The sequence below is a fragment of the Gossypium arboreum genome, chromosome 7 (genome assembly GCF_025698485.1).
Source record: "Gossypium arboreum isolate Shixiya-1 chromosome 7, ASM2569848v2, whole genome shotgun sequence".
Taxonomy (NCBI): domain Eukaryota; kingdom Viridiplantae; phylum Streptophyta; class Magnoliopsida; order Malvales; family Malvaceae; genus Gossypium; species Gossypium arboreum.
Genome location: NC_069076.1, coordinates 16,787,243 through 16,859,331, shown reverse-complemented (window position 1 = coordinate 16,859,331; position 72,089 = coordinate 16,787,243).

Below are 72,089 nucleotides of genomic sequence, written 5' to 3'. Positions count from 1 at the left end.
ATGCAATACTGTACTCGTTGAACACAGAGCAGAAGAAATTGTTTAAAGGCAAATAGAAACCAGCCTCGAGTAGGAAAAAGGGAAGAATAAATCCCATGGTGTTGTCACTCTAGTGACATGCTCCTCTGACAAAACGAATATCGAAGGTGAAGTTTTGATGAAATATGGCTTTAACCCCTAAGTAACGAAACAGTTCCTCCACGGTTGTGTTACATTCGTACATGGAGCCAATACATAACGAGTACCATCAAGACCCCTGGGTTCGATCAAGACATCATTTTGAGGACTATTACTTTTACTTTAGGTAGGACCACCACGGCCTTTTCCACGAGTAGTTGTTCTAACCATTTTTGAATTTTGAAAGAAATGAGAAGAAAGAGGATTATCTTTGAAGAAAATATGAATCAATGACGAAAAGAAGCAAGAAGATTTGACAGAAAATAGATCTAGGGCTGTGATGATACAGTAAAGTGTTTAGGAAGGTGTTTAATCCTAATTTTTATAAACAACCAAACATCTGTAAGAAGTTTTAAAATTTAAGCCAATTGTTCAAATTCTTCAATCACAAAACGACACTTATCAAGGTTAAGTCCACGAGACATTTGAAATCATGAGAGTACCTGCCAATTATATCCCTCGAGCCTAGAATCCGCCAATCAAGACTGGCTGTCTACATTTGTACCCATTGGAATCTTTAAAGTGTCCCCCACTAATAAGCAGTCTATTATAAATATGTTTGGGCATTTCACCGAGCAATATACTATGACTGATCCAAGAAGTTAGTAATGCATTATTGGTAATAGTGTTACTAGGATGATGGAAAAATAAATTTCCAAGACGAAATTTTCTTTAAGGAAATGAGAGTTGTCACACCTCAGAATTGGCGAATCCAATTGAGAGTGAGATAATCCATGTTAATTCTATGTTGGAGCACAATGATAACATGATTCGCCACTCTGCTAGTTGGTTGGTGAGGTAGAGTTTTGGCATGTACTAACAAAGAATTCGCCCATTGGTGGTACCTAAGGATTTAATTTTAGGGTGTCTTCAAGTAAAAAAAAAATTCACTCGAGAATGATACCCCTAAGAAGAGTATGCAACAGAGTTTAGTGGTGCATGGGAACGGTATTTACCTTTGGTTGAATTCGCTTACAACAATAGCTTTCAATCAAGTATCAAGATGGCGCCTTACGAGGCTTTATACGATCGTAAATGCCGTACCCCATTATTCGGATGAACTTAGTGAAGGAAAAATCTTCGGTTGATTTGGTTAAGGATGCCGAGCAAAAGTTCGAGTAATTCGTGAAAGTTTGAAAGTCGCTTCGGATCGCCAAAAGTCGTATGCGGATTTGAAAAGAAAAGATATTGAATATCGGGTTGGAGACAAGGTATTTCTCAAAGTCTCACCCGGAAGAAAGTGCTTAGATTTGGCCGTAGGGCAAATTGAGCCCGAGGTTCATCGGGCCATATGAGATATCCGAACGAGTCGGTCCATCAGCGATCGCTTGATTTTGCCCCGAGCTTGAAAAGATTCACAATGTTTTTCATGTCTCGATGCTTCGACGATATAGGTCCGACCCATCGCACGTAATTGCTCCATCCGAGATTGAGATTCACCTAATTTGAGCTATGAAGAGAAGCGGTTCGCATTATGATGCGTGAAGTAAAAGAGTTGCGCAATAAGAAAATCCCGTTAGTGAAGGTGTTGTGGCATAAACACGAATTGAAGAAGCCACTTGGGAACTCGAGGACTCTATGAAAGAGCGATACCCGAGCCTATTTACTGGGTAAGATTTTCTGGGACGAAAATTTCTTAAGTAGGGAGAGTTGTGACACCAAAATTGACCCTAGTCGGAAAGTGGTTTCGGGACCACAAAACCGAGTCATAAAATAATTAATTGTTATATTCTATGCTTATTGTGTGTGTACATGCACATGTGGAAGTTTCATTCTCTAATTTTACCAATTGTATAAGAAATTATTAAATAGGGATCAATGTGAGACATGGTGAAATATGATAGGCTAGTTTTAAATGGCTTATTAGTGCATGTTAACACAAAGGTGGACTTGCATGTCAAATTGCCCAATTTATTAATGGTGGCCGCCAAGATGGGATATTGATGGGCAATATATATGTTTAATTAGATTTTAATAATAAGGAATGGGTCATTGGAGATAAAATAATGTTAGAAAAAGAAGAAAAAGAAAAAAAAAAAGAATGCTCATCTTTTCTCCATTGCCGTGACTTGAAGGAGGAAGAAGAATGGAATTCTTTGGTTCATGATTTGGCTTGGATGATGCTTAGGAAGAGGTAAGCACTTTGAAATCCTTGGAAATTTAGGTATAAATGAGGTGATTAGTTCAAGTTCTACTCATTTCATGGATTAAATTTTGTTGTTTGGAGGTTTGATATTCGCCAAGTAGTTGAAGCTCTTGGTACATATGTTTTTTTTTCTTTTGAAGGTTGAAATTGGTTTGTTCATAAAGGGGGGGGGGGTGCCGAATGTGGCCATCGAAGGGTCTTAATGAACAATATATGTAGCTTGGGTTTATAACATTCGGTTAAGGAATGTTGTGTGCTAGCAAGTTTGGTTTAATATTAGATGTAAACCACTTTGTATTTGATGAATTGAAGAAAATAGTGAAGGGCAAATTAAAAAGATGTTTAATGAATTTTTGGCTTAGTTGAGCTTAAGCATTCGGTCAATTATGGGCATTGTTGTAACCTAATTGTAATTTGCAACTCTTAATTTTGAGATGTGAAGCTATGCTAGAAGAGAAAAGAAAATTCGGCCAAGTGTTCATGGGAGGAAACTATGTGCTTGAAAGAATAAAAGTGACACTATAATTGATAGTATAGGTATTCGGCCATTCAATCAAGTGTATAGGTGATGTTAGATCAAATTTAGCACATTCGGCTATATAAGTATACCCATTTATGATATTGCCTTCGATTGTATAAAATTGACTAAAATGGGTAATTAGTAAGGGTGGTTACCTAATATACGAATATGTATATGTGTATGTATGATTGGATTATTGATAGTATGGTAATTGCATAAGGCTATTAGCGAATAGCTAAGAACGTAAGGTAGTAAGATAAAAATTTTACCATGTCGTTCGTATGTCATAAGATCATTAAAATGTGGATACCAATATATGTACCAAAGCGGTTGAATGAGTTAATTTATTTGTTTAAGCTCAAGATCCTAAAGGAGAGGCGTCCAACAAGGGAAATCAAGATCATCGAGTAGCCGACTTGGAATTATTTACCCAAAGACAAGGTAAGTCATTACACATATGTTTGATATTGCTTAAATGATTGGAAAATCTATGCAATTGTGTTTAATGGAATGCTATATATATATGTATAAATGAAATTGTATGTGTATGGAATGAGGATAATTGTTGAATGTAAAAGAAATAGTGGAATGTGTAGAAAGTTTGCTTTCGGACTATGTAAAAGGGCAATACGTGTGTATGGTGACGAGATTGGCACTAAGTGTGCGTGCTGGAAATATATGGCACTAAGTGTGCGTGCTGGAAATATATGGCACTAAGTGTGCGTGTTGGAAATATATGGCACTAAGTGTGCGTGCTGGAAATATTTGGCACTAAGTGTGCAAGCTGGAAAATACTGACCTTGGGTGTGCGAGTTGGAGGGTATGGCACTGTGTGTGCGAGCTTAAATTACGTGGCACTAAGTGTGCGAAATCGAGTAGTAAGCACTGTGTGTGCGTGATCTATATATATGGAGGTGTGTCTCCATTGAATTGAGTATGGACAGCAGATCGGGTAAGTACTCGAGCTCATGACGAATAGAGAATTCGTTCATGCTTGGGGATTGAAATTGGTAAGCCTTAAATCTATGTGATGATTGAAATGTGTATGGTTGTGCTGGAAAATGAGTTAATGTGTACAAATGCTTGATTATCTTGTTGTGTAGAATATGAAATGTGGATGTATGAATTGGTACGAGATTGGACCGAAAGGTCCGAGGTATTATGGTATAGATTCGATATGGACGAGTACCTAGCCTCATTTGTTGTACATGTAGTAGTAACTTTATCAGTGGATTGATGAATGCTTATGACTTACTGAGTTGTAAACTCACTCGGTGTTTTTCTTGTCACCCATTTTAGGTCTCTCGGACTCGTATTTGTTTGCGTGATCGGGAGCGTCGCTGAAGTCATCACAACGGCTGAAATCTTGTGGTATTGTTTTTGTTGTTGTAGAACATTTGGCATGTATAGGCTATTATATTTTGTCGAAGTTGTAAACTTTAAGCCATGCGAAAATGGCCTATGTGGTCGTCGAGTGGGATGCTAGAGCCTATAGCCACGAGTCTTAGAAACTCTAATTTTGATAAGGTGGCCATAATTTGTGTCATGTATGATGGATGATTAAGGCCAAGGGAAAATTCATGAAATTGGCATAGTCTACTGCAGTAACTGTTGCGGACAGCAGCAGTGAGATGAGATTGAAAAATCACTAAAAATAGTAGAAGTAGAATTAAATAGTGAGTAAATTATGGAACTGAACCTTGATGAATCTATTTTTATATGGATGAAACGAAATGACCATATGAGCAGTATATTGAGAAATATTAAAGTTCTCGTGAGACAGGGCCAGAACGGTTTCTGGGTCCCCTGTCGCGACTTTGAAAATTTACCATAAATTATCCAGAAAGAATTAGGAGTCATGCCTTATATGTACAGATTCCATTTTGAGTCTAGTTTCATTAGAAACAAACGGCACCAGTATTAAAGCCCTGTACAGAGAGATATCCAAGTTGTAACGCGCGAAGGTCAGAGCAGTCGATCCCTGTAACATGGGTGACTTTAACTAATAAACTGTACCAATTGGCCCAACCAAAAATTCTAAAAATAAATCCATGGATGGGTATATGAGTCTAAATTCAGGAAAAATTTACAAAACCAGTTTCCGAGTTTTGAAACTCGAGATATGATTTTTAAGGCGACGGTGACGCAGTTTTCCGGCCTGACTGGTAATGTCAAATTGGTTGGTATCTAGAGAGGATTTGGCCGTTAACCCCTCGTGTCCGACACCGGCGTCGGTCACGAGTTAGGGGTGTTACAGCAAAAGTCCCAATCGAATAGCAAAAACCACAACAAAACCCAAAACCAAAATTAAAACTAAAAATTAGTCCAAAAACCAAAAGTCTCAAACATTTAATTATTAGCAAATCAAACCATTTTATGCGAGAAAACCAATTCAAGTTCCCAAACGTCGCCAATCCTAATTCTGTCGATTACCTAAAATGGTGATATGAAAGGGGTGAGCATGTAGAGAATTCCATCAAAATCCCATCAAATTCAAATGGAAAAATTGTGCATGCATGGTTATGAAAATGCAGTAATTTCAGAAAATGTAATGCAGATTTTTTAGAAAACTTCCTACCTACCTCTACTACACACAAAATTAGACCTCCCCAGAACCCGTCCTTCCAAAAACAAACCAAAAAATAATTGTTGACACTACCACCAAAGTTGTAGTTAAACTGCCAGAACTTCCTCATTTCCAAATTATCCCAACACCATACAATGTGAAATGGCATGCAAATACAAAGTCAGAATAGTAAACTTCTTGAACATGTATTTGTATTTTTAGTAGAAACTAGTAAGCATGCGATTTCATTGCTTTACAAAACAGATATATCATATTTCAATAATTACAAACCACATTATCAAAATAGCCACAATGTCACATGCTATGGGAATTGAACAAAGCATAACATACCAAAAATCATATATACTTAACTATTCAGAAATAAGAGAATGATGCTTACTAATTTACATATCAAATTCACATTGTATAAGGCAACATATCTCCAGAATTTATGTAATCATATAGAACAACATTTTTCTTTTAACAAACATCATACATATCCTTTTCAACCTATAAAATCATTGACCTTGAAATGCACTTCAAAATACGAATCTAACTAAAATTTGTTAAAAATGGGCCCACACAACCCAACTAGCCCAGCTCATTTGGCCCACTTGGCCTAGCACATAGTTGTGTGGCTCACACGGTCTGGTACACTGTCATGTGGTGTCGGCAATGCACTTTTGGCAGCTCATCATTTGTTGTTTATCGAGATTATCATTACACACCTTACCGTTTTTTATGTCGACCTACAGTAGCAATTCTAACACCTAAAAATAGCATTCAAAATAAGTAATTAGCATCAATAGACCTAAAATCCAACCATTAATTTTACCACAAGTGTGAACAAATGGCCTTAACAATAAGATTCAACCCTTTCGAAACATTTGATAACTTACCCAACAAAATAACACTCCTAAAAATCCTCTAATTCATATGAAAAACATTGTACGCCTTATATTCTTCTCCTATTGGAACATCAAAATAACCAATACTCACATTACCAACCAAATAGAAAAGTCTACTTATCTATATGAGCTAGGGAAAATCATTACATAACTAAAGCCTTACCATTGAACCAACGGAATCATTCTTGTCAATAGTTGAACAAAAATAATAGACAAGCTTAAAGTTCGAACATAGAGGTAGAAACAAAAGTAACAAAAATTCATTGGGAAGGATTCAAAGCTAGAACCTCACACACACAAGCAACACACTTAACCACTAAACTAGATTAATTCACTTGACATAATTCCACAACGTTAATCCCAAAAACAAAACATAACCACTCTTGGCTCACCAACCCAATTTCTACTAACTTGGTTTTTGGGATGTGACATCTATAATGGAGATTCTAATTGAAATCTTATGATGTTTTAAGCAATTATTGGTGGTGGTTTGGGACGAACATTTGAAACAAAAACTCCAGGCTAAGGTTAAGGCAAGTCTCTAGTGAGTCTTTAAACTTGACTCCTGCATATCATGTAATTATATTTATGTGTGTTTTCTGAAAGGCATCTACAAATACATAAATGAGATGAACAATGTACAATATGATATGATTTTGTGTGATATAACATGTTGTTGCTAGCGTGTGTGGTCATTTCCTAATACTTTCCTGTTATATGATTCCAGTACCTAATAAATCTGGGTTATATAAAAAGATGAGAAAGAGATCCGTTTGTCTAGCTTAAGGTAGGGCAGCTATAATACTGATCGAACAGGTAGATCACTGTGAAAATGGAGATTTATTGTGTAGCCCTCGGTAGGGCAGCTATAATGCTAATCGGACTGGCAAATCACTAAATAAAGTTGTGGAAAGTCCATGTCCATGGCATCAAATGATAATACGCCAAGAGAGCGTGAAGGTATAAAACCATATGGGAGAAGCCCCATGGCATCCACAGAGATGGTCTAGCAAGATGGTAAATACGGATTACTTGGAAAGCCTTTATAGTGAATTATCTGGAAATCCTTTGCGGCGAATCTCCATAAAAACCTTCATGGTGTACTATTCAAAAAGCCCTGATGGTGGAATGATCTGGGGAATACTTGTGGCAAGTTTTTTGAAAGGTCTGTATTGTGCATTGTAATGCCTAAACAACGAGTTGATATTCCACCCTTGTGGCAAGATTTGGGCATGTCTATGAGGCATTATCTGAAAGAGTTCTCGATAGTATACCCGTTTAATGATTCCACCATAGTGATTTGCCATGTCAGGGAACCTTGTGTAGTTTGAATATTGGTGGTGCAAGTGTCCACCAAACTTGGAATTTCTTAGGTTCTGTATTGAAGTAATTTGGGATTCCATTGCTTGAATTGAAACGTTGTATTCTTCTAAGCAAGTATGTTTGTCTGTACTGAATTGAAGATACGATGTAATTGGTATTCTGATAATCACTGGGTACTGTAATGGAATTGGTCAAGGGTGGTATCCTCTGAGTTTCATTCTGGGAAGCATATCTAACTAATATCTACAAAGAAATTGTGTAATGGGATTCAAAATATGGTGTAAAGTCTAAGATCCGCCAGTTGAGTGAAATATGTAAAAGATGGTTAAGTGTAGATATTGGCGTATGGTTATCCGCTAACTAGGAAGCAGAAAAACATCTGCCAAGGTTTGAAAGGAAATCCAAAACCCTTGAGCCAAGAAATTTTACAACACTGCTTAAAGGTAATAATAAGTGTGGCTCACTAAGTTCCTTTGGACTTATATGTGGTTTTAAGAATCAAATCAGTGCGTAGGGTGGGACCAAGTCAGGGATGCACCATAGAGGCAAATCGAGGGCAGTGTAATGCATACAGAGGGGCACTTTTAGAAACATGTTTTCAAATGACAAATAGTAATACACGCAACGAATATATATGTTTTATCAAACATTTATGTTGTAAAGCTTTATACTACCTTTAAGTGTCACTGAAAAACGATAAATGTTTCATCCAGGCCCTTTTATCTTAGAAAAGATTTTAAACAAATAAGAGTTGCATTCAGTATGATTTTCGTAAATTATAAAATTTTGTTAAGTATGTAAGTATTGCGACATCTTATATTTGAATCTTGTTAATTGGATAGGGTGTTACAATTCAAATCAATCATTTCATGGTCATATTTGAGAAATTCATGCTCATGAGTGTCAAGGTTAAGGGTTTAGTAACAGCTTGGTGATATTGTAACTTAATGAGACAACAACTTTTGGACTATCTTTTGGCTCAAGATCACTGCCATCTTTGGCTTCAAAATCGACTTCAGGTTAGGCATTGGCTTCGGCATCAATGAAATCTCTCCAACATCATCGTTATGATATTCTAGTTTTGGGAACTCTTTAAATGAATGAGTGGCTTTATTTTAGACTTTTCTTATCAGAGTTTGTCTCCTACTAGAAGATACAGGCATCTCTAGATGATATGCTTTAACCAATTCGATTCCTCCCAACAATGATACAGTTATCATCCTTTTGTAAACTCATGATTATTTTGTATCGTTAACTATCATGTGTTAACCTTAGGAAAGGTTAAAGGAATCTCTAGATGATATGTTGACATAGGATCATTGATGTACTTGCATAATTTGAAATCTCATAACCACTAATGGGAATATCTTCGAGCTATACTAATAGCTCCACAACAACATAGCCGCTTCCTTGATTTTTAAGCATCAATACTTAACATCTTCGTCATTAAGATCCATTGCATAATACTTATAGCCTCTTCTGCTAGATCTCATAAATCTATACTTTATATTGGATATACATTTAGTACCTCCATCCATCCTTAATTAAAATAATATGCCCATTCAAATGGATTTGAACCATAAATTGGGTTGCGTCAAGTCAAATCCATAATAACTATGTACAAGATTTTTTTAGAGAATCTTGAAATATATTAACATAGATCTCTCAACATCCATGAATGTCAAGGTTATAGTAGGATCATTTCATCACTAACAAATGATTAGACAATAGATTCTATAGTAACTATAGTAAACAATAAAGAACAAATATTTGTAAGTGTTGTGGTACATCTTAAAACACTATTCTAGAAAATAAATTTCTCATATACATATTTCAAAAATATTTTTCCTCAATTATTTAAAAAAAACTTTAATTCTCACTTTTTTGGTCTTATTTGAGAAAATTCTCATTTGTCTTCACTTTAGAAATTTAAACCACATGACTCAAGCTTTAGATGTAAAATATGGAAAATCATCATAAAGGCTATTAATGGATAAGCCTTATCATATGTAATAGAGAAATGGTCTAAAAAGGAGAAGAAAAAGAAAGAAAGGAAAAACTTGTGGTTCTTGCTTCTTTGCGTAAGGTAAGTTCTAATATTTATTAATGAATTATGAAAGAAAAAGCCAATTGCAAATTGCACAAATTTTTGGACGGCTCCGTACAGTAGGCGTACAAGATGATTGATCGGTCTAATCAAGCATGTTATAATGATTTAATTCATAAAGGAAATATATATAGGAGACTCTTGTCTTGTAATTTTTGTTTATTTATTTATTGTATCGTTTCAATTCTTCTCCTTCTTGTTTTTCTTCTACACCCAATTTGTTTTTGACTTTTTGCTGAAATTGATGGCTTGTCTTGATGTGAATCTAAAGGTGGAATAGATGGTGACTTAATGGAAATTGTAGGATCCATGGATAGATCCTTAGAAAAGGATTTGACACAAAAGATACAATTAATTTCTTCCTCCAATATATGCCCCTTTTTTTTTTAAAGAAAACTAAAAAAATAAAAGTCATCATTTAAATTTTTTTTTCTTCAAATTGGGTTCTTAATGAAGATAGATATAATTGGCTTTCTTATATATATATATAAAGTCATCAATTTAAAAATGAATGAACATATGTATTGCACTTTAAGCCAAGTAGAAATGACAAAATGTAATTGTACTAAGAAGGAAAAGATTTGTTTGTGGGTTCTCAAATTCATAGGAATGTGCACTTTGCACGTAGGCATTATGGTGAGCTCCATTCAACCCGTCTTCGTCGCATCCAAATATACATTGCAATTGAATCTTTCACATTAAAAACAGAATTAAAAGTTCGATAAAGAAAACACAGAATTAGAAGTCATAGAATTTGTAATGGTGAATTTTAAAAATAATAACTCTTATTTGTCTCATATTACATTTTAGTCACTTATGTTTGAAATGCTATGTTTTAGTCACTTATGTTTGAAATGTTATGATTTAGTCACTTATGTTATCGTTTTATTAAGAAGTGGTCATTTTACCGTTAAACTCCGGTACCTCCCTAATGGCAGTCTTACGTGACAGTCCAAATGAATTTTAAATGTCAACTTGGATGTCAGATTGTTGGGATGAAAATAAGTTTTTAATTAAATAAATTTAATTTGGACTGCCACGTAGGACATCCAAGTTGGCATTTAAAACCTATTTAGTCTACCGCGTAGGACTGCTGTTAGGGAGGTAATGGAGTTTAATGGTAGAGTGACCACTTCGTAAAAAACAATAACGTAAGTGACTAAAACATAACATTTCAAGCATAAATCACTAAAATGTATTCTGTGGCAAGCAAAAATGACTATTTTTTTTAATTTACCCAATTTATACATATTTTTATAAATTAATTATAATTTATATATAAATTATTATTATTTTGTCTTTACTATTAATAAAGTGTTTTGCTATAATTTAGTGAGAATGAATAAAACTCATGAATCAAAATATTATTCTTTAAAATCATTACATTAATCAATAAAAGTCGTATTTGAGTAAAACTCTAAACTTAAAATCACATCTTTTCAATTGAGATACAATAAAACCAAATAGTTTTTATGAGTTTTCTTTATGAAATACCAACATATTATAATTTTTTATATGATCAATTTAACTTGTACAACTTCTGAATATTAAAGATTTTATTTATTTTAGCCCCATGTGATAACATGATGGTTAAGGTTTTTCATTGTTTTAGGTGTGGCTTAAGTTCGAATCATGTTAGTTGCATTTTTTATTCGAGTTTTGCCCTGTTATTATAATTCATCAAAAAGAAATTCTATTTATTGAATCGTCATTTATCTTTTAATCATGTGGTTGGAAATTTGATATGTTAATTTTTCTATAAAAATTCTATTTATTCTTTTTAGCAATTAATTTTGGTCAATAGTTTCAAAACATAAGTCAAAGTATGGGTCTTGAAATCAAAATGATTGAACACCACAAATCCCTCATTTATGTACGAAGATTCAACAACTCAATCCATGCTAACATAGTAACATCCATATTTTTCCTACTCACAAAATTCAAAGAAAATGAGAAAACATAAAATAGAGAAATTAAAATAAAAAGACATTATTAAGAAAAAAGGCATTGGCCATATGCTCGTGGATATCTCTAGCATGTGACAAATGGCATAATAAGCACCTTTTAATTCTAATAATTTGCACAGAAATAAGATAAAATATAATTGAGAGAAATATTGCCGACACAAAGATTGGTAGAGATTAGAACAGAATAACATTACTATAAAATACCTCATAGTTAAAATGAAAAAGGAAACCATCAATGTCTTTTGAAAATATGATAAAAGAAAGATTTAATTATGAGTGAACGAATATAAAAGTTATACGTTAATAAGTTGCTGATATTGTATGTAATTTAGGGTTAGATTTTTTATATTATTTTACATTAAATTAACTAAAATTATTGATTTGTAGGTTGAAATTTTGGAAGAGGAGGATAGGGAGGCAGAAGGGAAGAAAAGAGGAATGTCCACCCACACGCACACATGCGTCTCATTTGCCTTTTGGCTTTTACCATTCAATTAATATATAAATAATAAAAAGTTGCGATGCACATTAAAAGTGTTCCAGTTGTTGCACGAGGGCCTCTTTTTTGTTCTCTTCTGCTTTTCTTTTTCTGCCAGAAATGAAATTCATATATATGGTAAGTACTTCAATTTTCTTCCCTTTCCATCCCCTTCCTCACATTAATTATTTTCTCTTCATTATTGATTCCCCCACACACATATTTTTCAATCATTGCACTCTCCACACATGCGTGCACTGTATGTGAACAAGGTTCACGAATTATTCTTCAATTTTTTTTTCCTGTCAAATTATAAATTATTTATACTGTATTTTTTGCAACTCAATTACGTGCAAAGATTAAACTCATCACTCACACTAGATGTCGATAGAGTCTATTGCTACTTCTCTAAAGCAGTGGTTGAAAGGATCGGGTTCAAACCTAATAACTCAAATAATATATGTTTACAAAAAAATTTTAGATCATAGGATGATTGAAAACCCTAAGCTAAAAGTGCGAAATAAAGGAAGAAGGGGGGGATTAAGAGATTGTACTTGATTGAAATGATTGAAAAATGGCTAGTTCATAATAGTGGTTGGCACTCGGCAATGTGTCACAAACTATGACGTGTTACTATTGGACTCGTACAATTTATCTGAATGATACTATTACTAACGAATCAGGTTGTCAAGTACCTGTAGGTCCCGTAAGATTGAAAATCAATGTTGCCTAACTTGTTTGCATTGAACAATCTTGATCGATGAACTTAGGCGGATTAAATGTTTTTCATCAGCTAAGGAGATGATGGTAAGGTGTTCGATAAATTGCGGAAATGAAGGATTGTCAGTATCTTAGATTGGCAAAGATTTTGAGGGTAGTGGATCCGCTTCACTGGGTAGCTTTAAGACCAAGTTTGTCTTCTTTGTTGCGACCAAAACTTCATAATGGGCAATATGCACTGTTGGTGAGGGCATTAGTAAATGAACCATCACAATCGGACTCGGACCCAATATTTATTTTATCTTCTATGGAAATTAATCTTAAACTTTTGCCCAAACTTTTTTTGTATTTAATAAGATTTTATTCGTGATACGTAGAGGTGTGCACGGATGGAAGTTTATCCAAATGAAATGATGGGTAGTTAGTATATAAACAAAATTGAATTATCTATATTATTGTACATGATGGTACTTGTTTAGTTGCTTCTTTCTTTTGTAAGTTTACTATTCAAATTCCTTTTTAAAGGCAAATGAGTTTATCTGTCACTCAAACGGGTCATATGATGAACCCAAGACTATTTCATTGATTTATGTGACTGGAATGTATTTATCCTTGACTTGAAAATCGAAAATTTTCACTCAATACCCGGGATCCTACACTTGAGTTGTACTCGAATACTAAAACCTTATTGGTACGTGCATTAAGGAGCATAGGTGTGCATGTCTTAGTCCCTTCCTTTTACAAAATAGGTTAAGCCATGATTCACAAATTTTTTGTCGGTAAATTTAGTGGGTTGTTTAGTTGTTATTCATGAAAGGTTAATTTAGTGGTTGTTATTCATTTTTTTAACGAAAAACACGATAGAAATGCAGTTATTCAGTGTTCGATTTTGTGTTCTAAATATAGTATCTCTGTTTTGTATATTTGTATTTTTAAATAAATTAATTAATAAAAATTCATTGCTTACATTAATATTTTTTATAAAATGTCCTCAATGGTTTTTGAATGCAAAGTAAAATGAAAGTAAATATTGGCTTACTAATTATCTAATACTTAACTAATGCTAATTGGTGTTACGTTGTTAAATTGTAATACAAAAACACATCTTGTTTTAGTAGATGAACTCAAACATGTCCTTAGTCTAATCCAAAATGTGCAAACAGATTGAAAGACTAATATATTGTTTATCAAGTCCAACTGGAGATATGCTTTATCTTGAGCATCAAAGCGGATGACTCCCAAAAGATAAATATATAGATGTGACTGCCTGGACAAATAGTATAAAGGACAGGACCCAAGTAGAATAAATTTTGTATCAGTTTATTGATTTATACACTTGTTACTCGTATACTTTGATACAATTAAAAGCTTAAGTTCAAATATATAAGAAACTGAAAGCTGGTGCGTTGGGTATACGACTTCTATAGGATGGATCATATTGGGAGAATGGATTTATCCTAAAGAGATTAAGGATATCCCATGAAGGTAATATACTTATGACAAGGTCAATGAATAAGCACTTTGAGTAGTTTTCGTAATGGTATGTAATTAGTGAGAGCTCAATTGCAATTCTATAGTAGAATGACTTTGTGACTAGATAAGTTTATATAATTAATAGGCGAAAAGTTGAAACTTAATTATAAATTATTTGATCCCTAATTATATATATCCAATTAGTCCCTCTACTAGTTCACTGAAATCATAAATAAATTTTATGTAAAAGAAAATTAAAAAAATGAATGAAAATGATGAAGTTAGAGAAATGAGTCATATTCACAAACTCGATTTTCAACTTTTTTTTAAAATTCTGTTGTAACTGAAAATTGATTTCTTAACCGAATTTTTCCAAACAATTTGTATCAGAGTCAGGTTGTGCTATGTTTATAATATAAACCAATTCTGGAATTTCTCTCTTATTCATGTTTGGTTAATTTTGATAAGATGTTGCATCTTTTAATTATATACATGTTTTGGGTTGTGTATATGAATGAATATATTTTTAATTATTTTATTATATATGATAAAGTAATTTTACCAAATTTGTGATTCCTAAAAATTAGATAGTATGTATCAATCTTTACAAGTGAATGCATTTTCTCATTAAGTACAAAAGATTACAAAAAATTAAATTAATTTCTTGAATTATTATTGTGAAAATAAAATAAAATAAAAATAAAAAAACACAAAGATTTTTACGTAGAAACCCTTTTGGGAAAAAAACCACGGGCAGAGGAGAAGAAAATTCACTATATCAAATTCGAATTTTTACAAGAGGAATAGACTTTATCTATTTATAGGCTTGTAAAGCCATATTCTAGTAAGACTGAAACACCTTATTCTAATCAATATCAAATAGATATAATTTAATAAGGTTTAAAAAACCTTATTCTAAAATAAAATAAAAGAAGCGTAATTCTATATGGATTCTTCTTTTATTTTATTTTACCACTGTATTTTATTTAAATAAGGATTCGGGTCACTTAATTCTAACAATCTCCACCTTGACACGAATTCTCAATGAATAAGTTCTTCATCGCGAACTCTCAACGAACAAGTTCTCCACCTCTTCCATAAAACCCCTTAAGGGTTTAATTTCAACAATGAACACCAACCAAGTTTAAGCAATGCTCAAACTTGGTTATAGGAATTGACTTAGTCATCATATCTGCAGGATTTTCATGAGTAATAATTTTGCTGACAACAATATCACCACAAGCAATAATATCACGAACAAAATGATACCGAACATCAATGTGTTTTGTTCTCTCATGAAACATTTGATCTTTTGTAAGAAAGATGGCACTCTGACTGTCACAAAATACTGTGTTGATTTGAAGGTCTTCATTGAGTTTACTAAAGAGCCCCTTCAACCAAATAGCTTCTTTACAAACCTCAAGAATCGCCATGTACTCAACCGATTGGTAGACAAAGCGATCGTAGTTTGCAAAGTGGCTTTCAATGATTGCACAACCTCCGATTGTAAAGACATAACCTATGAGAGATCTTCTTCTATCAAGGTCTCTAGCAAAATCAGCATCAACATACCCAATGACTCCAACTCTAGTTCTTCCAAACTGTAAGCAAACATTAGTAGTACCTCGTAAGTATCTTAAAATCCACTGAACTATTTTCCAATGTTCTTTACCGATTCGCCATATATCTGCTAACTGCACTAACTGCATATGATAAATCTGGACGTGAATAAACCATAGCATACATGAGAGATCCCACTGCACTATAGTATGGAACATGTGACATGTACTCAATCTCATCATCTGATTGTGGAGATAAAGTCGATGAAAGTCTGAAATGGGTTGCTACAGGAGTACTAACAGGCTTAGCACTCTGCATATTGAACCTGCAAAGAACTTTCTCAATGTACCCCTTCTGACTTAGGTACAATTTACTTGCTTTTCTATCTCTGAGAATCTCCATATCAAGTATCTTCTTTGCTTGTCCCAAATCTTTCATCTCAAATTCTTCACTTAGTTGGGCTTTAACCTTTCCTATCTCTCCTTTATCTTTTGCTGCTATCAACATAAAGAAATAGATACACAAAAGAACCATCACTATTTTTCTTAAAGTAAACACAACTGTCAAAACTACTTCTTTTGAAATCATGAGAAGTCATAAAGGAATCAAACCTCTTGTACCATTGCCTTGGTGACTGTTTCAAACCATAAAGGGACTTTTTCAACAAGCAAACATAGTCCTCTTTTTCTGAGATTGTAAAACATTGGTTGTTACATGTAAATATCCTCTTCAAGTTCTCCATGCAAAAATGCAGTTTTTACATCTAACTGCTCAAGCTCCAAATCATGCATGGCCACAATACCAAGCAAAGCTCGAATCGAGCTATGCTTCACAACTGAGGAGAACACATCTGTGAAGTCCACTCCTGGAATTTAACTGTAACCCTTTGCAACAAGCCTTGCTTTATATCTGGGTTCTTCAACTCCTGGAGTCCCTTTTTTCTTTTTAAACACACATTTACAACGAACAACCTTCTTACCTTTAGGAAGTTTCACAAGATCCCATGTTTTGTTTTTGTAAAGTAATTCCATCTTCTCTTGCATAGCAAACACCCATTTTTTTTAGTCTTCACAGCTAACCGCCTCAGAATAATTAGATGGCTCTTGGTATTTAACGCATAAGCAACTAAATCAGCTTCGGTATACTTCTTTGGAAGTTTAATTTCTCTTCTAGTTCTGTTTTGGCGATAGAGTATTGTGGTGAAGAAGCAACTCTATTCTTAATTTTTGTACTGGCTTGAGGAGTTAACTCTGTATTAATCTGATGCTCCACCTACTTTTGATTTTCTTTATTGGAAGAGTCTTTAAGAGATAAGTTAGGTAGCATAGTAGTTTCATCAAAAACAACATCTCTGCTAATCACAACTTTTCTATTTTCAGGAAACCATAACTTATACCCTTTTACACCAGTTTTATAACCAAGAAAAACGCATTTAATGGATCTCGGTTCAATTTTCCATTATCAACATAAGCATACGCAGGACACCCAAAAATCTTTAAATCAGAATAATTAGCAAGATTACCAGACCACACCTCTTGTGGAGTCTTTTTCTCAATGGCAACGGATGGAGATTGGTTGATCAAAAAACATGCAGTAGAGCTGCTTCTGCCCAAAATGACTTTGGTAAGTTGGCATTTGACAACATACATCGAACCTTCTCCATGATCGTTCTATGTATTCGTTCTGCAATACCATTTTGCTGTGGAGTATGGCGAACTGTCAAGTGTCTCACGATCCCTTCTGACTTACACAATCTATTAAACTCATCAGAACAGAACTCTAGGCCATTGTCTATGTGGAGGTATTTTATTTGTTTTTCCGTCTGTTTTTTAATCATAATTTTTCAAGACTTAAATGCAAAAAACACATTGCTTTTCTACTTCAAGAAGAACGCCCAAACTTTTCTGGAAAAATCATCAATAAAGGTTAGCATATAATTAGCTCCACCTCTCGAAGGCACTCTAGATGACCCCCACAGATCAGAATGAATATACTCCAATGTTCCCTTCATGTTATGGATTCCTCTGGTGAATCAAACTCTTTTTTGCTTCCCAAAAACACAATGCTCACAGAAATTTAGTCTGCAAATTCCTTGCCCATCAAGAAGTCCTCTTTTGCTCAATTCTGCCATGCCATTCTCACTCATATGCCTTAGGCGCATATGCCAAAATTTAGTAATATCATTATCTGATAAGGAAGAGGAAGCGATAGCTGCATCACCAGTAACAGTAGAACCCTGCAAAACATATAACTTGGCAATTTTTCTCTACCCTTTCATCACAACAAAGGAACCTTTGGAAATCTTTAAAACCCCTCTTTCAGCTATGTATCTGTACCCTTTTGAATCAAGAGTATTCCACAAAATTAAATTTCTTTTCAATTCTAGAATATGCCGTACGTCACTAAGTGTTCTGACAACTCCATCAAACATCTTAACTTTAATTATTCCAACACCTGCGATTTTACACGAAGTATTATTTCCCATCAAAACAACACCTTCAGACACTGTTTCGTAGGTTGTAAACCAATCTCGATTGGGACTCATGTGGAAGGTGCAGCCTGAATCAAGTATCCACTCCTCGCTTACTTTAGAATCATTGACAGAAGTGACTAGAAGTTCACCATCGCTGTAGTCTTCTACAACATCAGCTTTACCGGAATTTTCTGGTTGTTTTCCCTTTTGATTCACAGCCTCCCTTTTAATCTTATTTTCTAGCTTGTAGCACTCAGATTTAGTGTGCCCTTTCTTCTTGCAGAAGTTGCAAGTTTTACCTCTGTTTGAAGACTTTGATCTACCCTTAGATTTACCACAAGGATTCTGTTCCTGTGTCCTTCTACGATCATCACCAGTATTCTGATCTTGTCTCTCACGAACAATGAGACCCTCTCCCTAAGACTCAGGTTTAACCACAAGGTGCTTCATTTTATCATACGAGGTCAAAGATTCATAAACCTCATCAACTGTGAGAGACTCGCTACTATATAAAATCGTGTCTCTAAAGGTTGAATAAGACGGGGGCAACGAACAAAGTAGAATTAACCCTAGATCTTCCTTATCATACTGAACCTCCATGGCCTCCAAGTTTGAGAGAATTTCTTTAAACACTGTTAAGTGTTCGTGTATAGACACACCTTCTTCCAAACGAAGAGCATAAAGATGCTGCTTCATATGCAATTTGCTTGTTAGATTTTTCGACATACATATTTGTTCTAGCCTCTTCCATAATGCAGCGGCAGTCTTCTCTTTCATCACATCCTGCAAAATTTCGTTGGATAAATGTAGATGTAATTGTGTTAACGCCTTTCGATCCTTACGCTTCTTCTCTTCATCTGTTAATATTGAAGGCATCTTATCTATCCCTAGCAGGACATCCTCCAAATCCATCTGCGCAAGAACTGCTTGCATCTTAATCTGCCACAACGCAAATCTGGTGTTGCGATCCAATAGGGGAATTTCATACTTCAAAGACGTCATTACTGTGATCGAGATGAACAACCCGGAAGCTCTGATACCAATTTGTGAAAATAAAATAAAATAAAAAATAAAAACACAAAGATTTTTACTTGGAAACCCTTTCGGGAAAAAAATCACGGGCAGAGGAGAAGAAAATTCACTATATCGAATTCAAATTTTTACAAGAGGAATAGACTTTGTCTATTTATAGGCTTGTAAAGCCATATTCTAGTAAGACTGAAACACCTTATTCTAATCAATATCAAATAGATAGAATTTAATAAGGTTTAAAAATCTTATTCTAAAATAAAATAAAAGAAGTGTAATTCTATATGGATTCTTCTTTTATTTTATTTTACCAACGTATTTTATTTAAATAAGGATTCGGTCACTTAATTCTAACAATTATTTAATTGATAGTAATTAAATAATTGAAGTTCAAAATGAGAAATTAAATTAATTAGTCATTATAGATTTATTAAATGAGGCAATTAAATTTATTTTCTCATAGATTCTAATACGGTAAAGTTGTTATGACTAACGGAATTAGAATTGGATTGAGAAAATAATTTAATTGTGAAATTAATTAATTAATTAATTAATATTTTGAGAAAAAAATAACTATTGAGTTGGATAAAAATCCGATAACACATATAATTATACTCAATACGCGAGATAGGCCCAAAAGCTCATCTCAAGGGGTGAGGGCGGCAAACCCTAGTTCCCTTTAGGGTTGTCATCGTCTCTTGTATTCTACTAGGAGTAAAATACCATCTTTTCTATTAAAATATTATTGTTTATTTAAAATAGGAACTATGTATTAACATAATTACACAAGTTATTGAGCACAGTTATTCTGTCGAAAAATAGTGACAATTTATTTTTAGAATATACTCTATTTTTTTGATAAAAACTCCTAGTTTTTTTTTCTATAGAGAGAACTACATTTCCCACTAAAATTTAAGAAAAGTTTCCATTCTGTGAACTTGATCCATTTTGTTTGAGCCCACACTCAAAGTAATTCGAGGTTTGAAGATGGGGAAAAGACTGTTCGGTAAAAAGTCAATAAATAAATAAGCTTAAGTTTACATTTAAGACTACATGGGTTACACATTTTAAGCTTTAATTCACTTACATTTACATTATTCTTAAGAATTTTTAAATAGTTTTGAGTCAATAAGTCCATTTTACAATTGATTTTAAATTATTTCAATTTTTTATATTATGTTTAAAGCTTTTGAATAAATAAGCTTTTACAAGGTCTTCTTGTAGGCATTGGATTGAGTTTAAATAATAAAAAAAATGAATCTGGAAGAGATGAAGCGAGGAAAAGATAGAAAATGAAAGAACCACATTCTGGCCAAGAAGGTCGCAACATTGGATCTCAAAGTTGCGACATTAGCCTGATTTCTTTAGAATTATTCTATTTCGATTATTATGCCATTTTGGTCTTTTCACTTCTAGCTTGAGATTTTCCTAGAAAAGCCTTGAAAATAGTACAAGCTAGTAAGTATGCTTCCTAAGTTGTTTGAGGCTTAGTTTAAACTTTATAGTTTTGTTAGCCGCTCATACATTCAATTCATTTTTGTTTATCTTAAGCTAATAGGAGGATCGATTGAACATATATAATTAAGGCTCAAATCATTTGTAATTAAGTTTTAGCTCTTCACCAATTAATTACAACATTATTTAACTATCGAGTCATTCCACTATAGTTGTAATGGCCTAAATTCAAAGTTATCGGAACAGTGGTTCGTAACCACAAATCTGATTTAAAGAGAAATTTATTTCAATATTTTTGCATGAAAATTGATATGATAGGAAAATCGTATGAAAATATTGATAGAAAAATTTTACCAATTTAGTGGTTAGTTAGAAAAAGAAATTATTGAAGAAATTGGGTAAAAACAAGGTATCGGGACCTATATCTCGTAAAATCGAGTCGAAACTAATTTTATAAATATTTATGAAATGTTAGTAATGTGGTATTAAAATTAAATGAAAAGGACTAAATTGTAATAGGTGTAAAAGTTGCTAGAATGATTAAATAGCTTAAGAGTCTAATGAGAAAGGATTTAAAATGCAATTAGACACAAAATTTATTATGGCTGGACGGTAAGGGCATGAAATCATCAAGAAAATTGATAAATTAAGGGCAAAATTGGAATATTGCAAAATTAACTAAATAAAGCTAGGACTAAATAGAAAATATCTAGATTTCTCTTTATTTCTCTTCAATTCCAGCAGCTAAAAATGCCATAGGAGGGTTCTCTAAGCTGGTATTTCATAATTTTTGCACCAAGTGAGCTAATCCTTGCCTTTTTATTGTAATTTTTGTGTTTCTAAGACTTTTACAACTAGGTCCTACTATTAAATTCATTAGTTTTTGATTTCATGGATGAAATTGAAAGTCACCATGGTTGAGTGCTGTAAGTTTATGATAAAATAAAATGAAATTAAAGCTTTAATTTGTTTATGAGATGATTTTATTAGGTAATTTCAATAGAAATTGATTTTTAAGACCTAATTGTAAAAATGCTTGAAATTAAAGTCTATTGCTGAAATTATGATTCCTAAAGGTTGTAAACTAGTTTAAGGTGATAGAATAAAATGTTAATTGAGAAAAATCAGCTCAATTGAGAGGCTAATTGAGTAGGGACGAAACTATCATTTATTAAAAGCTTAGGGGAAAAATGGTAGCAGTAGACTAACTTTGAAAAATCACCATAAATTATAGAAATCGAATTAGAAGATGAAAAAAATATGTAATTAATTCTTATTTAGTCTAGTTTCTCATAGAAGAAATAGTGTAAGCAATGGATTTTTAAATTTTGAGATATAATGAATTTTGTGAGACAAGGTCAGAATGAATTCGGGTTCCCCTGTTCTGACTTTGAAAAATCATAAAAAATTGAATAAAAATAATTATGGGCTTAAATTTATATTTTTAGAATCCTGAATGAGTCTATTTTCAAGAGAAATAAATGGTCCAAATTCTGTATGAAGAGATAATTAATTTTTAGTGAAGAAGGGTCAGAACTATCAGACAGCAGAATAGGGGTGACTTTAAAGAATAAACTGTACTTATTGGCTAAACCAAAAATTCTGAAAATTTTATGGTAAGAAGATATATGAGTCTAGTTTCAGGTAAAATTAACAGATATTATTTTGGAGTTCCGTAGCTCGAGTTATAAATAATTTAGTGACTATGACTCAAATAGAAAACTTTAATAAACTATAAATAATAATAATTAAATTATAGAAATTGTTGCATATGAACATGAAATGTATTAAATTGATAATTAAATTTATTTATTTAGATCCAGAAGATTCAAATACGAAGATAGATCGAGGAAAGGAAAAGTTCAGGATTAGTAGATTTTTGTACACGAACAAGTATCAAGGTAAGTTTATGTAACTTGAATTATATTCTTAAATTGCTTGAGATTGTATGTTATTGATGTGAATATGATTTGAATGTTTATTGTAAGAAAATTAATGAAACATTGATATATTTGATAAAATGGGAAGAAATCCCGTTTGAATGAAAGGAAAATTCGATGGATCTCTGAAAAGGAATTGACGGTAAAAAGGATCTAGCTCGGACGGGTGATCCTATCCTGATATAGTCCTCCCGAAGAATATGTGTAAAATGGATTTAACCTGGACGGGTAATCCGAAAATTTAGCCTGGACTGGTAATTCAGATCCAAGCTCATTAAAGTAATTGTCGTTGCAGGAGATTTAGCCTGAACTGGTAATCCCGACAATACTCTATGAGTTTATATTACAGGGGATTTAGCCTGGACTGGTAATCCCGTTGTAAGGATGAGGTTCGTGGGAGTGTGCTCTCTGAAATAGAAATGTGCGCACATGAATGTGAATTGACGGACCCGGGAATGTACACTAAAAGTGTACCTCTGAAAATCCATTGAATATTCCAAGAAATTCAACGGGATAAATATGGAAAAAAAAATATAAGGAAATGGAAATCATGTATTGATGAGCTCATCAATCATAGTATATATTATTGGTACATGGAAATTGTTGTACTAACTTGAATGTTGAGTTTGTGCATGTTAGGGTAATAATGCATTGAACGGATATAGGAATGTTTATTGTATTGTATTGAAAATATTAGGTAAGTATAATTCTTGTTACATGAGCTTACTAAGCACAAAGTGCTTACTCTGTTTCATTTTCCCCTGTTTTGTAGTGTTAAGAGCTTAGAGGTTGGATTTTGTCGGAGACACATCACACTATCAACCTCAGGATTTCGGTATATAAAGAAACTTTATTTTGAAAATCAATGGCATGTATAAGCTAATAAAGTAAATGTTAACGTGAAATGAATGTAAAGTTAGCCATTAGTATGGTTAACAAACTTGGTTTTGGGTATGTGATGACGTTATTTTATAAATATGCATGAATTTATCTTAAAAATATGTTGAATTGGATTGGTTGATGTGGATTGTTTTTGGTTTAAAATTTTAGGGAAGGTTAGATATCTATAAAGGGGTTATATTGAGTTAAAAAAAAATTAATTCGTAAACTCTGGTAATACTTCGTACCCTATTCCGGCAATGAATACGGGTAGGGGTATTACAATAGTACCTTGACTAAACTCTCCCTTATTATATACTGTTATGAAAGTTACTTGATAAGTGCTCGTCCAATGAATTTGTCATAAGTGTGTTACCCTCATAGGAGACCCTTAGTCTCATTAGGATAAAATATGTTCTCCAAATATAATCTTATTTATCTCATGATATTCATTACATCTTCTGATATGAAAAAAAATCAATTACTAACACAAAGTAATTAAATAATTTGTCTTATGAGAAATGACCCATAGTGACGTTCCTTTTTCAAAAACCATGTAATACCAGTAAGAGGATATCATTTATCCTTATAGGGCTATGAGACCACTATTTTGGTATGATGATACATCATGCAGAAGTTATATGCCCAACATATCAAATTCCATTTTCTTATCTATTTAAACTCAGGGTTACATGAAAGTATACGAGTCACACATGCATAGTCCATCATCCACTTAATATTAAGGTCTATCACATACGTAACAAGTAGATAAACTCATAAACAGATCTAGATAAATTCAACTTCTGGGAGTCATTCGCTCTAATACCCTAGACAATGTATCTCCCCAATTGAACTTGATAGACAACACAATAGTCTTTTAATCGATTTTCTCAATTTCTATTAGACTATGGACTGTTTAAATTATCTACTATATAAGTTATCTTCTAGCATTATGATCAAACCACATAATGCAACTTAATATTAATTAAGCATTAGATAATTAATGAACCAATATTTGTTTACATTTTGCTTTGTGGGCAAAATCTGTTAAGGACAGGTACAAATGATATTAATGTATAATGAAGTTTTATCTAAACCAACCTATTCGAAAAATTACAAAATGATGAATTCTCTGACTGCACTTAGGGCACTAAATCCTAACATAAATATGTATAATATTATAATTATAACACTATTCATATTTATAACTTAATAAAATAAAATATATAGTTCTAAATATTAAATAAAAATAAGGACTTATATATATTTTTTAAATCTATACTATAATGAAACTTTTTAACTATCACATTATCACATATCTTATTCAATTTTTAAATTATTTTTATATTAAATAATCCTAACAATGTAGGTGAACATATTCATTTTATTTATAAAATTTATTTTTAATTCAAAATAAATAAAATTATTTCTAATCGAAAAATTCTTGTATTTTTTCATTTAAGGTAAATCACACAACAAGTCACCTAATTATACTTAAGCTTTTTTTGTCACCTAATCATAAAAAGTTACAAATTAGCTATCCAATTAATCACATTCATCTTTTTTAGTCTAATTTCATTAAATATGGTTAACTTTATGACGAATAGATGATGTGGCAATTCTAAAATTGATATGATAACAAATTTAACCCTTAATATCAATAGATTTTGTCCATTTGGTCATGATTCTAAAGAAATTGACATTTACCGTTTACACATTGTCTCAATTTACTCTAAGTTCTAAAAATATAAAATTCTTTAAAAAAAATTCTTTCTTTTCTCTTTGTTTTAGAATTAATGAATTATCAGAACTCATGTGATTGGCTTAGTGGCCAAGGAATGTTCAACTATAAAACTCATTCGAGTTCGAGCCTCTAAGGGAACAAGTGGAATGCAACTTGATTTGGGTAGCTCCCATTATAAGTGGTTTTTGCACCCAAATAGCTTTAAAGGATAAGCTTTTTTTCATATTTAACTTAATCCTCTTTTATTGCAACCTTCTCAATTTTAGCAGGCAAAACTACCTTGAATAAATTTAATTTAATCCAGTTTCCATAATTCATAGTAAAAATTAAATTATTTTATTTGAGGGGTGGGAAAAGAAAGGAAAGAATGAATAGAGGTGACTAGGTTTGGGTGAGTAAGAGGAAAGAGAAAAAGAAAGAAGCCAGGAAGAACAAGAAAAAATAAATAGAAGTAAAAAAAATATATATTTTGAGTATCATGACCAAATCGAAACAATATGTAAATATTTAGGGTTACCTATTTTTTTTAAAAAATGGATCAAATGGACATAATGTGTAAACCTTTAAGGTTATATTTGTTATTATGTTAATTTTAGAATCATCGTATCATCTTTTCATTACAAAGTTAATTATGGATAACAAAACTAAATCAAAAAAGAAAAACATGATTAATTAAGTGAACATTCTATAACTTTTTATAAGCAAGTGAACAAAAAACTTTAAATATAACTAGAAATTGTATCATACGCGTATGCATGTGGAAACCACATATTTAGTGTAATACCCTAAACCCGGCCTAGACGTTATGGCCGAATCTGGCGGCGTCACATGAGAGTGTTTTTAGAAAATCTTAGCAAGTTAAAAATCATCCAGTTCTTTATTGTTACTTAAGTCGTGAAATCTCCAAACCGATTATTAGGTGAACACATTTCATTATCACGGAAGCTAAAACATCATTAATTAATAGCTTAAAAGTTTAAAATCCTGAAATAAACTTAAAAATAGTTCAAGTTCAAAGACATTTTACTCCCAGAAATAAATATTTAAAATCAAGCAGACAAATAGAATGTTACTCAAAAATCCATAAATGTCCAACAGTGGTCACCATCGAGCCCTCCGTCACACCGATCCATCTACTGCTGAGGATTACTTGACAGACAAATAAAGAAAGGGGTGAGTTTTCGCAAACTCAGTGTGTACATCCCCACAAACAGCATGCAAACAAACAGATAACAGAGTACAGATAGTTCGGCCTTAGTTATACAGGTAATGCATGCATAACAAATCAGATATCAGAAAACATGCCCATCAACCCTGCACACCAGCTCCGACCAACCCAACACACCATGTGGGGATAGAATCGACTCACCCAACCCTACACACCAAGTATGGGGATATAATCAACCCATCCAACCCTACACATCAAAAGGTATCGTAAAACAGTACATAATAGATATATGCAGCATAACTGCCAGATAACAGGCTAATCACCTCTCAGACTTCCTTCTCTTCACAACAATCCCAACCCAATGCAATGCAACATACATATCATGACATGCTTATATGCAGATATTAGATCTTATCAAAATCATGGCAGAACAGATATGCGGAATCAGACAGGTACACATGCTTATAACAACATGTTTTTTTTTTACATACAATTCAGCAATCAATCAGAGTATGGGATTTAAGTAACGCTTACCGCCCCTACAGTTAAGTAACAGTCGACTTAGGTGACCCGTGCAACCTTATAGAACATTTCAAACAAATTGGGCTCACACGCCCGTGTGCCTTGCCCGTGTGGGTCACACAGCCCAAATTGGCTTTGGCCATATGGATCACACAGCCTGGCCCAGATTCCCACACGCCTGTGTAGTTCACCCATGTGGGCCCACACGCCCGTGTGGCCCACAAGGCCCATTTTCCTGAGCCTGTACCCACACACGGCCAACAAGCCATCACACGTCCGTGTCTGTCGCGTCCGTGTGGCGCACACGGCTTGGCTCGTCAGTCACATGCCCATGTCTCGTGACGTAGGCTACCACAAGGGCAGACCATACGCCCGTATGGCGTCGACAAGCAACTTTTAGACTTTCATCAAAACTCATTTTCTACGCAATTGGAGTACACACCTGATTCGTTTTCGCTGCTAATCCCACCACGAGCACTCCAAAGCCTAAGATTGGCAATACCGAGCCCAAATCAATCACTTAAATCGACTTACATAAGAATGGACAAATCTCAAAACGTGAGGCCTACTTACCTTCGATGAAGAACAGTGATTTCTCGCTGTTAGAAACTCAATCAGCAATCCAAAGAACCTTGAATATTCCCTGAATAGCAACCAAAATCCTTCTTTAAACAAACTCTAAGGGGAAACACGTAACTCAAATAAAGCGATACTTACTGAATCGACAGAACTGCTAGCGATACGTCTAAGCTTATCGAAAAAGAAGAAAAATAAAGGAGAGGGGAAGGAGAAAGATAATTTTCGGCAGTAAGGTTTTGGGGAAACAAAAGAAAAGACGGCAGAAATAAAAAGAATGCCTTATTCCAAAAAAAAAAAAGAATAAACCCTAATTTCCCTTAAAACCCCAACTTAGATTTCTGCTAAGCCCAACTCTTAATTGTAACTTGCAGCAAAAATAATCCCAATGCTACTGCAGGGAATCAAACTCTAGACCCTAAGCATAATCCCTTGCCACTTAACCACTACACCAGCAGACCCATTCTATTAAGTTTGTACCAACAATTCCTCATAAGCCCACTGACCTAAAGTCAGACTTTATTCAATAAAAACCAAACTTTAGTCCAAGTTAAAGCTTGAACTTGGGACCTCCCAAACACACCCTAGAGCACATTATCACTCAACCCAACAATTACAAAAGCCGAAATTAGAGAAATTTGAGGCGTTACATTTAGAACATAGATGTGTGTTTAAATAATAGTATAAAGATACAATCAATAGATGTAATAAAGTATTCGTAATAAGATTAAAATGTATAAAAATAATAAAATACAACTTTTGTTGACTGGTAATTTTAAAGTTGTATTAATGCAATTAGCGTGGTTTTAAATTCTATCATGTTATGCCCCAAAATGTGGGTTAAAACTTCTGAGTTAAATCTGTAACTGTTGAATTTATTTTAATTTTCTGTTTGAGTGTGCAATTGGGCTTTTGTTTGGGCTTAATCTGTCAAAATGTCGAAAATTATATCGATACTTACTCAAGTATCAATACATTTCTAACAAGTATCGATACTTTTGTATTTTCTAGTGAAAGAAACCCTGGTGTGCCAAAACCTTGGGTATTTAAGAGTATTTTTGTTTGGTCGACCCCCCTCTTTTTCTTTTCCATTTTACCTAGCCCCGTTCTCTTTTCCTCTCTTCTTCTCTCCCTTAAGCCGTCTCTCCCTTCTCTTTTCTTTTCTTTTCTTTTCTTTTCTTTTCTTTCCATTTTTCTTTTTTCTTCATAGCTGTCGAACCTTCTACCACCTGTGAACCACCATATTTTTCATCCTCCTTGTCAAATCTTCAACGTTCGAATTAATGCCTTGTCACAGCCACATATTACATCATCCTTGAGTTACCAATTTCACTCTCATTGTCAATTTACCTTTGTTCTTTTGAATCACCATTGATGTTAGGATTCTTAACATTAGATTTAAATATTAGTTGTAGATTAGTAAGCAAAACCTCTTGTATCAATTACACTTCGATTTTGGATTCATAATGGGGTTGCGGTTTACACTCTTCTATTTTGTTTAATCAAATTCTGTTTGATCTTCCAAAATCTTTGTTGTCGAATATGATATTATATATGTTGTATGGGTTTGCCATTTAAAGAACCAGATCTAGGAGAATCGAATAGAAATTGAACCGAAGGAGTGCGTCAGGATAGTGAAGGGCCACATGAGCGTGTGGAGTGAAGGTGTGTGCCTTAACTATGTGGTGTGTGTGTGTGTGTGTGCTTCGACCGATCATATGGGTACTATAGTGCCTATTCAGTTGCTATGTTTTTTTTAAAAAAAATGAATATTGAATAAACTCGATCTGTGAATCTGAGGACATTGAGAATTATCAAATCTGAAAAGGGTAACATCTGTGGTTAAGTTGCTAAAAAATCGTAAGTATGAGTTGATTGAAAACGTAACCAGGTGTCGTACGTACAATATTACTATGCTGCCAATTTACGAAACTATGTGTTAGGTAATTGTGATGTTGTTTCTGTGATATTGTTGCATATACTATAAATGCATGCTCCACTGTAATTGCATATAAGTTAATCTGTCACTATTTTCATGTTAATAACATGTTGATACTGTCATTGTATGTTATACTGTCACTAATCATTAATGACATAATACTGTTGCATAAGGTTGGGTTATTGAAGGAGGAAGTTTAGGCATATAATGTCGGACTGGTTCACCGATCAATATGCTAGCAGTTCATTCACATAACTATTGACGGTCCATCCGCATATCTATTGGTGATACGTCCACATGAGCTTATGCTCCTACTGTTACGGTGTGAAAGGTTGGACGAGTTCTAGGGAACTCTTACTGTGGTGTGTAAGGCTAGATTGGGTAGTGGACCGCACTATCATTCATGAGCATGCCAACTGTTATGGTGAATTCTGTGAATATTGTGAAACTCATTTGTACATATATTGCTTACTTGTATTCCTTTATATGTTTTACTACCTATATGTTATGGCTACATTGAGCTTCATAGCTCACTCCTTAGTTTTCCCATCTTTCCATATAACTCGTGAGGTTAGGATTCAAACTTGACATTTCGTAGCACTGTCAACGATTTTGAAGGAAAGTACTTTTAAACTTTATTTTATAAACTCTATTAGTTTTTTTTTTTTTTTGCATTGTTTTAATCGGATTGTGACTTGGACTTGGTTTTACATATGAATGTTTTATTTGGGATATAACATTACACATTTTAATATCAAACTCGAACAGGGCTAAGAACTTTAGGAATGTTAAATTATTTTAAAATGGTTCAAATATGATTTTTCTAACAACTTTGGAACTAAAATTAAAAGAACAAGATAACTAAATTAAACTAATGTTTTCCAAAAATGAGTTAAATTAATGTCTTTTTGAAATTGAATCGAAATTGTTTTTTAAAAAGTGATTTTTACCAATTCTAACAAAAAGTATCAATACCCTGGCATCTGGTATCGATACTCAACCAAATAAACGATTTTCAAACAAACAGAATACCAAATTGGTATTTATAAGTATCGATGCCAATTGGTCACGTTTTATAAATTTCAAAATTGGCGGAATGTTTAAACCTTATCAATACTTTTTAATTGGTATCGATATCCTCTGTTAAAACTTGAATTCTTTTATGAAATGAGTTTTTAATTTTATCCGAAAACTGAATGTTTTATGGACCATTTCAGTGGTTAGTGTGACCTCCACAATTCGGTCATAACATCTAGGCCGGGTTAGGGGAGGTTACACATCATATCTATATTTTTTATTGTTTTTTAAATTAAAAAGACTAAAGTGTCCTTAAACAATGTAACTTATTTTAAACACGAAATGATATTTTTGTAATTTCTCTTATCGAGTTAGTACCCAATTGACTCATAACACCAACTCAACTAGGGTTTAAATAATAGTATAGATATACAACTGATTGATGTAATAAGACGTGCATATTAAAACAAAAATAAAAATAAAAAATAAAGGTTTAGTTGAATATTTTATTAATTAAAAAATTAACATGAATTTGATAATATAATTAATTTTAATTAGGATAATACATTTAAATAAATTTTCTAACTAATTTGATACCGGATAACTACCTTCAATTTACTATCATTTATCATCCAACGGAAGAACAACTAAGATTGTATTTAAGAAGGCTCATTAATTTTTCCATCTCGAGAGTTTCAATCTCTGTTTCCAACCAGTAAAAGCAAAAGGGAAAACTAAAAAATTCAAGAACAGACAGAAAAGAGGACCCCAACAGAACAAAAGAAAATAAAAGGAATATAACTATCTCAGTTTTCTTGGTAATTTTTTATGGAAAATTATCTAAAAGTATATAATTTTGGAGTTTTGTAGATTTCATTGGTTAAAAATATAATATGTGACTCATAGAATATAATAAAAACATATAAAACATTATATATAAATAAATAAGACACGCTTCATATTTTTATGATAGAAAAATATTTATCACTTTAATTTTTTATGAAGTTCAAAAACTTCTTAAATTGTGTCTCAAATAATTATTCATTTTTATTAAATTTTCAGTTTTTTCAACTTTATATTTCTTATGTTTCGATATTATAGCATATTTAAACTATTATAATATATTACCATACATACTTGTACAAATTATTTTGATACATATACAAAATTTAAATATATTAGTAATAATTTATTTCACAATATTTTATATAAATAATAGTTTATATAAGATATATATGGATGGACTCTCGATTGTATATAAAACCAAACATTTTAGCGAGTTAGAAGGTTAAAAATAATAATATATTTATTTTAATAATATTTTTTAAATAATTTTATTATATGTGTTGATTATATTTGTTATTTTGACATAATACTTAAAATTATTTATAATTAATTTTTAATCTATAAATAAAAGTATAATTCTCGAATCTAAATTTTATTATATTAACAATAAATTTATATCAATTAAATTAAAATTTAATTGACTATTTTTAATAATTCTTAAAATTATTTATTTATAGTGTATATCAAAATAACTGATTCACCATATATGAATTTAGAAACTATTATAAATTATTCTCTATCGAAAACTAAAATTTTTAAAATAATATAAAATTAAATTTGTTTAGACATTGAACTCCAATATGATCATAGAAGAAAGAGAAAGAAAAATGAAAGAGAGAGAGAGACGGTTTTTGTGGGGTTGAAGTGACATGATGATTGAGTGCACGTGTGGTTACCTGTGTCCACGTGCATCTGTTTTATTCATCAAAGATTGATTGATTTTTGTCTCTTTGTTTCTTTGATATTTCTTCACCTTTGTCTCTTTGTCCTTTTGCTTTCAGAACAGGCACTCTCTGTTTGGGCCCCATCTTCTTGTCTTTTTTACTTTTTTTTTAATTTCGTGTATTTATTAATTATTGTTTTTGTTTTCGTTCATTACATAAATTTAATTGATTAATAATTTATAATACACCTAATCTTACTTTAGTATTATTCGCTAAAGTAAGATCTTAAAATCTTTTAAGTTATAGTTTTGTTATGTAAAAATTATGTACAAGTAAGTAGAATTAAATTATTTCGTTTAACATTGGTAAGTTACATTAGAGAATATAATTTTAAACTTTGAAAATAATATTATTAGGAAAAGTAATTATAAACCCTAAATAAAAATAGTAAAAATATATAAAGAATACTTAAAAAATTACTTAATTCTGAGAATTTAAATTAAGGAATTGCATATGAAAATACAATAAAAAAATAGAGAAGCCAAAGTCATCTGGATTGTTGATAAAATATTGGATTTTCAATAATTATCAAAAGTAGAAAAATAAATTGGAACTAGAGATTAGACAACTTAATATTTAGAGAATAAAACACTTTTTATTATTATAATGATTAATGAATAAAGATTATATGTTTCAATTATGTAGTTGTTATCCATCTATAATAATGATAATGAAGTTGATATATATATAAAGATATTTTAATTAGGTTAGTTTGGAGAGTAATGTATTTATTTATAATTAGTATAAAAATAATAATGATGGTAAAATTAAATATTATAACATAAAATAAAAAGTAACGTAAACGCATCGCACCGCACACTTAAATTCACTCTTAATTTTAGTTTCTGCAAGTACTTTCTATTCCTTTACCAAGTTATATACTACATCACCAAAACCTTATTTAGCATGCAGGAATGAGCTACATATGAAAGCTTATACATTTTCGGCTTGCCTAATAAATAAACATAGAAGGCCTAGGCCACAAAATTTTTGGAATTGATGGACCTAAGACCTATATTCTTTTCTTTTTTTCTTTTTTCTTTTTAATTATTTGGTTGGTCCATGACTCCACTGTCATCACCCTAGCTTCAAAATCTAATCTTGCAAGCATATATAAAGAAAAGTTGAATTAAAAAATAACAAAACAAAAACCAAATTTTGCCACTTAAATATTAGTTCAGTAGGCATATATATATATATATATATATATATATATATATATAAGTTGGCAAGAGTCAAATTAAGTGAAAAGAAACTTTAAGGTCGCACAAGCTTCTTGCCGCAAAATGTTGTTTTTTCATCAAATTTTCTTAATGTATTTTTAATTTTGATTATTATTGGGTAAAATAGGAGTTATCATGACTCGATTTAGGTTGGGCTCATACAAAATATTCAGATTAATTTTTTTAAATTTAATTTGACTTGACTCGAAAAATGAATTTATTTTTTACCCAAATCTAATCTAATTTAAGAAAAGTAAGCTACGGTCCAATCGACCCGTTTATATTTAATTTTTAAATTAATTTTTATTTAAAAATAATTTTTAAAAATATAATAAAAACAATAAAATAAAAATATTCTAACACATTAAAAATATTTATATTAAAAGCACTACCATAAATATAATAAATATTTTATTATTTTAAAAACAAAAATAAATATAATATTTTTATTATATTAAATATAATTTTAAAATTTTATATTTTGGATTGGGTTATTTAATTGAGTAAGTTTTTAGTTTTAGGTAATAGGTTTAATTGTTATTAGGTTAGTGATTCAATATAATATATAATTATTATTTAATATATATAATTAATATAATTAGTTTTATAAGATAATATATTCGGGTCGGACTAGGCTATGCTAGGACTAAAAAAACTTTCCCAAGGCCCGACCTATATAGAAAACGGGCCTTAAATTTTACCCAAGCCCATTTTTATAAGATTTGTATGACATGTATATGTTGTTACAAGGATTGAAATGATATATTTATAGTAATTATACTCGTGTGAACTTAGTAAAGGATTAGGATACATATGGCATGCTATTAGGGTCAAATATGGAAACAATTAGTGATTTACATGGTTATATGAGATCCAACATTTGTTGCGGATTCTCCACTTATATGTATTGTTGGTTTAGCCTGAATTGCTAACCTCAATGCGATGTCAACTTGTGGTGAGCAACCCTGACCACTGTCAGCTTGTGTGAGCACTATAGTCCCCTGTATCCGAGTTCGATTTATTAAAGGTTCTTTCAGGTGAAATTGTAACTTAATGGAATGAAATTATTGAAATGGATTGAATATGAAATGAACTATATATGCTTCCTAATTGAATATGATTTCTTGTTAATGATCATGATATGCAAAGTTATGAACTAACCTATTTTTTATATGTTTATATATGATGTTGTTTGATAGTCACCTCAACATAGGCCAAAAGAAATGTTTACTTATTTAAGTTGCCTAGGTAAGTTAATTAAATCTCATATGGACTTACTAAGCATCCAATATGTTTACCCCATTGTTTTCCCTTCTCTCACCTTGTGGAACATGTCTAGCGTACCATTTGAAGCTCACACTATCTCATATTCAAAATGGTAGCTTTTTTATTGTTTTAAGTCAGGTTTTGTGGCATGTACATAAGTGTTTCGTATATGTTAACTTTAAATGTTGAACATAGCTTTAAACTTACCTAATGCTTGATTTTGGAAGTGTTAACGTTTCAATGAAATGATATGTTTTGGTAAATGGTTTGAGTTATGTATGTAACAATTGAAATGGCATAAATGGAGGTAATTTAGAATGTTTCGAGTAGTTTGAGATAGGTAATGTTTAGCTTTTGTCATATGGTTTGGTTTGAATGCCATGGTATTGTATTGATGAATCTAATGGTTGAATAGATGATATAAGTTGGTATAAGGTTGAATGTAATATTAGCATTTGTTTTGGTGTAAGTTGAAAGTGTTTTGGTGCAAGTAAACTTAAACCATTTATGCACAAAATGACAAGTAAAATTAAACCATTTGTGCACAAAATGAAGTTTGTGTGGTAGCCATGAAATAGGTACCAAACGACCTACATTTTACCAAAAACAAAGTCTACGTCCTGACGAGTAATCTTCCTCGTCGTAATGTTGGCCGATAGTAAGTCACGTCGCGATGTTGAATGGCCTGAGGTCATGATGTGACAAACTGTTTGACGACGTCACAACATGGAAGAACAAACGTCATGACATCGACCCTGAGATTTTGAAACTTTACAATTTGGTCCTATTTCAGGATCGAGACAACAAAAGAGCTTTCGTAAGATTGATTAAGGCTCGGATTTAATTATGTATCATAATGTGAATGTGTTTATGATATAATTATATGTTTAAATGAGTTGTTTACAGTATATTTGAAGGTAGTTGCTCTGGCAACAGGTGTGGCATCGTATAGATCGGACCTAACAGTCAGGTCAGGCAAGGGGTGTTACATGAATAGCACCAAGGTTGTTGTTCTTGATATATATATTTTGACATTGTTGATGGTTGAGATGCAAAGATATCAAAAGAGCGTGAATGTTGTCTCCTAGGTTCCCCATAGCTCCTACCATGTTAGCATTGTCAACGATGATTCTCATTCATTGATTTTGGATTTTTCATCTATGGGTTAACCTATTGAAGGTGGCGTCAACCCGATTCTTACTTACACTGTTAGGGTAGAAGTTGAGTAGTCACAATGGTCATCACCTTAGCCTAATTGGGTCAACATTTCCTTCTCCACTAAGCTTCAAATTCTTATGGTATGAGTTGAAAGAATAGTAAGGGTGTTTTGAAAAGTTGTAAACCAAGAAAGAATGCCCATACATGTTCATTAGAATCATCACTAGATTACATAATATGTAAACATTGAAAGTTATTTTGTTTAAGAATTTGGACCAAAATTGTATATCTATAAACATTATAGAGCTAAATATCTTCTCATGTCAATTTTAGAATTGTAACGTCATCTTTCTATTACCCCGTTAACGAAGGCTAATAAAAATATATTAAAAAAGGCAATCAATTAAGTTAGATGATCTGCACTGTAGCTTACCTATAGATCTAATAGAAAACATATACATTGAAATTCTTAATTTTTGTCAATTATATATAAAATTGCACAATTATTATAAAAGCTCTAATTTCTTTAGTGTCAATTATCTAATTAAAAAATTTAAAAGTCATAAAGTGACAACAAATTTTTTAAACTCGTAATCCATTAAGTGTTGGTATCATGACTAATGTGTAAAAAGTTAAATAAATTAAAAGTTATAAAAAAATATATAATGTTTTTGAAGAAATTTAAAACATTAAAATTTTCTCTAGAAATTAAAAAAATCTAAAATGCTTATTTTTAAAAAAATCCTAATAAATGCTACGAAATACTAAAATTTTTCTATAAAATAATAAAAATAACAAATTACTTACATTTACAAATAATATAAACTTTAAAAATAAGATGGAAAATTTAATAATTTTAAAAAATAATTTTAATAAAAGTTCAATTAACACATTTACTTACATTTACAAAATCCTTTATACAATAAATTACTCATTTAACAATTGTATAAAAAATTAAAACTTTTATACTCAATGCCGCTAAGATTGAAAATTTTCATAAATAAATATGAGAGATATATCATGATATTGATTTATTTGGTTGTGGCTTTAAGAATATAGCTTAAGTTAGTTTAGTGTACAAGTCAACATATATGGAACACACCAAAATCAATAAAAAGAATAATTTATGTGGACTAATTTTTAGTTAATTGTTAATTTTTTTCTTATTTTCTCATATTTTTAAACCTTTTATAAAAGATTTTATTACAGAGGTCAACTTGCCTTATTTGGGACATTGACAAATTATTGAAACAAGTGTTTGGGTTGTGATTATGTTGTAAGATAATTCAAGCCTATCGACGAGTATAAATATAACTTGAGTTCGAATTGGACCAATCGTACCAAATCCCTTGGATCAAGGAGGTTAAATCAGGGAAAAACTTGAAGACTTATCTTCCAACAGTTCACCTTTCTTTGGTTGTTATTATTATATTGTATTTAACTATTTTAGCTGTTGGTTAGAAGATATTGTAATTGATCTTTAATATGTTAGAAAGGCTTGAAAGTCTCTATATATTTGAGAGACTTTATATAAGTTTATGTACTAAATTTTAAGAGCACTTATCAGTTCATTGAAGAACGTTGTTTGTGAGAGTGCATTTGAAACTGTAAAATCTGTTATTGTTGGTTTTAAAAATTAAGTTCTCAAGGAGAGAATTTAGTGGTGAGAGATCTACTCTTCCAAATACAAAAGTAAATATTCTTCCGGGGGTGTTTTAGAACTAGGTTCACTGGTTGTATTTGTTTCAAAGATAGTTAATTTATCTCATTGAGCTAGGCTCCGCAGATGTAATGAAATTGAACTACGTAAATAATTTGTTGTCCCCTGTTTTATTGTGGTTGTCGTAGTTTGATCAGAATTGCCCACTTTCGTTGTCACTTCCACTAATACTCTGTTTCTTGCAATTTTGTAACTAGTTCAGGTTAACACTAGTCAACTAGTTCAACCTCATTCTCCAAACTAGTATACAACTTGATTCCTAATCCATCTAGTGTAATTAGCTAATTCGGTTTGGTTCCAACAATATTAGATGTCATTGTCAAAACTTGAACCTTTAACCTTGAACCTTAAGGTTTCAACACATAAATTTAACCGCCAACTATTTTAAATCATTGACTCTACTAAATTTTCATAAATAAAAAATGTAAATTACACCATTAGTTACTCTAAAATAGTGTCGTTCTTATTTTGGTCACTCTAATTTTTTTGGTCAATTTAGTCACTCTAATTAATATAATTGCTCAAAGTGGTCATTGCCATTAAAAATTTATTTAATTAATTTTTTTTCAATTTTGACTAAAGTTAGGAACCTTTCTATAATTAGTCCAAAACACTTTTTTTTTGTTTATTTGCAACATAAGAACCCCAAATCCTCATCACCACCCAACACCCACCATAAGAACTATCAATCCTCATCATCACCAACTCTTTGCTCTCACATCTCTATCACTTCTCACTCTGTCACCGTTGCACCAGAAGAACCACCTTACATGACTGCTTCTCTAACATGGATAAAACGTACAACATGTTGCAGTTGAAAATATGGGAGTCCCATCAACAACATTAAGTTTTCCAATAATAATGGAGGCATTCATTCCATCACCAATCATTGTAACATTCTATGTATTCTTTTCAACTTTAACATTTTCTTTATAAAACTCCCTTCTTCACATAAATCATTATTCTTTTTTTTTCTTGCTTTTCTTAAGCATTACTTTAATGGCTTCCATTATAGTTTTAAACTTACCAAACCCATTTTCTGCCACTTTTATATCAGCTTTCTTCTTCAACACATTCAAACTTTTAAGAAATCCCCTTTCATGATGCAACTGTCGTTGATGTCCCTCTTGAGATTCAAAGTTCATTAAACATCGTATTAAGTTGAATGTTGTTTCAGCCTTGTTAGAATAGCAAATAAGAATGAAGAAATCTTTGCTTTCTCATTCAAGAAATCTATTTACAAATGATCATGCATTGGCTATTTAATACAACCATGCATATGTACCAGAAATACCAGAAACAACCTAATCTAACAACTAGATAACTACTTTAACCAATTATAGCAACTAGAAATATTTAATACTTATAACATTACCTGTGCTTGGTGACTTTCTTCTCTCTCTAGAGCTTCATGACTGCTACTAAGAATTTTAAGATGACTTCTAAATTTTGTGAACAACCTTGCTGATAATGGCTTAGTGAGTATATCTGTAATCTAATCTTGGCTAGGAACATGACCAACTTGAGTGAACTAGCTACAACTCTTTCCCTAACAAAGAATAGATTCAGTTCTACATGTTTGAATTTAGAATGTAAATCAGGATTCCTTGCAACCACAATAACTGCTGAACTATCACACCATACTAAACATTTGCTCTTAACTGGTACATGTTATTCAAACAACAAAGATTGTCCCCAAATTATTTCAGCTGTGACATATGCTAAGCTTCTGTATTCAGCCTCAACTGCGGACCTCAAGACTACTTGTTTCCTTGAACTCCATGAAACAAGGTTTTCTCCAAGAAATGCACAATACCCTAAAGTGGACCTTCAATCATCAAGGTAACGCCCCCGTACCCGAGACCGTCGCCGGAGTCGAGCACGAGGTGTTAACGGACTTAATTCATTAATTAAACAGCTCAAACAATTTATTTTAGAATTTCCAAACAAGTTGGTTAACTGCGTCACAGTTGTAAAAAAATCCATATCTCGAGTTACGAAACTTGAAATCCAATTCTGTAAATTTTTCCTGAAACTAGACTCATATATCTACATATTAAATTATTTTTCTAGAATTTTTGGTCGGGCCAATTAGTACAGTTTATTAGTTAAAGTCTCCCTTGTTTCAGGGTTTGGCTACTCTAACCCCTGTGTATTACGAATCAGATATCTCCCTGTACAAAGTTTCAATGACTATGCTGTTTGTTTCTCATAAAACTAAACTCAATAAGGATTTCATACATGTAAGGTAAAACTCCTAATTTCTTTTTTACAATTTATGGTGAATTTTTAAAGTTAGAACAGGGGATTCAGAGATCGCTCTGACCCTGTTCCACCAAAACTTAAATATCTCATAAAATACAACTCATTTACCTGTTTCGTTTCTTCCATATGAAAATGGACTCATCAATATTCGATTTCATAACTTATTCATTATTTAATTCCATTTCTACTATTTTTAGTGATTTTTCAAATTCACATCACTGCTGCTGTCTGATTCTGTTTTGTGGCTAATTTTACCTTTCCAAGGATTTTCATGGTTTAGTTAAGACATAAAGCATACATGTTATCATATATAAACTTGATTAGCCATTCCAATATCTAATCATTCTCAAACATTTCCATTCCATCCATGGGCCATATCGTAAGATTATACACACAAAATGATTGGAATGCTATACATGCCATATTTCCAAAAATTACAAGTCATTATACCGCGATTGTCCTAGGATAGTGTGAGCGTGCCTCCGACCGTCTCGATCTCCAAGTTGACTTGTCAAAACTACAAAGAATAAAAATGAGGGAGTAAGCATAGATGCTTAGTAAGTCCACATACAAATAACAAATAACTTTACAAAGCAATTATACCAACCAACATTAGCATAATATCACCAAAACATATATCACATTTCTATTCATCATTCATCATCTTACCATATTATTGTTTTCGTATCAAGTCTCAACCCGAGGGTTAAGTACATACCTGTCCAAAGTGCCCATTCCACAATTTACCAATACGTCACTTGCATCTTAAGTATTCTTCCATTTCACTAGAATTTTACCCGTTGAACACATTGGAATATAACTCGGATACATGGAAATTTTGCACATAAGTGCCACATATGTAGCCAAGCTACCATGTAACCCGCCCATAAGCGAACTCGGACTCAACTTAACGAGCTCGGGCGTTCACATCCATAAGTGAACTCGGACTCGACTCAACGAGCTCGGATGCCCAAATATCCTAATCTATTCCTAAGGTTCAACGGGACTTTCCTCTTTCGTACTCCTTTACCATTCTCCTTGGAATACTAATGACGATACTTCGGTAGTCTTTCACATTTTTCACATAATTCATAAAATTTTTGCATGTTGTCCAACAATGACCACAAAGCATAGAATTGCATGATAAAAATCATAATATCGTATAAATAGCATTAAATGATTTAAAATAACGATTATATTACAATATTTACATATGAACTTACCTCGATACAAAATGAGAATAGTCGAGTCTATTCCTCATAAACTTTATTTTTCCCCCTATCTCGACTCGAATCTCTTTTCTCTTGATCTATAATACCAAATTAATTTATTTAATACACACATTCATCAAAACAGCCCCTAGTACGAACTTTGGCAAAATTACCATTTTGCCCATAAACTTTCACATATTTACACTTTTTCCCCAAGGCTTGTAAATTAAACCTCATCCTATTTTCTTATGTTTTATGACATGCTGATCATTTTTCCCTTCTATAGCAACATCAAATTCACACTCTAACATGTACTTATGAATATTAGGTATTTTTATCGATTATGTCATTTTACTCGTTTTTACGAAAAATCACTTAGTAAAAGTTGTTTAACACAATCTCAAACTTCATATTCTAACATAAAACATCAAAATTTATACATATCATCCATGGGTAAAATTTTAAATATAAACCCTAGCTCAAAATATTGGTAGAAATAGGTAAACCGAGCTACGAGGATTTCAAAAATGTAAAGAACATTAAAAATGGGCATAGAAATCACTTACAATCAGGGCTTAAAAGTGTTGAAACTCTAGCTATGGTGGAGAGCAAAATTCAACAGCAACTTATGGAGAAGATGATCATTTTTGTGTTATTTTTCCCATTTTATTTCATTTAATATCCAAATGACCAAAATGCCCTTTCTTACTAAACTTTCAAAAATTCCATCCATGTCCAATTTTCGTCCATAAACTTAGAAATTGGTCAAATTTCTATTTAAGACCTCCTAATTAATATTTCAAAGCAATTTCATACTAGAAACTTCTAGAATGCAAGTTTTGCAACTTATTCAATTTAGTCCCTAACTTCAAATTAAGCACTTTATGCATAGAATTTCTTCACGAAATTTTCACATAATCATGCAATCATATCATAGACCTCAAAATAATCATAAAATAATTATTTCTATCTCAAATTTTGTGGTTTCGAAACCACTATTTCGATTAGGCCCTAATTCAGGTTATCACAATTAATATTTGTACCCCCAATTTGCATCTAAGTATCATTCAAGCAAAAATTTCGAAGCTCGAATGAAACGCAACCTATGATCCAAGGTATCCTACAAATAACGCAATATTCTATTGACAACTTTAAAATGAAGTTCCAATAATTTGTGCATGAACTGACATACTTTATTCACAAAAAAGACAATGACTGGCCTCGTGATCACAACATATAATAATGCACCTACTATACTCCTGTACAGAGATTCATCTTCAATAGGACTTCTTACCTGAGTTGACAGATTACATGTAGTTACCATTGGCATGGGAGATCATCTTGACTTGTCCATGGATGCCTTTCAAAGTAGATTGAGAATGTATTTCCTCTGATTGAGGAAAAGGCCATTGGAAGTTTAAGTAACTTCAATGCCCAAAAAATAACTTTGCCTCCCTAAGTTTTTCAAAAAAAATTGAATGTCTAGCTCATTAAAAAAATGACTTATTGCAAGTGAGTCATTTCTAGTGACAATAATGTCATCCACGTACACCAAAATGTAGAAAAGTTTAGACCCTTCACGATGAATAAGAAGAGAATTATCAAACTTTGATACCTCAAATTTAGTAGCTACAAGATACTGATTTAGCTTATGGAACCATGCTCGAGGAGCTTGCTTAAGACCATATAAAGCCTTTCTTAATTTGCACACCAATTGCTTTCCATCATTCCCTTGTTGTTCAAAGTCTGGTGGTTGCACCATATAAATCTCTTCATGAGGTCACTATTTAGAAACGCATTATTTATGTCCACATGCCTGATAGACCATCCCATCAAGATAGCAAGTACAAGAACCACCCTAATTCTTGTTGGTTTAACCACATGACTGATAGTCTTTTGAAAATCAATGTTTGCATCTTGCAAATAACCTTTAACAACCAGTCTGCCCTTATACCTAGCATCGAGCCATCAGTATTCTGTTTTAGTTTAAAAATCCATTTACAACCTACTGCCTTACGACCTTCAAGTAAAGGTACTAGTTTTCATGTTTGGTTTTTGATCAACGCATCATACTCCTTTTTTGTAGCTTCTGTCCAAGCAGCACTCTTGAAAGCTTCTTCAATGGACACTAGTTCCTTATTAGTCAAAATTAATGAAAAGACTTTAGGCTTAAATATTCCTCTATTTGTTCTAGTTTGCATCCCATGCAAACTAGAACAAATAGAGGAATATTTAAGCCTAAAGTCTTTTCATTAATTTTGACTAATAAGGATGCAAACTCACAAAAGTACGTAAGTGACACCTACCTTTCAAAACCTCCAAGTTGAGGAGAGCCATTATTTCTAATACAAGACACTTCTAAAGGTGCCCCAGTATAAGATCCTGACATAACATCCCTTGCTGAAGACTGACTTGCTATAGAAGAAACTCTTGCTGGACCTGCCAAAGAAGAAACCCCGGCTGAAGCTGATAATTCTTATAAGCCACAACCATAGGTACAAGAGATTGCTGATGAGACTACATTATGGAGCCCAGATGACGAGACTTTTATTGAAACCTACAACTAAAGGGAAACTTATACTTATAAAACATAACATGCCGAGAGACAAATACTTATCCTTCTTCATCAAGACACTTGTACCCTTTTTGATTTGTACCAATCCCAATAAAAACACACTACTTTGATTGAACTATAATTTATGTTGATTGAAAGGTCTCAAATAAGGAATACAAGCACATCTAAATATTTAAGTCGTGAATAATCTGATTTGGCTTTGTAAAGCTTCTCATATGGAGTATAATCGTGTAAAACAGTAGTAGGTAATCGATTCACTAGATGAAAAACATGAGAAAAAGCATGTGACCAAAATTCCAAAGGCATATAAGCCTGAGCCAAGAGAGTGAGTCCTATGTCAACTACATGCCTATGCTTCCTTTTAGCTACTCCATTCTATTCAAAATCATGTGGACACGTAATCCTATGCTGAATACCAAATCTGGAGAGCTCCTTCGAGAGAGAACAATACTCTCATCCCTAATCACTTTGAAGCATTTTGATAGCACCCAAACTGAATTTGGACAAACTTCCGGAAGTGAAAAAAAACTTAAAACTTCAGACTTATTCTTAAGGAAATACAACCAGGTATATCAGCTGTACATATCAACTAAAGAAACATAATAGAGAAAGCCATCTGATCGTGTTTGTGTTGGTCCTCAAACATTTAACACAACCAATTCAAAAGGAAATGAATACAATGCTTTTGAAAAATCAAATGGTAACTTGTGAGCTTTGCCTAGTTAACAAGATGAACAAACATAAGACAACTTGTTTTTACTGAAAACAACATTATAATCATGCAAAACATGACTAAGAGTGCCAAAGCAAGGGTAACCAAGTCTTTGATGCCACAACTCACCAAGATCTCCTAGCTGAGCATTACGCACAACCTTCGACGATGACACACATGCCCCAGTAGCTATACCAACAAATAAATTAGAAGTTATACTAAAAACATCAAATCTGTAGAGTCCATCATGCTTGTGGCCCACTAATAGTGTTTTCTCTGTCTGAATATCCTTCACAAAACATAGAAAAGGATGAAACTTAAAATAAACCCCATTATCTCTTGCAAATTGTCCCATTGATAGTAAATTCTTACAAACAGTTGGTACATGAAGCATATTCCTGAGTTGCAAAACCCTAGTACCAACTAGTAAGTAGAAGACCCTATGTTAGTAATAGACACAGACTCACTATTTGCCATAGACCTTACTTGTGCCTGTATAAGTTGATGCATTCGTGAGAGCAGCTATGTCAGGAGTAATATAATTAGTTGCTCTTGAGTCAGGGTACCAGGCCTGATCCACACTAGTAGAAGAAGATCCTCGAGGATTGAATGGAATTGATTGAGACTGAGCTTTTGCAGGTAAACCAGACAATCCACAACAATGGGACAGAGACAAATAATGAGGCACTTCAGTAGCATACCCCTGTCTATCAAAGTGATGATAATTGACTGACATCAAAGAACCTTTGTCAATACTAGAAAAATTCTCATCAAACTTATAATAATAGGTTTGAACCACATGACCAACCTTGACACACAACTGATATTACAGTCGAGAATTAGACCAATCACGACCATTACCATAACCTCTACCACGAGTCCAACCTCTTCCATGTCCACTGTGTTCTTACTTGAACTCCTGATTATAACTCTTGTAGTACTCGATTTGTTTTGTTCGATTTTTACCATCTTCTTTCTGTCGAGATGCCAAATTAGCCTGTATAAGAACTTTGGTAAGTAATGCTAATTGTCCTGCTTCACAATCAATGAGCATTTTAGTCAGCAAATCAAGTGACAATAGAGTTGCTAATGCGAATATGCAAATAGACTTATATTCCATTGAAAGACCTCTAACATAATGCTCACTTGCTCCTAATCTTTCACCATAATCCCAGCTACAATCAAATTATCACACATACTTTTCACCTTAAATGCATAACACATATTGGAAATCTTAACACTAGACTTTGCACCAAACCTCCTTTTAATAGTCGTCCAAACTTTAAACTAGTACAAGCCTTTGTGAGATACACCAAGACATCATCTATGACAATAGATAATAACCGAGAAGCTAAACATTTATCTTGCTTCTTATGAATGAAACACTAAATTTTCAAATAACTAGCCCTCGTTACCAATTACAAATTGTGAAGGAACATTAATTGTGCCTAAAGCATATCTCTCGAGATCATACCCTTCAATAATTGAAATAATTTGATGTCTCCAAGAACGAAAATTATTCTCACCAAGTTTTATCATGTCATGCTTTGAAAAATACTGAACCTTCTGCAAAACCATACCACTGTTATCTTGTGATCATACCTACTCCCCTATATTTGAGGAATGACAAGGAGTATCACTCCTTGGAATCTCTTCTGTTGTAACGCCCCAAAATTTCTATTTCAGCTCTTGTGAAAATGTGACACAATTGAGTATCTGCTTCAGTGATTAAGTGTTCTGGGTGCGTGTGAGAGGTCCCAAGTTCAAGCCTTACCTTTGGTAAATTTTGGTATTTTTCTGAGTTAAGCCTTATACTTGTCCAGCGGGCTTATATTAAATTATTTGTAAAAGCATATCAGAATAGGCCTACTGGTTTGGTGGTTAAGTTGATTGTTAGTTTACTGAAGGACTTGTTTTCAAATTCCTGCGCGAGCGTGGGAGTATATTTTTGCTCGTTTGACCAAGAGACTTTTGGTCAAATAGAAATTTTGAGTAGTGGAATTAAGGGGAGGAAAATTAGGGATTGTGATCTAGTGGGGATTCAATTTTAATTCATATTATATTTTTTATTTCCTTTTCATATCTTTTTCCCAAAATTCTCTCTAGAATTGGACGTTCTTTCTCCTACAAGCAAATCCCCATTTTCATTTTCTCAACTCTCTATCAGAATTAAACTCTTCTCTTCGTTTTGTTCTTGTCTATTAATTTTTTTTGGGTTGCTTCGAACTTTTGGTTGCCATGTAACCGGTAGGTAGGGTTTCTGTTTGTATTTCTTTTATCGTTATATTCTGAAGGTTGAGACGTTGCTGTATTTTTATGGTGTAGGAGAAGTCAACAGACTGTGATTCTCAATTTGGTTGCTAATCAGTGCTTTTCGTCATTGGTAAGTCAAGTTTTAGTGGATTTTTGTTGATGAATTATTAAGAGTAGTCGTTAAATCAGTGTTTGGTATGTTGTATTTAGGTTGTGGAAGTCTCGAGAGTGATTTTACAGCGAATCGATACCAGGTGTGTACCCAAAACGCAAGAAAATGAGTTTTTGGCAAAAGTCAAAAACCTTACTGTCAACGCCACACAGCCGTGTGGTAAGCCATGTGCGACAACACGAGCATGTGGTTGACGAAGGCCAGGCCGTGTGCAAGACACGACCGTATGATGGCCAGAGTGTGGCCGTGTGGGTCACACAAGCTAAACTGAACTGGGCGTGTGGGCTCACACGGGTAATCCATACAGGCATGTGGAATTCAGGCTAGGCTGTGTGATTCACACGGGCCAATGCCAATTTGGGTGTGTGGGCCCATTTAGCTAAAATGTTTGCTAGGGTTACACGGGTCACCCAAGTCGACTGTGAACCTACTGTAGGGTCGTTAAACGCTACTTAGACCCTAAATCGTGTGATCTAAATATACATTGTATGTATTGAGTATGTTAAATTTATGAATGTTTACTGATCTGTATGTGTGACTAATAACTGAATGTTAGCATGTAAGCATGTATTTTTATATATCTGCATTGAGCATGTTTTGTTGCATCTGCATTTGGGGGGTGATTGATTATTGAAGCAAGTGTACTGAAAGGCTTTCATGCCTATTATTTAACAGATCAGCTTCAATATTACTAATATGTGCCGCATTCGGTATAACTTGGTATGTAGGGCTGGGTGGATGTTTTAAACCCTACATGGTGTGTAGGGATAGTCGGAGATGGTGTGTAGAAGCTGGTGGGTAAGATGTTGATTTCTGTTACCGTATGTATACTGATGGGCTATGGCCCTAGTTTATATTTAGAACTATATCTAAATGGGCTAAGGCCTAAATTGTATCTGAATCTGTAATGGGCTTAGGCCTCAGACTGTATTTGACTGATAATTGTTGTTTGACTATTTGCATGACTTCTGTGGGGATTACACACTGAGTTTATGTAAACTCACCCCTTTCTACTTTATCTATATAGGTAATCCCCAGACTTAGATGGATCAATGCGGTGGAAGACTCAACGGTAACCACATGTCTATTGAACGGTTTTAATTTCATTTATGGTTTTAATTCCTAATTGTTTTCTGGGTATTTTTTATGTAATTTGGGAATTTTGGACAGTTTACCTTTGTTTTGGATTTTAACTGTTTTCATGAATTTTTAAATTGCAACAATAACTCGGTTTTATTCAACCCAATGTTTTTCCCTAAACGGGAACGGTTTTCTTTAAATATCACGATTTTAAAAAAAGCTTTCGCTATAGAATATGTTTTTAAACGAATCAAATTAACGAGAGAATGATTTTGAAATTGACAAAAGATAAATAGAAGATAATAAATGGAAACGATTTTAGCTTGATAAATTTGGTTTTAAATCTCATCCATGTGTCATTACCAGATTCGGCCATAACGTCTAGACTGGGTTTAGGGTGTTACATTTAGTGGTATCAGAGTCAAGTTACAAAACTCAACTGTGGATTTTGGGTTTTAAAACTTAGTTTTTAAGAACTGATTTTCAAATGATTTGAAATAATTTGACTGATAATGTGGTACACTGAGTCTCCGACCCCGATCCTGTAAGTATTTTGATAAACTGCTATGATAATATAGATAGTCTGTTCTAAAAACACTCTATTTAGTGTACACTAAAACTGTAGTGAAACTGAAACTGATAAAGACTGTACTTGCAAAAAAGAAACTATGAATTTATGATACTACTTTACATAAAACATCTATTAATAAATACTGAAACTGTAACTGGTTTATAAAATTTATAATACAGATAAATTCGAATAGACATGAGTGCACGAGATATCCGTGGACGTGGTACTAGAGGCTGAGGTAGAGGCCATAGGGGGTTCGAGCTGAGTCCTTTTTTCTAGGCAGCACGCCAAATCTAGATACAAGTGAGACACCAGTGTCATCTGCTACTGAGACTAGGTCTTAAGATCGCATAATTGGGGATGACGCATTGTCCTAGGCTATGTTAAAGACACTAGAGAGGGTTGTTGGGCCCAATACTGGATCTAGGGGCCAAGGGTCGAGTACGGAACAACTCTGGTCCAATGGAGCTGAACTTTTTAGGGGTGTCACTAGAGTCATCCCTAATGTGGCTGAGTATTGGATGAAGGTTACTGAGAGGATAATGGGTGATTTAGACTATACCCCTAAGCAGAAATTGGATGGAGGCTACTGAGTGGTGGTTGACTGTTAAGGGGGCACACAGCCCGATCGTCTGTCTTGGGAGCTTTTTAAGTCTGCCTTCCAAGGGAAGTACGTGGGAACAAGTTATATCGATGCTTGTAGGCTTGAGTTTCTGAACCTCACTAAGGGAGACCAATCAATGGCCACTTATGAGGTCGAATTCCTGAGACTGAGCCGCTATGCGCGAGGTATGGTAGTGTCTATATATGAGAGATGTGTCCGTTATGAGGATGGCCTTAGAGATAATTTAAAGGTGTTGATAGCTCTGCAGAGGGAGCGAGAGGTCTCCGTACTGGTAAAGAATACAAAGATCGCCGAAGAGGTTAAGCGTGCTGAGTGCCAAAACAGAGACCGTGAGAGGGGTAAGAATAGGAGGGATTCAGAGCCCTTGAATTTGGTACAGAAGCCTAAGAAAAAGGCCAAGACTGATGGGCCGGTTAGAGCTGGGCCACCTGTTGCTCCTACTAGATTACAGCTGTGTGAAGATTGTGGTAGAAGCCATCAAAGCGAGTGTTGGAGAAGGACTGGGGCGTGTTTAAGGTGTGGGTCATTAGAGCACCGCATTCGAAAGTGTCTGCTGAAGGCTGATCAGATGCAAGCTCCAAGTTCTTGTATTACGTAACCACAGAAGGTAGTTTAGCAGCCACCAAGGGGCCGTGGTCAGGCTAAGGGTGGTAACGGTATGGGCCATGGACAGAGGACACCAGGCAGAGGTACTGGATAGATTGAAGTGAGGTAGCCTACTCTTGTTTATGCTTCTCGTCGTCGAGAAGACAGAGATGCCCCAGAAGTCATTACCAGTACATTCTTAATTTATGATGTACCTTACTTTGCTTTGGTAGACATAGGTTCCACACATTATTATGTAGTGAGCACTGCGTCTGAAAACTTGGGGATTTTAGTTGAGAGTACTTGTAGTGAGGTAACTGTACTGAGTCCACTAGGGCAATCAGTTTGAGTTAGCAACCTGTATAGAGATGTTCTGCTAGAGGTTCAAGAGTCGGTATTTCTGGCTAATATGATGGAGCTTCCATTTGGGGAGTTCAACCTGATTCTAGATATGGAATGGTTGGTCAAGCACCATTTCAATCTGGACTGTGCAACTAAGAGGGTCGTCTTGAGAACTAAGGAGAATAATGAGGTAGTCATGGTTGGAGAACGTCGGAATTATTTAGCTAATGTGATCTCTACACTAGTGACTGAGAAACTGGTTCGTAAGGGATGTGAGGCGTTCTTGGCGTATATCAATGTTTCTGTTTTTAGGGACTCTACTATAAATAACATCTGAACTGTAATGGATTTTCCAAACGTCCTTCCTGAAAAGCTACCGGTTTTACCTCTGAATCAGGAAGTAGAATTTAGGATTGAGCTTCTTCTTAGTACGGCTCCGGTCTCTATTACTCCCTACTATATGGCGCCAAATGAGCTTACAGAGCTTAAGGCCCAACTACAGGAACTTTTGGACCGTGGTTTCATACGTTCCAGTGTGTCTCCATGGGGAGCACCGGTTCTTTTTGTTAAGAAGAAGGATGGGACCATGAGGATGTACATAAACTATTGGTAGCTAAACAGGTTGACCATTAAGAACAAGTATCCACTTCTGAGGATCGACGTCTTATTTGATCAGTTTCGTGGGGCTTATATATTCTCTAAGATCAATCTCCGTTTAGGGTATCACCAGTTGAGGGTTAAGGAAGTGGATGTACATAAGACTGTATTTAGGACTCGGTATGGGCATTACGAGTTCATAGTTATGCCTTTTGGGTTAGATCTGATGAATCGAGTGTTTCAGCCCTATCTGGATTAGTTCATCGTGGTTTTTATCGATGACATCTTGGTATACTCTAAGACTGAAGATGAGCATAACGAGTATCTTAGAGTTGTACTTCATATTCTGCGTGAGAAGCAGCTATACGCTAAATTCAGTAAGTGTGAGTTCTGGCTTCGTGAAGTCACTTTTCTGAGCCATGTGGTTTCTGTTGAGGGGATTCCAATTGATCCTTAAAAGATTGAGGCTGTATTGGATTGGAAACAGCCTAATAATATGTCTGAGATCCGTGGTTTTTTGGGTTTAGCGGGTTATTATCGGTAGTTTGTAGAAGGTTTCTCACTGCCCTTAACTAAGCTACTATGTAAGGGTGTTCCGCTTGTCTAGATTGATGTGCAGCAGGAGAGCTTTGAGAAACTCAAGACTGTTCTGACTGATGTAGGATGGTAAGGTTGTGGCATATGTGTCTCATCAGCTCAAGACGCATGAGGCAAACTATCCGACACATGATTTGGAATTGGTCGTCGTAGTCTTTGCCTTAAAAATTTGGAGGCACTATCTGTACGGTGAGAAGTGCATTATCTACACTGATCACAAAAGCCTTAAGTACCTCCTGACCCAGAAGGAGTTGAACTGAGGCAGCGTAGATGGATTGAGCTGCTTAAGGACTATAACTGTACTATTGAGTACCATCCTGACAAGGCCAATGTGGTGGCTGATGCGTTGAGTCATAGGGTGATGACTGATCTGAGAGCGATGTTCGCTCAACTTAGTTTGTTTGACGATGAAAGTTTGTTTGCTGAGCTGCAGGTTAAACTGACTTGGATAGAATAGATTGGGTATAGGCAGTTAGAGGATGAATTATTGGGTCTTTGGTTCTGTCAGGTTGAGAGTGGCAACACTATGGACTTTAGGCTGAATAACGATGGGGTACTCTATTTCCGTGGTCAGATTAGTGTACCAAATGATATTGATTTGAGGCAGTCTATTTTGAGAGAGACGCCTAGCAGCCCTTATGCTATACATCCCGGTGGGAATAAAATGTACCAAGATCTTGGAAAACTGTACTGGTCTACTGATTTTGTGACAAGATGTTTGACATGGCAGCAGGTTAAGGCTAAGCATCAGTTACCTTTGGGTTTGCTGCATCCGGTTAAGATTCCTCTATAGAAGTGAGAGCGTGTAACGATGGACTTCGTTAATGGGTTGCCCTTGACACCTACAAAGATGGATTATATCTGGGTCATCATGGATCGACTGGCCAACTCTGTACACTTCATTCTGGTTCGAACTGATTGTTCACTACAGAAGTTGGCGAAGCTCTACATTTCTGAGATAGTGAGACTGCATGGGGTACCGGTTTCAATCATTTCTGATAGGAATCCTCGCTTCACGTTTCGGTTCTGAAAAAAGTTACACGAGGCTTTGAGTTCAAGATTAAACTTCAGTGCTGCGTTCCATCCTCAGACCAATGGTCAATTTAAGAGGATGATTCAGATACTAGAGGATATGTTGAGGAGTTGTGTTATTGATTTTTGGTGCAGTTGGGAGGATTATTTATCATTAGCCGAGTTCACCTATAATAACAGTTTCCAGTCAAATATTTCGATGGCACCTTACAAGGCTCTGTATGGTTGTAAGTGTCGTACTCCTTTTTTTTGGGCTGAGTCGTGTGAACATCGAGTTTTGGGTCCTAAGTTAGTTTCTGAGATTGAGGATAAGGTTCGATTGATTCAGGATCGTCTGAAGGGACAAAAGTCTTATGCTGATCTAAAGAGACGTGAGATTGAGTATTCTATGAGGGACTTCATGTTTCTTAAGGTCTCGCCATAGAAGAAGGTTTTGAGGTTCGGTCGCAAGGGCAAGTTGAGCCCTGGGTTTATTGGGCCTTACCGAATTCTGAAGCAAATAGGACGACTCGTTTATCAGTTAGAGTTACCTCCAGAGCTAGACCGTATTCATGAAGTATTCCACATCTCGATGTTATGGCATTACCACTCTGATCCTACCCATATTGTCCTGTTGAAGTGTAATATCCCGAATTAGGGCTTAGTCAGAATAGTGGTTTTGGAACCACAAATTCAATGTTAAAATAATTATTTTATGATCATTATGAGGTCTAGGATATGAAAATTAGCATGTGTTAAAGTTTCATGAAGAAATTCTATGTGTAAAGTGTTCAATTGGAAATTACGAACCAAATTGAATAAATTGTAAAACTTGGATTCTAGAAGCAATTTGCATGCAATTTCTTTGGAATATTAATTAGAGGTCCTTAAAAAGTAATTTTCCCAATTTCTAAGTTTTTTGACAAAAAAGAACATGCAAGGAAAATTTTGGAAGTTTAGTAATGAAGTGTATTTTGGTCATTTGGTTAATTAAAAAATAAAAAGGGAAAAATAAGCCAAAATCATGTCATTCATCTTCTCCATGCTGCCGAAATTTGCATGCTCTCCATAACTAGGGTTTTCAACTTTTCAAGCCTAATAGTAAGTGCTCCCTAGCCCCATTTTTAATGCTCTTCGTATTTTTGAGATCCTCGTAACATGCTCTCTCTATTTCTACCCATATTTCAAGCTAGGGCTCATGTTCAAAAATTTACCCATGCATGAGATGTTTGTGTTTTGATGATTTATGGAGGAATATGAGAGTTTAAAGGATGGTAAATAACTTTTACTAAGTAGTTTTTCATGGAAATGGCTTAAGGGACCATTTTGTAAAAGTTGTAAAAATGGGTAGAAAAATGTGAAATGAAAGAAAAATATGGGCTGCTATAGGCAAAAAAAAATATTCAGCTAGGCTTGGGTAACTTAGAAATTTCATGCATTTCATTATACGAGCCTTAGGACTAAATTGTAAAAGTGTGAAGGTTAGGGCAAATTGGTTATTTTGCCGGGGGTGAGTTTTAAATCCTAAAATGAAAAATGTGATGTATTAATAGTCAAATTTTATTGATATAGACCCTGAGAAACCAATTCCGGAGGTCGACCGTGGAAAACGAAAGGTTTCGAAATAACCGAAATACACAACCGAAGCAATTACCAAGTAAGTTCGTATAACCCGAAGTAAACTCTTAATATACTTAAATATGCATGTTCTTGAATGTATGAAAAATTATATATTTGTTGCATGATAATCCATGAAATGTGGTAGTGAAATTGAAAAGATGATAAATGTCCCAATTGAAATGGAAAGAGAGATCCGATGGATAAATTATGGCTTACATGACGTGAGATCCTGCATGTGTTGTAGAAAATGATTTAGCCCGGATAGGTAATCCGATGATCTCAAAATAGAAAGGATCTAACTCGGACGGGTGTTCCTTGAGTGATCGAGCCTCCTGAAGAATATGAGTGCATTAAGGATTTAGCCCGGACGGGTAATCTGATTTGAGGATTGAATTTAGCCTGGATTGGCAATTTAAATCCAAGCTTATGAGAGCAATTGTTGCAAAAAGGGATTTAGCCTGGACTATTAATCCAGACATTGCTCTAAGAGTTACTATTACGAGGGATTTAGCCTGGACTAGTAATCCCGCTGCAAGATATAAGGTTCACGGGAGTGCGTACTCGAGATGATCACTTGTATGACTTGATAGTAAATGGCTATCCATCGAGATTTCTAAGAAAGCTCAATGGGATTAACATGAGAAATAAAAAATGGAAATAATGAATTAATAAGCTCATCTAAGACTAATGACATGATGTATTGTTATGGAACTAACTTGATGATTGATTGCATGTGATAGGGAAACTATTTCATGCTTGATGGAATTATTACCTAAATATGGTTGTATGCTAATTAACCGGTAAGTTTACTTTCTAGTTATCCGGACTTACTAAGCATATAAATGCTTACCCCCTTCTCTTTTCCCTGTCTTACAGAGCTCGTGGACTCGTGAAGATTGAAATGCGATTGGAGAACCAACACACTATCGACTTGTCCTGTATTGGTATATAGATACTTTCATTTTGTGTAATGGCATGTATAGGATTTTTGGTTATTTTGTTATATGTGTCTTTTTGCTAGCCAATGTAAGGGCCTAAATGGTATACTTATTCTTTTGTATATGGCCATGAGATATGACTTATATTGATGTAGGTAGTAAACCTACCAGTGATGCATGTCTAAGTTTAATTGCTTCATGAGATGTGATGATAAGAGTTATCATGAATGAATGATTGAATGGAACCTAATAATTTGAGAGTGGACATAGCATACAATGGTATATGGCTACAATATGGCCTAAATGTAAAATGTGCTATGTTAATCCCTAATACGAAAAGGATAATTTAGCATGTACTAAACCGATGAGATGAGGTTAACATGCAATGTGTTATGTCAAGGTTGTTTAAGAGTATAATTAGGCCATGTTAAATACCATTGAAGTCTCTAAGTGTGTATGGATGAAAGAGGGTGACCAAAGGCTTGGAAAATAGCCCTAAAAAGGTTCACACGAGTAGACACACGGGCATGTGTCTAGGCCGTGTGTGACACACGGTCAACCCCATGGGCATGTTGTGTGGCCGTGTGTCCCATGCACTTAAAATTTTAGGTCAAATTGCATGGTAGTAAACACATGGGTAGAGACATAGCCATGTGTCTCAACCGTGTAGAGGACACGGCTTAGCACACGGGTGTGTGCCTTGGCCGTGTGCCTCAAAATGAATTATGGCATCATAAACAGAATGTCTGGGTTTTTAGATATGAGCGATGACACGAGCGTGTCTAGGCTGTACGAGGGACACGGGCTAGGGACACGGACGTGTGCTTGGCTGTGTGAAAACCCCTGTAGGTTCGAAATAGAAAATAGATCCAAATAATTCAACACGGGTGGGACACACGAGCGTGCCCCTAAGCACACGGGCGTGTGCTTTGCCTCTACACGAGCGTGTAAGGCATAACCCTAGTGATTTTAGTAAAATTTTCTATAGTTCTCGATTTAATCCTGGATCACTTTTAATGTATGTTTTGGGCCTCGTAGGTTCATAATCGGGACACTATGATGTTGTTTGATCGGTTTTAAATTAAAACAAAATTTTATAACTCGTATCTTCCGAAAATATTTGAGTATGTGTCTGGTAACGCCTCGTACCTTGTCCCAGTCTCGGGTACAGGTAAGGGGTGTTACATAAGGAGATTGAGGTTAGGCCAGATTTGACCTTCGATGAGGAGTCATTCAAATTCTGGATCACGATGTAAATGTTCTTCAGAAGAAGTCTATCCCTTTAGTGAAGGTGTTGTAGTGGAATCATAGTATTAAGGACGCCACGTGGGAGCCTGAGGATGCAATGCGTCAGCAGTATCCTCATCTGTTCTGATCAGTTAAATTTTGAGGCAAATATTTTCTTTTAGGGGGTAGAGTTGTAACGCCCCAAAATTTCTATTTTAGCTCTTATGAAAATATGACACAATTGAGTATTTGCTTCAGCGATTAAGTGTTCTAGGTGTGTGTGAGAGGTCCCAAGTTCAAGCCTTACCTTTGGTAAATTTTGGTATTTTTCTAGCTTAAGCCTTATATTTGTCCAGCGGGATAAACTGAACTGGGCATGTGGGCCTACACGGGTAGTCCACACGAGCATGTAGAATTTGGGCTAGGTCGTGCAAATCTGGGCATGTGGGCCCACACGAGCAAACCACATGGGCATATGGGCCCATTTAGCTAAAATGTTTTCTAAGGTTACACGAGCTGCCCAAGTTGATTGTTAACCTACTGTAGGGTCGGTAAGTGCTACTTAGACCCTAAATCATGTGATCTGAATATACACTGTATGTATTGAGCATGTTAAATTTATGCATGTTTACTGATCTGTATGTGTGACTGATAACTGAATGTTAGCATGCAAGCATGTATTTCTGTATATCTGCACTGAGCATGTTTTGTTGTATCTGTATTTAGGGAGAGGGATGATTGATTATTGGAGGAAATGTACTGAAAGGCTTTCATGCCTATTATCTGACAGCTCAGCTACAATATTACTGATATGTGCCGCTTTCTGCACGACCTGGTGTGTAGGGCTGGGTGGATGTTTTAAACCCCACATGGTGTGTAGGGATGGTCGGAGATGGTGTGTAAAAGCTGCTGGGTAGGATACTGATTTCTGTTACCGTATGCATATTGATGGGCTAAGGCCCTAATTTATATCTGTAACTATATCTAAATGGGCTAAGGCCTAAACTGTATCTGAATCTGTAATGGGCTTAGGCCCCAGACTACATTAGACTGATAACTGTTGTTTGACTGTTTGCATGACTTTTGTGGGGATTACACACTAAGTTTTCCTAAACTCACCCCTTTCTGCTTTATCTGTACAGGTAATCCCCAGACTTAGATGGATCGATGCGGCGAAGGACTCAACGGTGACCACATGTCTATTGAACGGTTTTAATTTCTTTTATGGTTTTAATTCCTAATTGTTTTCTGGGTATTTTTTATGTAATTTGGGACTTTTGGGCTGTTTACCTTTGTTTTGGATTTTAACTGTTTTTATGAATTTTTGAACTACAACGAAAACTCGGTTTTATTAAACCCAACGTTTTTCTCTAAACGCGAACGGTTTTCTTTAAATATCACAATTTTAAAAAAAAAAAGCTTCCGCTATAGAATATGTTTTTAAACGAATCAAATTAACGAGAGAATGATTTTGAAATTAACGAGAGATAAATATAAGATAATAAACGGAAACGATTTTAGCTTGATAAATTCGGTTTCAAATCCTATCCAATGTGACATCGCCAGATTCGGCCATAACGCCTAGGCAAAGTTTGAGGTGTTACATCTGTAGCCATTAAACCACAAGATTAGACACTTGCTACAATAAGAAAACAATGGTTCTTGATACCATGTTAGAATAGCAAACAAGGAAGAAGAAATCTTTGCTTCAAGAGATCTATTTACAAATGATCATGCATTTGTTATTTAATGCAACCATGCATACGTACCAGAAATACCAGAAACAAAAACCTAGTCTAACAACTAGATAACTACCTTAACCAATTATAACAACTACAACTATGTAATACTCATAACAAGCCTTCACAATCCATGTGATAATGGTGAGACTATTGCTTGTTAGCTCATAAGAATATTTCAGATGGTTATCAACATTGTTGCAATTGACATTAAACTCTTCAAACCCATCGAGGCAAGTTTGGTGGTAAGTTACGGTGAAGCTTAGGCATGTTCTTAGATTGTCAACGGATCCGTAGGGGATGATAATGAGTTGTTGAAATAATCAATGGCTAAACCAAGAAGCTGATGATAATTCTCCATTGTTAAATCTATCGAGGATACAACTCCTACATTCATTTCTTAAAGTTATCAGATAAAAATGTCACCCATGTTGGAGAAGTAGTGGTGTAAGGTGGTTCTTCAGGTTCAGGGGTGGAGGAGTGAGGAGCGATAAAGATGGGGGAGCAAAGGATGGCTGGTGATGAGGATTGATAGTTCTTATGGTGGGTGTTGGGTGGTGATGAGGATTTGTGGTCCTTATATTGCAAATAAACAAAAGAAAAGTGTTTTGAACTAATCATAAAAATATCCCTAGCTTTAGTCAAAGTAAAAAAATGCCACATTAGCAATCCCTTAGTGGATTAACAGAACTTTTAACGACAGTGACCAATTTGAGTAATGATTTTAATTAGAGTGACTAAATTGACGAAAAAAATTTAAAATGACCAAAATAGTAACAACAATATTTTTGAATGACCTAAAGTGTAGTTTACCCTAAATAAAATTTTGAACTATTAAGTTTACTAGTTCCTTACTAAATACTTCTTGATTTCCAAGTTTTAACATTTTTTTCTCATTTTTATAGTTGTACTTCTGTGTATACATGAAAGGAGCCGAAATGCAAATGATTTTTACATCTAATATTAAAATTCAAAACTTAATTTACCCACTTGTTTAAGAATGATTATATATGATTTAAAACTTTAAATATTAATGACGATTCAATTTTAAATTAATTGATAGTATTGTTATTATAATAATTAGGAGGATATAAATTTTAATACATTTAAATACATTTAAATACATATTTTCTTTCAATTTAAGAGTAAGAAAGAATTATAAATAAAAAACAATTTCATGAAAAATAAAGACAATTGAATTACAAACTAAATGCAATAATAATATTTGTCAAATTGAAGGGATGAAAAGTTCTTTTTCCTATAAAGTGAACCATAAATTTTTTCTTTCCTGTGGTACTGCTTACATGCATGTGACTATGTGATGTGTATTTTCTTCCAAATTATTTTTATACTTGGACAGGAGGCAGTGTATTGAATATGAGTGATGGATAAAAGTTTATATTTTTAAAATTGAAAAGAATTATGCTAATAGGTTATGTAATTCTGAAAAAAAACTATTGTTGCTTTTATAAAACAAATAGTTCATTCAATATAATGTCAACCTCATATATATATATTAACTTATTCAATAATTTCTTTATATCTTGATGATCTTCCAAATTTCAATGATTCAACCATCTCGAATTATATCTTACTAAATAGAGAGTTAAATATCTCATTTCATTTGGAATATTTGATCAATTCTAGAACTTGATAACAATTCCTCAAAATCTCTCGGTTCATTTGCTCTCTTTGTTAGAAAATTTTAAAATTATTTTGGGTGGCACTATAAAAAAAACATCACTGTTTTTCTTTGCACATGCTGATATATACGTCTGAGAAAAATAAGTCCAATTTATCATCGAAGCATGTTACTTGACATAGATATGTCAAAATCTGATCTTGCTTTAATTTGATCAGAGGTAGACAAATGGCTAAAGTTGAAAATGATTTTTTTTTTTATAAAAATTAAGCATCAAAATTACAACAGGCATATATATTGAAAACGATTCAATACAGCTATGATACAAGAAAATGTAGTTGTCATCTTCCTGGAAATTAACCAATACATAAAGGATCAACTTCGTTAATGTTATTATCTTGTGCTAAGGTGCATTAACACAAACAACATTTTGTGTAAGATTAGCAGTGCCGTGTGTGAGTTAGCAATTTAGTTTTTTTTTTTTTTTGACTTTTTATTTCGTTTTTTTGTAGCAGAAAAAAAAAATAGGTTTTCTAAGTAAAAAGGAAACTGGATAATGGAGAGTTCAAAATATACGGGTTTAAACTTTTCTAAATTAGAGGAGATTCATTGAATAGATTAAGGAATTAATATTGAATTATAAGTGTTAATCTTTCAGCAATCTAATCCCAATTTCAAGGAGGATAATTATATCAAGATAGTACAGTAGAGTTGAAGGCTATAAAAGGAAGTATTGTCCGTTGCTGTTGTTTGAATGGTAAGAGCACATTTTAGTTCATCTAGGAATATTGAACTTCGAGTTGTTCCATAACCTTCGGTAAGAGATGTTATAGTGTTGACAAAATTCACCAAAGGGTGTTAGGCTAAGGCTACAAAAATTCTTAAATTGTTTAAGTTGTAATTAGTGCTTGTACTAAGACTTGTTAGTGAATTCAGCTTCGGACAAGGCCAACGTAGGTGGTTCAACAAACTATGTAATATCTTTGGTGCATTTTAGTTTGTGTTTTCTAATTGTTATTTTACATTGTTACAAGCATTGTTATAACAGCCGAAACAACATTTTTTATAACTTCACTTCAACCAAATTTAGTAATTGGTATCAAAGTCTATCACCAAATATACTAAGTGTGATCTTATGTCTAGAGGACAACCATGGATTCTACAAAGGAAAGAAGCTCTATCTCACAACCACCTCTACTAGATAGTTCAAACTATGCCTTCTAGAATGCTCATATGAGAAGTTCATTAAGGCTATGGAAGAGAAAGGCTAGTGTCCAATCCTAATAGGTTAGGAACCCCCTACTACATTCAATGCAGATGACGCACAATGTGTTAAAATTGAGATAAGCTTTGACAACAAATAAATACAAAACGCCTAGGCAGTTTATGAATTATTCAGAAGGAAGAGTTACAAGAAGAAATGACATTTTTCATGAAAAAACTTCAACAAAGGCTTCAAAATTTCTCTAAGAATAATAGAAATACATGTGGTGGTTTAACTACTTGGAAAAGACAAAAAAAAAAGCATCCATTATCACAAAACAAGACCCATTGGAGAAAAAGAAGGGAACTTAGTGTCATGAATGTAAAGGATTTGGTCACATTCAAGTAGCATGTGCAAATACTATCAAGAAAAGGAAAAAGGCTTTCAATGTAACTTGGAATGATGAGGATACTAATAGTGAAGGAAGAGAAGATGTGTCACATTCAGATTCCTTTAAGTCTGTAAATTTAGAAAAATAGTGGGTTAAAACAAAAAGAAGCCATAAGTTGGTGTCCTTTATTGGAAAATTAGGAAAACTTAGTGACTGGTTTTAGACGTGGTTGAGATCCAATTCTAGTGTAAGACAAAATGATTATCAATTGATGGTCTATATACGGTTGAAGACTGTGCATGAATGGTTATAAATAACTAGGAATTGACTTCCCGAGGAGAATTCTCCTCAAATCTGTTTCACCTTCTTCTCTTCTTCATCTTCTTCCTTAATTGCTTCGAAGAAGAGATAGTTTTGGGAAGCTCTGTATGGAGTGGTGATTATGAGTTTTGAATAAAAAAAGTAGAGAATCTAGTAAGCTGGTAAGATTCTTTGTCCTTCTGTATATGTAAGATTAAGAAAATAAAGCTAAGAATTTTTAGAAAAACCTTTTTAAAGGTTCCGCATGTTTTTGGAAAACTGAGGTTTAAGTTGAAAATGTTGGATTTAACATATGATTTTAGGTGTAACGCTTAGCTATCAGAAGAATGGAAGATGTGACATTTTGGAAAAGCTAAGCTAAGGAACCAATAAGCATCAGGCTAGTTTCTACTTACCATTTTTGGAATATTGTGTGGCTGGCATGATTCTGTGTTAAGTTTTGTGATGATGAATGATCTTTGTTGATTGTGAATGGTAAGTAAGAGTAGGATTTGTCTGGTACATGGGTATCTACCAATATAGTTTAATGTGCATGAAATAGTTATGATTCCATGTTTTAAAAGATATCATACTCCATAATAGTATGTAAGTAAAATGCGTGCATTGCATGATTACAATGGTGGGGTACGGGGGGAAAGTATTGTTAGGATAGATGAAGCTAGGATTTCAGAATGGGAATTTCTATTAGATACCATATACAGTGCTACTGAGTGCAAATTGTGATTTGCAAAGCACTAGGCCTTGTGGAGGGGACACTACGGTGTTAGAGTATAAAGGTTTGGAATGACAAATGAAGAAATGGGCAAATGGATAGGAAAAAATGGAATTTCTGTCAGATGCCTCTATACGGTGTTGTTAAGGGCAAACAATGATGTGCGAAGCTCCAAGCCTTACTAGGGGGCATTTCAGTGTTCGAGCATCAAGGTTAGAGTTGAGATGGATCGATATCAATGGTTACTAGGTTCCATAGAGCAACACCGTAAAGGAGGTCAGCAGACTCTATGGGGAGACACCATGAAGACGGTAAGGGTCCTTCGGGGCAACACCTCAAAGATGTTAAATTTGTAAGACCATAGCTCGACTATGGAAACTAATAGTCTGTCGGAACAATAAACATGGGCAGTCTGACGGGACATTAAACACGAGGTTGTAACAGCCCGTTTTTTAATGGTGCTGGAAACAGTGGTTTCGAGACCACAAATCCGACGAGTGAGTTCATAAATATTATTAATTAATATTTATGAGTCAAGTATATTGTTATTAAAGTTTTGATTTAATAAATTTTTCTACTTAATCATATAGTCAAGTTCAAGTAGTTAATTTCTTAAGTCAAGTGGTTTTAGAAAATGAGGTATCAGGACCTTGTTTCTATAAACCAAGCCCATAAATATTTAATAAAATATTTACGAATTGCTATTAGGGTCGTATTAAAGTTTGGTTAAGAAATTTTAAGGTTTAGATAGTTAATTAAGTAAAAAAGACTAAATAGTAAAGGTTGCAAAAGTGGAATTCTAATAGCTTAAAAGGGTCATATGGCTACGGAATCTATAAGTAATGGACTTAAATGATAATTAAACCATTCATTTTGATAATGGACAATTATGGGTATATTTTTGTTAATTTATAAGTTAATAATCTAAGGGTAAAACGGTAAATAAATAATTAAATATAAATTAAATAAAAATTTAGTTGTCATCTTCCTCATTTTGGCTTGGTAGAACCAAAACACCATTAAATAAGAAAGAAGCTTTTGGCCTTGGTGAATCCCATGCATGGTATAGTGTTTTTCCCCCGTTTTAATAATTTTTATGTTTTTGACTTGTATTAGCTTATTTTAGTTAGCCTGGGTGTTAATTTATAAGGTTGTTAAAAATTTAGGAACTTACTCTGATACATTTAGCATGTGTTTTGAATTTAGATGATGGATTATTCAAATTAGTTGCTTAATAAACAATTTTGTTAAGTGATTTTTGATAATTTTAATGTTTAGGGATTAAATTGTTGTAATAGTAAAATTTAAGGTAAATTGTGTGAAATGAGGAAAAATGTGGACTGATATGGAACCCTAGGAAAACTAGCTAACATGAGATTTTACTAATTGTTGTTAAATTGCAAGTTTTGGGTTCAGAGAGCATAAAAGGTAAAACATTGGGTGTAATTTTGTAAATTACCCATTGATAAGGGTTATAAGTTGTATTAATTATTTTAAGTTAATTGAATAGTTTAATTGATTAAAAATTTATTATTTAGATCAAGAAATGCTACAATTGGATTAAAATCGAGGAAAAGCTTAAGTTTTCGACTTGTTGTCGACTCTATTTTAGCAACTGTTCTAATTGAGGTAAGTTCGTATAAGGATTGAAACCATTATATTCTATTTTGGGTGAATGTAAATATATATTTAAGCTATGTTTAAATTAAATTGATAAAGGTGTGATAATTTATCATTATGGATCAACTAGAGAAATTAATCAAATTAAAGGATAGGTGAACAATTAGTAATGTGATTGGTGAAACTGTATTTGGTGATCAGGAATTATAAATTGTCTCTTTAAATGTTTACTTTGATTAAGGTAAATTCATAGTGTTTGATATGTAACTTAGAAGTTTCTTGAGCTTATGTTATTGTTTCTAGTTAATTATATAATACATGTGAAATTTCATAGGTTATTTATAGCATATTGAATATTGAAATCAAATTCATATGAAAATGAATAATGGATGGTGTCAATCCTAGTGAATACACAATTTCGGTATGAATGTATAGAATTTATGTTATGTATATGGAAAGATGAAGTGCCTCTGGATGATAAATATGTATAAAAGTAACGAACTTACGTATAATGCATAGTTGAACGTAGTAATCGCTAGGATACAATTGGCATGCCAATAGGGTTAGTATGTCCGCTTGTACGGGATTACACTTCGGTGTCTCTATTTGCACTTAGATGCCTCTAATTACACAGTCATGCCTTTGTCTGCACTTAGTGCCTCTGTTACACATATTTACAGTATTAAATTACTAGTTACCCAAGTATTCGAGTCAAGTTACCAGTTCATCAGGCTATGAAATAATTGAATTAAAATCTATTTTTGTGCTTATATATTATGGCATAATTATAGTATTGGTAAGTGAAAGATATTATAATGATTTTCTTAGTTACATGTATGGATTGTTACTTTGAGTAAATGTGATTTATGGTATGGAAAATTCCTTTGAAATGGAGTTTGTTTTGATGTGTTTGGATTGAAAAGGTAACATTTGAATTATGTGGACGAATGATTTATATAATGAAATTCTTTTCATGATATGAACGGGTAATTAAAGCTTTACAGAGTATATGACTATATAAAATGACCTATGATTTAAAGTATGAATATGGAACATACGATTAAGTACAGTTAAAAGAAAATGAAGGTATATGGTAGTCATGTAATAGATGAATGCTGATATCGAAATGCTCGAAATGCTTGATATGTTATATACCTTGATTAGGTTGAATTTATATGTGCATTGCTTCACCTACTAACCTTATGAGGTATGGTGTATGGGAAAGGAAATTTGGTCTATGATTAAATGGAATTACTCATGGTTGATTAATTCAGTGCAATTGGTAAGTTTAAGTTCCTTTTTATGAGCTGACTAAGCATTAGTTGCTTATGTAGTTGTTTTCTTTGTTTTGTAGATCATTACAAAACTCAAGCGATTGGAATCTTCGTCGAAGCACAATCACACTATCTATCGAATCACTTTTGTAGCTTTTGAACTTATTGAAATGACTATAAGTAGCATGTATAGGGCTGAATGTCTATTTGGTATGTAGTTGATTGTGACAATCTTTGGTGTGCCTTAATGCTTTTGTTGATGGTTTGTATATGAAGTGTATTTATAAGATGTTAATGGTTGTGCATGACCTTTTGATATTAGGAAGGAAATGGTTGATTAATATGTTTCTGGATTTGGATATTTAGTATATTTGAAGTATGTTAAATTATCGGGCTTATGATGTTAAATTTATTTTAGGATAAGTGTTTGAAATTTGGTGTCTTTGAATGATATATTGGTTAGAACATATAGGACGGTGGAATTGATATGTTTTGTATGTATTTAAGATGTGTTTTGGTCATATGAATGTGTATGGGAAAGGTGAGTTTTGGTATGCAAGTATAGGTTTTGAAATGGCTTATTTTAAGGGTTAAATGTGAAACACATGACCTAGGACACGGGCTATCACACGGTCGTGTGCCATACACAGTCACCTCATACAGTTATGTCATTTATATTTTAGGTGTAGGTTTCATAGGGGCTGGCACACGGCTTGCAACATAGCTATGTGACCTAACTTCAAATACAATGAGATAGGTAATTAAAATAAAATTGCCAGCCATGGTTTCCATGATTCTATTTCTAGAAAATAAATGGAAAAAAAAATTACATAATTTTTCACCACAAGGCATTTCTTGGGTCTTCAACCGCCATCGCATATTTTCCTCGTCATGGACTCTTTTTGAAAAAATTACATTTAAGTCCTATACCTATTTCCAGCTCACAAGAATTCTATGAATTTTTAAAAAAATATAGCCCTACGTGGAGATGATAATCCACAGTCTATTCCTAAAAACAACAACCTCAACAAAAAACAATTATATAATATCTCATCCATTCGAAAATATAACTCAAAACATGCATAAGATATAAAGAATGTCACTTTCTATGTAATCAAATCATTCAAGAAGAAGAGGAATTTATTTTGATTATCTACTTATAGATAGAACACAACCTGGCTCATGATACCAATTGTTGGAAAAATGGGTTTGGAATACGCAACAGAAAATAAATTTAAGGAAAAATCAGAGTTTTAAATTTTTTCCAAAAACAAGATATTGGTTGTGATATCTAAATTAATAAACAATTAATCAAAATTGCACCTTTTCGATTCGTCTAGGATGAGCGCTTCGACTAAGTAGTCTTCTCCATTATCCTCAAGCTCACGTCTGTCAAGTGTAGACTCGCTTCGAATTAGAAAATTTTTCACAAAAATTACCAGTAAGGTAAATTTGCAATTTCTTTAAACTTTTGGGTTAAGTTGTAAATCAGAAAAATATTTCTAGAAATTTTCTAGAATAATCTCTTCAGAAAATTTTCTCTCTACAACTTTCTCTTCAATTCAAGTGTGTGTAAATAATAACCAATGCTCTCTTTATATAGGAAGAATTTAGATAGTTCAATTATGATTAAACTTAATCACTTTAATATTAAATTAATATAATATTTATCAAGATAAATGTTAAATTAAATTTAATATTAAATCTTATTAAAATAATAGAATGTTTATATTGTATTAAATTAAATTTAATATTAAGATAATCACTTTGATATTAAAAGAAAAAATACTATTAAGATAAGTATTAAATTAAATTAAATATTAAACTATTAAAATAATATTATTTTTGGAATAATTAATCTGAAATCAAATTCTATGGTAGATTTCTAGTAGGAATGTAACTCTTTCACTGCTCAACCACCGATAACCAACCGTTGTCGGCCACTGGGATGCCACCGTTGCAGCCGCTGGCACCGCCGTGTCCGATAATACGGGTGCGACACCCTTTCATCACCCCGAGTTGGTTCAGCTGATGCTAATTCTGTAACACCCCTTACCCATGTTCGACACCAGGACAGGATACGAGGCATTACCAGACTTAAACATAACCAATATACAAAATCGGACCATAAAATTTTGTTTAATTTAAAACCATTCATACACTTGCATATCGTTCCTTATACGGGCCCACGAGGCCCAAAACATACATTGGGAGTGGTTCGGGACTAAATCGAGAACTTACAAAACTTTTACAACACTTAGGAAATTTTCATGCTTTGGGGCTCATGTGGCTTGGGACATGCCTGTGTCCTCAGCCCCGTGTAACTCTCTGACTATAACGTCATCAACATAATAGAGACACACGGCCAAGTCACACACCCGTGTGCTTAGGTCGTGTGGCGAATTAAATTCCAAAAAACTCAAGTGCAGACTTCACACAGCCAGGGCACATGCCCATGTCCTAAAGCCTTGTCCTTCACACGGCTGAGACACATGGCTGTGTCTCTGCCTATGTGTTACTGGTCTTTTTGTTTTACCTAATTAGGGTGCAGGGGACACACGGTCGGATCATATGCCCCTGGGGCAGACCGTGTATCACACATGGCCTAGACACATGCTTGTGTCTAACCATGTGGACAAATTCTAGGCTATTTTCCAAGCCATTTTCCCTCTTAAACACTCACATACTTAAACTGACTTCATGACATGCAACATGGCACATTTGGTTACCCAAGCATTCACATTCATGGTTAAATTATGTCTATGATGTCACATAGCACATACTCAACTTGACATGCTTCTTTAAAGTGTCCCACATCAATTTCATATTCAATCAATATTGTTAACCCACTTTTAAATAATTCATTTATACTATGGATATGGTCACCCTATTGGTCATAAACTATCCATCAAGCACATATACCATTCATCACACTTATCATCCACAAGCAACCACAACCACATCAAAGCATAAACAGATTTGCATGCATGCATAATTAATTAGGGTTATAACCCAATAATAATAATCATAATACCATCATAAGCCAACACATTTGGCTAAAACAATATGACACATAAAAAAATGACCAAGTTTCCTATACATGCCATACTCAAAATGTTGAGACTAACTATACCCAAATGTCCAATTGATAATGTGATCAAAAACCCCGACATCCTCCAATCCCTGAGCTAGCTTGGCGATACTATAAGAAAAAGGAAGGAAAGGAAAGTGGGTAAGCTTTAAAGCTTAGTAAGTCCATATGCAAATAATATGCAATCTAAACAAGTATTTAACATACATTTAACATAATGAACATAAGTTTGTATTTCATCAAATTGCTTAAACTTACTCATCACATAAACAACCTTATCATAAGTTCATCATATATCAAGGCATTACTCATGAGTTCGGTATACATACCTGTACCAACTCGTAACACAACTAATACTCATTCTTCTCATTGACTTACCCCTTGGGTTTTCTGTCAAGTTACTCGATAATTTACCCGTTGAACACTTGGAATACTATTGGATACACAGAAAGCTCGCACATAAGTGACACATTTGTAGCTAAAGCTACCTCATATCACATAACAATAAAATCTTATTCTCAAGCTACTCACAGGTCTACTCACATAATCTGTCAGTTAGGACGTAACTACACGGGCTGCTCACACAAGCTGTCAAGTATCCACAATACATACTGAACTACCCAGCCATTGGTAGGACGTACAAGACCAGCACCCGGAACCTTATAAACTTATATCACATATCTCATGAGCTCAAATCATAAAATTCCTAGTGACATTTCACCTGTATCCTAAACTATTCCTAGGGTTCAAACAGGATTTCCTTATTTATCATATTGCTGTCGGACTTGCTCGTAATATCGATCTCAATGTCCATAGTACCCATCATTTACTTAGGGAATAATCGAGGCATAAATCATAATAACAATAAAGCATTTAAATTCACATAATATCAAAGCATTGAACATAATACATATTACATTATTCACATATGAACTTACCTCAGTACTAAAATGATGAAAACGAGCCTATTCTTCGTAAACTTTATTTTTTCCCCTATCAAGACCCGAATCACGTTTTTCTTAATCTATAATGCCAAATTTAACTTATTTAATACATACATTGTTCAAATCGACCCATAACACATACTTTGGTAAAATTACCTTTTTACCCCTAACTTTTTACTTATTTACAAATTGGTCCCTAGACTTGTAAAATGAAATACATGCATTTTCTTTGTTACCTAAGCCTAGCCGATTCATATTCCTACTCATATTAGGCTGCATTTCTCATTAAATCACATTTCTACTATCCACTTTTTCATCTTTTACAAATAAATCCTTTTTAGGTGTTTTCATGTAAAATCACTTTGTAAAAGATGTTTATCACACATCAAACTTTCATATTCTTCCATGAAACATCAAAACACATGCATGCCACACATGGAAAATTTTTTAAGCATGAACCCTAACTCAAATAAATGGTAGAAATAGCTAGATCGGTTGATAACAACTTCAAAAATGTAAAGAACGGTAAAAACGAGACTAGGATGCACTTACTATTGAGCTTGAAAATTTGAAACGCTAGCTATGGCTCCTTAAGGATTTTTGGCTAGCACTTGGAGAAGATGAGCAAATCTTGCTTCATTTTTTCCCTTTTTATTCTTTTAGTTACTAAATGACTTAAATGCCCTTAAGGCTTTTCTTTCAAATTTTTACTATTCATGTCCATTTTTGTCCAAAATTTTAGAATTTTGTCAAATTGCTATTTAAGACCCTCTAATTAAAAATCCATGGAAATTTCATGCTCAAAGCTTCTAGAACATGTATTTTGCAACTTATTCAAATTAATCCCTAACTTCGAATTGGACACTTTAGGCATAAAATTTCTTCATGAAAATTTCACACAAACATGCAATCATATCATAGACCATCAAATAATCATAAAATAATTATTTCTATTTTAGATTTGTGGTCTCAAAACTACTGTTTCGACTAGACACACTAGATACGGACCTTGTATTTCGATTTGGGTTGAGGGTGTTACAAGTTTGTATCAAAGATTTTGATTTAGTCGATCATTTGACAGATAAGTGAGTCAGCCTTGCATGCATAGTACGTCAAGCTTAGCTTAGTCTCTCAGGTACGTTAACACTTTTGTTTGTATAAAGGGAACTTTGTTATAATGGTAATATTGTGATAAGAAAGATAGAGAATGAATAAAATGATTGATTTTATGATAAGAACTAAAAAATATTACAAAAGGAGAAAGTTCAATACAGGATAAAAGAGAATCTTAGTCTCCACCCTCGGCGAGTTGGTTTGTGGACTCAGTCAGGATTTCGTTTGTTGGAGGATAATCTTCAAGGTTTTGTTCCACATTTGTTAAGTTCTCGTCATTGTCTTCAACTTTTGACATAGTGGGAATGAAAAAGTCAGCTAAATGTTTCCATTCTCTTTGAAAATTTTCCCAGTTTTTATCCTCAGAGTGGTAGACGTTAAACTTCAGCGACTCGGTAGATATATCCCTATGGCAGTTGAAGTCTACTCGACTAAGACCAAGAAGACCTATAGCCACTTGGGTGTGTAAAATCAGATTGGTCCTCCATTTTCGCAGAGCATCATTAAGGCTCTTTTTAGTGTCTTTCTAATATTTTCTAAAAGCTTCTTTGTTGGAATGGCGTAGACCTTCCAGCTCTACTTTATGGTATTCTTCTTGGGCTCTGAGCTTCTCCTCCCAAGTGGATTCTTTTTCCTTTAGCAGTTCAACTTCCTCATTTAAATTTTCATACTTAGGCTATGTCTCCTTATGTTTTCCCTTTAAAACCATGACATGGGCTTCAAGTCTTCCAATCAAGCTGATAGATTCTTGATGATCTCGACAAACTTCAACCATAGACTTCTCGCCAGTTTTCACAACTTCCTCCAAACATACAATATTATCATTGTATTGATCGTTGGCATCTTGAAAGGCAAAACTCCAAAGCCCATGCTCTACAAATAAGGCTTGTGAAGCCTTTGCCAAGAGGGAAAGAGGAGACAAATTAGGATTTGAAGAAAGATAAGAAGTAAGAGCCTTTTTTAACTATTGTGGCACTGAATTTTGTTGCTGTTGAAAAATGGACCTTAGTGAGATAGAAGGTAATCCTGAATTCAATAGGTTATGCCAAAGGAAAAATCCTTCTGCTTCACTAGAAGAAGCATCATGAGGTAGAATACTGGGAGAAACTACTGATTGAATTAGAGGTTTTGCTTTTATGGGATTCTTTGATAGAGAAGGATAAGAATATGAATTGGGGAGTATGTTGCGTGGGTAGACTCCACAAGCAGAATTGAAATTTTAGGTAAGGCGTGAACTAGATAAGTGTGACTAACTATTATGAAATGTTATTTTCTGGGTCTACGTCGTGCCAAAGGAGGGCATTCACTATTCCTAGTCTATTGAGTACTTCTCTCAAATCTAGGCCTCTTTTTAGTTTTCTTTGCTATTGCTTTTCTTGATGGAGCAGTAGTAGCCTTTTCTTTTGCTTGAGCCTATTGAGAATGGTTGTAATGTTCATGTTTTGAGCTAAAACAAGTGTAGTAGGTGAATGTGAGGAAGACCTTGCACCATCAACATGAGTATTAGCCTAGCTTGAAGAGAAAATAGAAATTGTATCAAAATTACTTAAAATATTCTAGTTGCATGGGTAAAGCCTGCAAATGTTGTAAAATTAGAAGGATGGTTTCCTTATAAACCCCACTAAGAAAAAAAATTAGGGTTCCAGTCGATTTAACAAAGTGTTTGAAAGTATCTATTTTATAAAGAAACAAACATGTGCAAAAAGTTCAGTTCGTGGTAATTTTTCAGGTTCTCTAGTATAAATTAGGCATCTATTCAAGCGTAAGTTATTTAACGTTTGAAACTATACGAGTAACCTCTAAGTTCTGAATC